Below are 61,913 nucleotides of genomic sequence, written 5' to 3' on the forward strand. Positions count from 1 at the left end.
GGAGGGATCTTCAGATGGACAAACATCATCAAACTGGAAATACGCCGTGGACCAGGACACGGGACTCGGTGGAACCTATACTCTCCACTGTACAGTAATGTTGGACTTTCCCCTTAAAATGCATGAGCAGATGTTTATTATGCTGGAATGAGAATTTTGCTCTATTCCTGCTTTCGGTTCTGATGGTTTCATTCCTTTTCCTGACGGTTGGACCATTTCTGCTTTTGCGGAGCCCACTTTGGTATGTGGAACATGTTGGTTCTTGTATAGATCTTCTATCTCTTCTCATTAATTACCAGTCGTGTTAGAACAAGCCCAGCAGATTAACCAGAACAATCACAGAGAAGATGACTGTCTGAAAATGCAGGTGTTGGGAAAACCAGATCCTTGATCTGTCTGTTGCTACCGCGTGAAGAATCTCCATCCCTAACAGGCCTTTAACCGACACCGTGGAGCCTGCAGATTGACTTGGTTCGTGGGTTTACTTAAACCTGGAGGTATAAATTCGACCCGGTGTAGATTTATAATACTAGCATGCTAACGTCAAAAATGCTAACAGGACATGACCATGATGGACCATATTAAATTTGGTGACTTTTGGAGCATGTTGAAAAATTTGAATGCTAGAAAAAATAATAATAATAATAAAAAGAAATAGAAGACAAGATTTTGCCATTTCGAGCCAAAACAATTAGAAACCTAGTTACATATAGTTTGAATAAATAAAATTGCGATGATGCCCAAATGCCACCCAAAATAGGTATTCTTCTTGCTGGTTCAAATCCCGTTCCGCCAAGGTGTCACTGATTTGTCCCCACACACTGCTCCCTGGGCGCCTGTCATGGCTGTTCACTGCTCACCCAGGGGGATGCTTAAATACAGAGGACACATTTTGTTGTGTCACCATGTGCTGTGCTGTAGTGTTTCACAATGACAATCACTTCAAATTACACAATCTCATGACCATAGGTGAGCTGTACAAGGAAAGCTGAAAAACATCTTCTATGTCTTAACACTCTCCAGGTCAAATCTGAGGTATCACCTCAGGTGGAACAATTTATCCAAATATAAAATGTCATTTCCTGTTACCAGTAGGTGGTGCTTGGAGTATTTCAGGAAACTTCACACATATTAAGGACCACACCCTTATCATCACTTCCTGTTACATGGCGAATCACCGTAATTCACCACAATGCAATGGGTGAGCTGTACAATGAAAGATCCGATCCATGAGTTTCCAATTCAACGGCCGAGGATTATAATTGTGTGATAGTTAAAAAATAATAGTAATAATAATAATAATAATAATAATAATAATAGTCTTATGATCAGGTGTGCGCTATATGTCCACATCATTGTTATCTTTATCTTATTAACAATTAATTTCAAAATAAAATTTTGGAATTGAATCCATAAACATTTACAAATATGAAAATTGATTTATTAAACTGAAAGTGCCCACCAGGATCATATTCTGTGTGTAGAATATTTTCATTGAATCTGTTCTAAAATACATGAGTTACCTCACTGAGATCTCCAGAAAGAGACATCGTTGCAGACAGAGTGAGATTCTTGTTAAAAAAAAAAAAAAGAAAAAAAAGAAATCAGTTTTAAATTGCTCAGCAAAGAGACCAGGACTACAAATCCCAGAAGCCTCAGTGTTCTGATGACGTCACATCCGGGCATCCAACCGACCAGCTCGACTGGGACGGAGGACCGCGTCGGTTCAATTTTCTTTGTGAGCTTCTGTGGACATTTGGACCCCGGTGAAGGAGACGTTTGACGGTAAGATCCGCAGAACCGCAATTGTTGTTGAGAGCGGAGTAGCTTCAACGTTGCAGAGTAGCAAACGTTTCTGTTGTCTGCAGCGAATTAGCTTAGCATCGCGCTAGCAGAGAAGGAAGGTGTTAGTTTTTCGTCGTTCCAACACTTATAAACTAGAGAGAAGATGGCGGATTGAGCACACGTTAGTTTTAGTGCGCTGGTGTCACGTTCCTCTAGTTCATATTATTTGTTTTTTTCACCCTTGCACGGTTAGTTTTGTTTTATATTAGATATGTATAAGACACAAAAACAAGAGAAGGTCCAGTCTCCTAAAGAAGATAGGAAGAAAGAGAAAACGAAAGTTGTAAAGGACCACGACTAAAATGACCTCTAGATGAGCTCACGCTCATAAAATAACAAGACAAGACACAACGATGGAAGATCTACTGGAAGACATTCAAGCGCTACATCAGAGATTTGACTCCCAAGATGAGAAGATGGCGGACATGAACACAAAGTTGGATCAAAACACGGTAAATATCAGCAACCTTACCAGAGCTCTAGAATTGAATGCGGCTGAAGTGAAAGATTTTAAGGAGAAGGTGGCTGCTGTGGAGTCAGAGATGTCCATTTTGCGCAAGGAAGTTTCTAAACTCCAAGAGGATGCAAGGGAACTGGATCGATATAAACGCCGATGGAACCTGAGGATCAGAGGGATGAAGGAGGCGATGGGGGAAAACGTTCGGCAGGACGTGATTCAACTCCTGGGGAAGGTGGCTCCAGAATGGGCTGAGAAAATGGATGACTGTGTTGATACGGTACATCGGCTGGGCAGGAAGGAGGAAAACTGAACCCGTCAGGTTATTGTACAGTCTACCAAACGGCAGTACAGAGATGGCATATGGAAGATGACTAAAAACGTCTCTGTGGCCCCAGATACTTCAAGCGAGGAAGGCAGGAGACCGGGCGTACTACCGCGGCCTGTTTGGATACATAAATGGCCGTCGCATTTATGAGAAGAACTAAAGATAGAAAGGTATTATATTACAGATATCGCAAAATGAGGACATTACGGGTGTAATTTGTTGTTTAGAAACTGGAGGAACGTGCACCCTATTCATTTCTACTTAGTAAGAAGACAGCTTTTTTTTAAAAGTTTTGTTAAATGTTGAAGGATATTTAATCATAATGTGCAATGTTTTTGGGTACGCAAATTCGAATGAAAATAAGTTATTGTCAAAATTGACAGATGTTATTTCTGAACTTAAGGACACTTACAACTCAAACGTTATTGTGGTAGCTCGTGATTATAACCTGGCACTAGATGAATGTTTGGATAGATGTCCTTCTAGACGTCATAGGGAGAGTTTGAATCCTGTTTTATTCGAATTTATTAACTCCAATAATCTAATAGATGTATGGAGAGATAAAAATCCTGATACACGTCAGTTCGCATGGATCAAGCCAAATGGTCTCATAAAATCAAGGATAGATTTATGGTTAACCACTCCAGATGTAATCAGATATGTTTCATATGTCTCCATCTCTTCTGCCCCTTTTGACGGATCACTGTGTAATTTTGCTTAAATTAAACCCAGTTAATGGGAACAAATTAAAAAAAGATTATTGGAAGTTTAATGCAGATTTATTAAAGGATGAGAGTTATGTCAAAATAATCAAAGAAATGATACACAAAATGACCAAGCTATAGGAAGCTTTTGCAACAGATGGGAATACTTCAAATTTAAGGTCTGTGAATTTTCAGTGACATTTAGCAAACAGAAATGCAGACAACAAAGAGAATGTGAGGCTCGTTTGGTGCAGAATATAAATAATTTATGTAGAAAGTCTCAAATGTCGGAAGCTGATAGATGTGAATTTATAACACTTCAGTATCAATTAGATGTTATTTATCAAAAGAGGGCACACGGTGCATCCATTAGATCTCGAGCTAAATGGATAGAAGAAGGTGAAAAAAAATACATCGTTTTTCAGTAATTTAGAAAAAAGAAGACAAGAGAGAAAAAACATAAATTCATTAATTATAGATGATAAGTGTTAGAGTTGTACGCCGTTCCAACACTTATAAACCAGAGAAGAATGACACGAAGAAGTTGAGTTCTTTTACTTGCAAGGAGAGCGATCAGAGACGACCAATACAGCAGCCTCCAAAAAGCTCTGCCGTCTCTTCCGCTTCCTCTCTTTTTATTCAATAATAGGGCGGTACATTCATCACAGGATCACACCAAATAAGCTTATAATTTGCATGTAGGGTTGTCTCTTTAGTAGACACTCCATCGCCAAGGTCTTCTTGTTTTTCTTGCTTCTCCGCGGCTGCAGGCCTCCTCTTATCTGGTCGCGGTCATTCTGTTCTGCAAACAGCCTTTAGCCCACCAGTTTCTGGAGAGACTAATGATTCAATGTAGTGCGCATAGTAAAAGGATTAATATAGTTTAATGCATGCTAGATATATATATATGTCAAAAGGATTAATAGAGTTTAATACATGTGGGATATATATGTCAAAAAGGTAGTAAAGGTTAGTAGCATGATAACTTATATACATTTTCCAACATTTCCCCCCTGTTTATCATGAAACAAACCTTGTTCTAATTTTTTTTTTCTTAATAATAACAACAATAATAATAGAATAAAGAACAATAAAAAAATAGGACTTTTTTTTTTTTTTTTCTTAATAATAATAATAATAGAAAAAATCGTGAATAAAGAACAATAAAAAAATAGGACTTTTTTTTTTTTTTTTTTTTTTTTTTTTTTTTTCTTAATAATAACAACAATAATAAAAATAATAAAGAACAATAAAAACAATAGGACTTTTTTTTTTTTTTTTCTTAATAATAACATCAATAATAAAAATAATAGAAAAATCGTGTATATCACACAGAGTGACAATGCCGTTCTGGACCACATAGGGACTGTAGTACGGTGCTGAGAACAGGCCACAGGACGCACAGAATCGAAACCACAATGCAACCAACCAAGCATTCAAGAGAACAAAAACGTGGTGTCTCTGTTCAGGAGAGGACAGAATAAACGCTACCCTGCCGATTCAAAACGCTGCTTTTTTTTTTTTTTTTTTTTTTTTTTTTTCTCTGAATCAGCAGATTCAAGTTTGCTGAGCGATCCATATTCTACCATCCTATCACCATAAGTCACCATATTTCTGAACGTCGTTTCCAGCCTTATGCAAACAGCACCTTGCCTGATGAATACAGGAAGTTCAGAATTAAAACAACAAAAAGTCTGATAAATTCAGGAAATACAGAATTAAAACATCAAAAAATACATTTAAAACATAATGAGTCAAGCATATGTCCCCCAATATTTCCCCCCCTGTTTATCATGTATTGAACTTTTTTTTTTTTTTTTTTTTTTCTATAGTACTTCCCTAATAACTTCTTCCGGTAGGATTTTCGACTATTAGTTCATAAACCGAGCAATACATTTACACTCAAAGGGATGTCGCTTCAATTCTCGAAGATAGATTCTTGGAACAGTTGGCTCAACTGTAAGTCACTGGGCTCCATGGACATCTCAAAGCCCTCATCGTGGATTTTATTTTCCAAGAGCGGGTATAACTGTGTGGGATCAACCTCCCTGGGTGATAAGGCCGTAGTGATGAGACGGTTCACAAGACCGCGCAGACAAGGAATACAACAACATCCACACAAGGTCAGAATTGCTGCAAATACAGCCATAGAAGTTAAAACGGATTGAACTAGGGCTTTGTATTTCCCGAATACATTCATCCAGGAATCCCACATCGTAGTTTCCACCCCTGAATGCTCCTTCATCTTCCGGTTGAGGGTGCGCAGGCCGTCAATGGCCAATGTCAGACTGCCTCCTGCAGCTGTGTTGTTTGGTATGAACGAGCAGCATTGCTCTCCAAACACGGCGCAAAACCCCATTTTTCTCAGCCAAGAGCATATCAAGCGCTATTCTGTTCTGAAAAGCCATTAGGGAAGTGGCGGATAATTGCCCATGCACGGCCTCAAAACCGTCTTGTGTCCAATTTCCTAATTTCTGAACATTGTAATGGATGTAGTTGATCCTGTCTACGTTCTTATTAATCGTACACCACCAACACAAGGTTGATTCGAATCCCGCTGCTATTTGATTTGCTATTTTATTTTCGTCAGGCACCCCCCTGGGAACCCCAATTGCATCTATGTAAGTTGGATCTGTTAGCTTCTCCCAGGGCGGGGTTGACCGCTTCGTCTGGTGCCAGTCTGCAGGCACCAGGCTGTCTATTTTGAATAATAGGTTACTTATTGTTGTTGGATATATGGACACTGGTAATAAAAGGGTTACTAAGACACACAACCCGGTGGTGTTTGTGGGCAATCGATCAAACAACCTGATCCCAAACTTGATCCCAACTTCTGCAACGACAATCTGGTTGAGTTATAACCGCTGGTTTTACCTGTAATAATGGTCATGGCCCCATAAAAAGCACGCAATCTTGTTGAGTGACATTAGCTGCTTGCTCCACTTAAAGAAGCCAATTGTTGTTTTTACCACATCAAGCATGTATCAATTATGTTTTTTTTTTTTCATAAAAAATTTGTAAATAATAAAAAATTAAATTAACAGTTGTCGATAAGGTAACATCCAAATTGCATCAAAAACCCGCGTAGAAACACATCCTCAGTCATGCTGAAAATCCAAGACTGCTACAGCAGTAACATCCAACATCCGTTACGCACCCGATTCGTCTTTACACAAAAATTTGCACCTCCCAAAAATAAATAAAAAAAGAATGCATGAAAAATCAGCTAAAGGACATAGTGAAGGAGAACAGAGGTGATACGGTCACAATTTTGGAGGCCTAATGTGGGTGGGGAGTCTGTTTAAAGCTAAGAGGGCCTGCTCTGCATCAGGGTTCCACAGCACCTGAGAAGACATCGATTTATAATGAGTGAGGGCAGTTAAAGGCTTGCTGAACCTTGGAAGAAATACTCAATGGTAGGAACAAAAGGCAATAAATAACAACAACTGTTTTACAGTAATGGATGTGAGGAGTTTGGATGACAGGTCCTTGTCATCTTCCACTAATAATGTGACCCAGAAACAGAAATGTAACAGCAAAAATGCAACTGAAATCCAAACCAAAACTGAGACAATAACCCTATTGCTGTAAATAACAATAATAATAATTATTCTCTAAATGCTCTCGGTCTGGGTTCAAGGAAACAAAAAGTGCACAGCGCAAGTTATAACCAGAATAATGTAGTCATCCCAATGCTACCATTTAAATAAAAAACAATACAGCATCATATCGGTCATTGGCTGGGGCAACACAATGAAATGAAATAAAATCCACAGTACAATATAAATGTGAAGCCTTTTTTTTTTTTTTTTTTTTTTTTTTTTTTCCAGTCTTCCACTGTGCTTCTTTTACATGGCTGCACTAGAATCAACAATGAGAAAAGAAAAAATTCACTTGTCAGAGGGATGCGTATCAGTGTGTTATGTCTTCGTATTCAGCGTGAGTGTCAGTGTAGGTCAGTGTAGGTGTGATGGACCTTATTCAAAGACACAGTAACAGAGGCAAACAGTGCAGCCGTTGGGAAATCTCCCTTCTTAAATAAAATAAAACAACACAAAACCCAGAAAAAAATAACCCAAAGTGTACATACAACAGTACAATATTCATTTAAAATTGCACAGTTTAGATGTAATGTATATATTTTCCCCAGCTTTTCACAAACTTAATTTTAAAACTCTCAGAAAGAAAAGAAAACAAACAAACAAGATACACAAAATGTAAATTCAAAATATTTCCCATATTCCCTTTAAATCTGAATAAGGTGGAGACCCGTTGTAAATCGCTGTGCTGCTGCCCAGACGGTAAAATCTATTGCTAAGAGTTCCAAAACAAAACGAGAGAGAGAGATAGATAGGCCCCACACACACACACACACACATACCAGAGAGATAAGGTCTGCCAATGCGTGTAGACGCACATACCCACACACACACACACACACCCACACACAGAGGCTGGAGTGTCTCATCAGAACTCCTGTCCTGCACTTGTATTTTCCTGTAGATGTAACCATTCCCCTATTCCGCCAGTACTGAGCAAATGTATATTGGCTATCAGTATATATAGTAACATCTTTCCCTTTCATTAATTTACAAGCCTCAGTTAGAGCAATTATTTTGGCTGCTTGCGCTGAAAAAGTTGATGGTAAGTTGTCAGCTTTAATCACTGCTGTCACCATGGCGTAGCCCGTTTATGTTTTTCCCAAATAATTTTTCTTTGAAGAGCCATCGATGAATATTACCTCACCCTGAGGCAAGGTTGGTCACTTAAATCTAATCTAGATTTAGCTGTGTGTTCGTGTTATTCTCCGTCATCGGGTAAAGTTAACAATGTGGCTGGGTTAAATGTGGTGCATCGTTCGATAGTGAGATGTGGCTGTGACAGCAACGTGGCCATGCAGGAGAGGTGCCTTGCAGGTGATAAAAAGATCATATTGGTTTGCAGTAGTAAAGCAGCCACTGCATGTGGGACCTTAAGGGTCAATGGGTGGAATAAAACTATTCCGGCACTTGCTTCTACTGCCATCGACGCCGCTATCACCGCCCTCACACGGTGTGGTAATGCGCGGGCTACATTATCTAATTTGGATGAAAAATAAGCTATCGGTCTCAGGTTGTCTCCATGTTGTCGGCCTAGGACAGAAGTCATATATTTGTCTTTGCAGTCCACCATTTGTATAAACGGTTTACTATAATTTAGCAAGGCTAGAGCTAAATTGGAGGTCAGCGCCTGTTTAATATCACAAAAAGCTTTTTCTGCTTCTGACGTCCAATTTAGCGGTGATGTCATTTTCAGGTCTTCAGTGTAAATTAAAGCCGTGAGTGGGGAAGTAATCTCAGCGTAATTTGGTACCCAACTTCTACAATAATTAGTTAATCCTAAGAATGACATCATTTGTTTTTTATTAATTGGTTTTGGCGCCTGTAGGACCGCTGTTTTCCGTTCTTCTAGAATAGTTCTGCCGCCTGCACTGAGGTGGTGACCCAGGTATTTGACTTGTGGATTCCACAATTGCAATTTGTTTTTACTAACTTTGTGCCCCTCTATAGCTAGGTGATTTAAGAGGGCCACAGTGTCAATTTTACATGCTTCCAGACTCGGAGAAGCCACTAATATATCATCAACGTAAAGTAGAATCTGACTTCCCCCCGGTGGTTGAAATTTGGACATGCTGGCATGCATGGCTTGGGAATATATAGTAGGGCTTTCGCAATAGCCCTGGGGAAGCCTAGTATAGGTGTATCGTTTCCCCTTAAATGTAAAGGCGAACCAAAATTGGCTGTCTGGGTCTATGGGAATGGAGAAAAAGGCATTGCTAATGTCGACCACAGTAAATATTCGCGCATCTGGTCTTTAGTAATGTGTGTGGGTCAGGCACACACGGAGCTCGCTGTACTACTGCAGCATTTACTGCCTGCAGATCCTGCACCATTCTCCATCCCACCGAGGGAGCTTGCTTTTTTACCGGGAATATAGGTGTATTGCAGGGGGAATAATCTCTCTCTATAATAACCCCTGCTTGCTGTAAGTCACGTATCACTGGTGTGCCTTCTAGTGTGTCAGGATTAAGCGGATATTGTCTTATGCAAGGCCGATATTCTGTTTTGGGTCTGACTTGTACCGGCAAAATTCCTTTTATCAGTCCTACATCAGACGGTCCTTGTGACCACAATGATTGAGGGATTTGTGCTAGTTCTGATTCATCTTCTTCAGTGAGCAGAAAATGTCACTGGTTTCTGGAGTACTCCAGTCTTGGTCTGTATTGTCCAATACAGCCATTTCCAAATTATGCTCTAATTTGTCCCACATGTCTGCCCAAATCCGTTGCGCTGTCACCTTCTTGAACTATGGTGCCCAACGACTTCCAACTCCTCTCTCTGTTTTTATACTGTGAGATGTGCGGTGGATACCAACCCGGAGCATTGCTAGGTAAAGCGACCCCCGCCACCACGTTACCTTGCCCGTCCGAGTAAACATAAAGAATGACTATGGTTGTTGTGAGTCGTGACAATTTCTTTTCGTATATTGGATCAGGCCAAGGAGAGTTTTTATACCACATGGTGACATGTAGTTCGTCAGAGGGCATGAGCTCCACACCTTTTACGGAGTGGAGACGAGTGCCAAACCTAATTTAAGTAAGCCGTCTCTTCCCAGCAAATTAACAGGGCATTCTGGGATAAAAAGGATGGACACGTTTTACATGATGTTCCTTTGGGGTCTCTCACCCAAACTGGTTTAGAAGCAGTGACTATTGTTGTACCCCCATTTGCTGATCTCCCTACTACTCCCTACTAATTCTTCTCCTCCAGTCATGCCATGTTATCTCCCGGCCCTGCTAGACAGTCTCTGGCTATGTGCCCAGCCTTCCCACAGGACCAGCAGCCTGCTCTCCATTGGCCCTGTGTGTTCCACCCTCGTCCTTGGACACCCCCTCTTCTTCTTCCCCTGCGTCCTCCCTGTCTCTCTCTATCTCTGCCTACATGGTAAAATGTGTCTGTATCCCGCATAGTGTTTTCCCAAAAGGTGTCAATTTTTTTATAGGTTTGTCTTTTCCTTTTAGTTCTTATCAGTTTGTCTATGTGCATGGTGTGGATATGCCATATCCCATATCCAGATACAGGGGAGGAGCTGCAGGCACAGAGGGAAGCGCTGGTGGCTGCACTAGCGGCCCCCATTGCCCCCTCCTCCTCTACTCCTTCCTCGTCAGCCCTACGCACCCCTTCCCTCTGACTTCCCCTACTTCCAGTTTCTTCATGGTCTTCTTTGCGGAGAAACAGAATAGTTTTCTCCACTTCCATCACTTTAACTGCCTGATCCTCTCTCTCCCTTTCCTCCTCACGTGCTGCATTCTCTCTAGCCTGTCTTATCTTCCTCTCCCCTTCTTCTCTCTTTCCTGCTATCTTTATCCACTGTATTAAAGCCTCAACCCCTTCTCGCTTCATTTGCTTCTCCTTATTTTTACATGTATGTTTTATGACTCCTTGTAACTCAATTAGGCTTTTTAATCTCAGTTGTCCATCAAACCCGTATTTTGTTATCCATTTATTTAACGGCTTGACGTAGGCTTTGTTAATCTGCTCTACATACCTCCAGTCTTTACATTTTAGTTCTTCTTTCGGTTCTGGTTTACTGGATCCCTTACCCATTTTGACCTAAATTTTGACCAGTGTGTTGTACCTGGGGTATCCTAAAACACTGGTATTTGTTCACAGGACAGCGTATCAAAATTCCTCTCGTGGTGTATTTCACTTCTACCTCAAATCATTTGGGGTGGAAATACCTTGCCTCTGCGTCCACGAGGGGTCGCTGTTTCCTTCCCTGTGAGGTTTTGTATGGAGTGTCCGTCTAGTGACTTTCACCCCCACTCATCCACACACTCACACCCGCGCGCACTCTCATACACCTGTATGAGTTTTAAATCACTTATTTTACTATTGAACGTTCCTTTTCACTGACAGAGGAGTCCGTTCTCCCCGCGGATTTTAACCCTTTACGGGAGGGGTCCGCCCCCCCACGGAATTTAACTGTCTTTGTTACCTGCCAGAGTCTAGAATACCCAGGGTTTGTTTCCTTTAAGTAACCTCTTGTTACTCTTGTTACCTCTTGTAACCTCTTGTTACCTCTTGTAACCTCTTGTTACCATTCATTCCATTTCTTTTAAACAGAAGTCAACTTACCCCCGTGCCTTCTCTCACTCGTAAGATTCCGTCAACCTCCAGATCCCAACTGACGGTCGGCCTCCCAGTCCCCAAAGGGGTCTGTCTCTGACCCCTACTAAGGAGTCAGCCTTGGCCAAGGATTTCCTGGTATCCGTCCCGTCCGCTGGAATCCTTTGGTGTCTTGGAATCCGGCTCGAAGGACCAATAAAATGTTAGAGTTGTACGCCGTTCCAACACTTATAAACCAGAGAAGAATGACACGAAGAAGTTGAGTTCTTTTACTTGCAAGGAGAGCGATCAGAGACGACCAATACAGCAGCCTCCAAAAAGCTCTGCCGTCTCTTCCGCTTCCTCTCTTTTTATTCAATAATAGGGCGGTACATTCATCACAGGATCACACCAAATAAGCTTATAATTTGCATGTAGGGTTGTCTCTTTAGTAGACACTCCATCGCCAAGGTCTTCTTGTTTTTCTTGCTTCTCCGCGGCTGCAGGCCTCCTCTTATCTGGTCGCGGTCATTCTGTTCTGCAAACAGCCTTTAGCCCACCAGTTTCTGGAGAGACTAATGATTCAATGTAGTGCGCATAGTAAAAGGATTAATATAGTTTAATGCATGCTAGATATATATATATGTCAAAAGGATTAATAGAGTTTAATACATGTGGGATATATATGTCAAAAAGGTAGTAAAGGTTAGTAGCATGATAACTTATATACATTTTCCAACAATAAGGAAGTTACTGATCAGAAAGTTATTTCAGAGGAAATTTACAGATTTTACTCAACCTTGTATTCATCTGCATACAACCCTGTAAAGTCAAAATTATTTGTAGAAGAAATAAAAAAACATATTCCAAAAATAGATGCAACCTTTAAAGAAAATTGTGATGCTGATCTCAGGCTAGAAGAATTGGACAGGGCAATTAAAAAACCTGCTATTTGAAAAGCACCCGGCCAAGATGGTTTAACCACAATATTCTACAAACTTTTTTGGGAAGATCTGAAATGTTTTTCCTTAGAAACAATTAATGATATGTTATTGGTCAACTCTTTAACGTCTACAATGAAACAGGGACTTATTACACTCATCCCAAAACCAGCAAAAGATAAAAAATACATTGAGAATCTACGTCCAATTACATTATTAAATACTGATTTATAAAATATTTACATATGTGATCGCTGACAGGTTGAAAGATGATTTATCCCAGATTATATGTGATACACAGTCCGCTTTTCTTAAACAGAGATCTATTCATAACAATCTGAGGTTAGTTCTAGATTTGCTATGGACTATGGACTATGGTAGAAGATGATGGAGTAATTTTTTTTTTGGATTTCTATAAAGCCTTCGACAGCGTTGAGCACCCATTCATTATAAAAACATTGGAATACTTTGGCTTTGGAAAAAAATTTATAAAAGTGATTCAGATTCTTTACACAGATATTACCAGCTCAGTATCTTTATGCTCTGGATCATCTAAACGTTTTGAAATAACAAGAGGAATCCGCCAAGGTAAATCTAAATATTCAGTAATTATTCCAAAAGAATCATCTATGACTATAAATGGATGTGAATTTATAGACAGAAAATGTAATAACAAATTAATAAGAAACAATCTAACTTCAATATTGTTTCCAGTCACCTTAAGAAGAAAACATTTGTTTAAAGATTATGATGTTATCACTTTCAAGAAAATTAGAACTAAATACTTCTCTTTTCCAATACCACAGAAAGCTAAAGAAATCCATTTTAAAATTATGTATGACATCTATCCCTGTAATGATCTTCTGCAAAAGAAATTAGGTATAAATGACAATTCCTGTGTTTTCTGTAACTCTAATATTGATACATTAGAACACCTCTTTTTTTGTTTGCAATGCCACACATATTTTTTGGAATGATTTTCAAAATTGGATAATGTGTAAAAAATCTATTCCACCTTTGAGCTTTGAGAAAATAAGGGTTGGTCTGATAGGAGATGAAGAATCAGAATACTGTAATAATAACTTAATTCCTATGGCCAAATTTTTTATTCACAAGTCTCGATTTCTAAAAATCACTAGTGCTGCACGATTAATCTAATCTAATCGCAATCGTAATCGCAATGTCAGTCTGTGCGATTACATGAACGGCAAAAGCTGCGATTTAAATGATTAGTACATGGATTGGATCGGCAACATATCCGATCCATTCTCTCATTCTCTCAAAGTTTGCGAGTCTCACTTCAGTCGGATGTGACGTATTTGGTCACATGACTTTCGATTCGGAGACATATGGTTAGACGGCACATGACGCGCTGCATCGTACGTCAACGTCGCCGCCATATTGCGATAGGCTCTGCTGTGGAGTGAAGCATATACATGTCTATGGAGAGAAGTGCATAAAAATGCCTCACTCTTGTGCTGCTTGGGGCTGTACAAACCGCTGTATGCTCCAAACCAGGGATTACATTTCATAGGTAAGCCTGGACAATTGTTTTTAATATATTTGGCCATTATAAAATCCCCGTTTTATAAGTCTTAACCTTAGCTAAGATAGGCTAAGCTAGCGAAGCTATGCATTCCTGTGTTCAAGTCAGCCTCCAAACAACGTTTTGGCTAAACGTAGGCATTAACTATTTAGACTGTTCTTAGCTGTTTAGTTAACTTTTATCAAACTTTGAAGGTTTCCTAAAGAAATTCACCTCAGTTTACAAATCTTAACCTTAGCTAAGCTAGCAAAGCTATGCATCCCTGAGTTAAAGTCAGCCTCCAAACAACGTTTTGGTTAAACGTAAGAACTATAATACGGGAATTTATAATGGCCAAATATAATCAAAACAGTTGCTTAGCCTTACCAGGGTTTGTCGTTCGACAGTAATGTAAAAGAGTTTTTTGTGATTTATTTAATTTTGTAGAATATTGTATTTTGAAAGCACTGAGCATTTCAGGTTGTTATAAGTAGTTTGTATGTTTATCATATCGCAATCGCATATCGCAATATTGATCTCAATAATCGCAATATGTCTTTTTCCCCAAATCATGCAGCCTTAAAAATCACCCGCGTTTTTCAAAATGTTTGCAAATGAAATAAATTTATTCAAGGAAGTGCTAAGTCACTGTAAAAATACTAAAGCCCAACTATTATACCAGTATATAGACAACTTAATATAAGAACTGGAAGTCCTCTTGTAAGCAACAACTATCAGTGTTTTTGTTTTCTGTTTTTCATATTCCTTAATATGTGAAATGTGTCTTGTATTTTGTAACACTAAATAAAAGGTTAATTTTGAAAAAAAAATAAAAAAACTTATAAACTAGAGAAGAAAGACACAAAGCAGTTGTGTTCTTTTTACTTGCAAGGAGAGCGATCAGAGACGCGCATTACATCATACCTCCAACAGCTCTTAGTTCTCAGTCGCTTCCTCTCTTTATTTAGTACAGGGCGATACATTTACCATAGGATCACACCATATAAGCTAATAATTAATGTCTGCACGTAGGCTTGTTTCTTGGTAGATGCTCCATCACAAGGTCAAGCTCGCTGGCTTCTTGCTTCTCAGCAGCTGCAGGCCTCTTATCAAGTCGCGGTCATTCTGCAAAACACCCTTTGACCCACCAGTTTCTCATCCAATAGATTAATGATTAATATAGTTTGTGTATTCCAAAGATTAATGCAGTTTAATACATGTGAGATATATATGTCAAAAAGGCAATTGCATGATAACTTATATACATTTTCCAACGGCGGAGAGGAGGGCCAGAGCATTAAGGGGACTTTAAAATTCACAAAGAATATAGAGAAGTTCTGCGTGTAGAAGTTCCAGCTGCGGTCTCCATCATGCCAGACTGTACCATGTAAACAGAAGGGTACAAGATATCTCAACTTCACTGTGTACTTTCTGTAAAACCGCAGCATGTGTTCATATACTGATGTGGGTGTGTGTGTTCTGCTCGGCAGCAGGGTGAAAAATAACAGCGTTCATTGTTGCCACATAACATGAAGCCGGAAGATTTGTATGAAATGAAACGCTTCAGTAAATCAATTCGATTCGACAGTCACGTGGCAGTCAGTACAGGAAACAGGGTTCTCTTTCCTGTTGTCTGGTTCATCAGTACAGGAAACGGGGTTCTACTCCCTGTTGTCTGGTTCGTCAGTACAGGAAACGGGGTTCTACTCCCTGTTGTCTGGTTCATCAGTACAGGAAACAGGGTTCTACTTCCTGTTGTCTGGTTCATCAGGACGGGAAACGGCATTCTACTCCCTGTTGTCTGGTTCATTGGTATAGGAAACAAAGTTCTACTTCCTGTCTCATCACTGGGGTCTGCCAGTAGTCTGGGTGCTTGATTCCGTGTCTCGGAGGAAAACAAACAGAAGCAGCGGCAGACGGTTGCACTGTACGACCGATACTGAAATATGTGGTATATTGGTGCTACAGTGGCCCGGTACCCTAACTAGGACAGCCTAACTAGGGTGAATTTAACTTTGTCTGTGTTTGTGTCTAACAGGGGGACTGATAAACTGGACTTTTTATAATTGACACTGCGTCAAAGTGAAGTGAAATGAGGGTCTAGGATTTTAACAAAAAGCCTGAGAAAACAGATTTTCTGATTGGATTTAAACACTGAGACTGTGTCTGAGTTCCTTTATAGGTCAAAAGTAGGATTTTGTAGTCAATCCTAAATTTGATGGGTAACCAGTGCAGTGATTGTAAGACTGGGGTGATGTGGTCAAAAGTACAGGAATTTCATCAGTACAGGAAACAGGGTTCTACTTCCTTTTGTCTGGTTCGTCAGTACAAGAAACAGGGTTCTACTGTCACGTTGCCTTGTGGCTACCCGATTTAGACCGGTGTTCTATTAATACATCCTACTTATCGAAAAGTCCTACCAAAGGCTACTACGCATGTGCACGCCCATAAACACATGCTGCCATCACACGGTTTTCAAAGTTTGGTTGGAGTAGTTAAAGGAAAAGACGGTTAGTACAGCACCAAATACTTGTTTCTTATCAGAACAAACCTGTGGTTAAAGAGTCATAATTAATATCAATTACAAAAATTGTTCGAGGAAAATTCTTTGCCTCAAGGCTTCGTTTTAATTCGTCACCAAAGTCCAGCTATTATCGTATCACGGCCGCGGAGCTATGCGGCACCGGTATCATTGTTCTACACGGACTGTTTTAACCGACGCACATTTCAAAGATTTAAGGAGGCGCGATTTATTGGCAGAAAATTAAGATACCGGTGTGCGTAAAAGGCATAAAATGTCTGAAGTGTGGGACCATTTTACGCTGCGTGGACAATGTAGTGCGGGGTATACACTGTAAAACGGACCCGGCTTACCATAATAGTACTTTGTCAATACTACAGCGGACTCGATCATATTTTTATGATTGCTAACTAACATTAGCGCTTCTTAGAACGTACATGATTTGTAATTATTTGTGTTATCATGCCTCGTCACTATCGACTCGTAATGCATGAGATCTCACTCATGTAAGTAATTCCTCCCTCCCTCCCACGTGCCAAACACACACACACACACACACACTCATAGGTTACATCTCAAAACACGGCTTCCCCATACATTTACATTTACATTTAGAGCATTTATCAGACGCCCTTATCCAGAGCGACTTACAATCAGTAGTTACAGGGACAGTCCCCCTGGAGCAACTCGGGGTTAAGTGTCTTGCTCAGGGACACAATGGTAGTAAGTGGGATTTGAACCCGGGTCTTCTGGTTCACAGGCGAGTGTGTTACCCACTAGGCTACTACCACCCCATACATTAGGTAGTAATAATAAATGCAACAGACGGACAAATCTACATTCATTAGCATATAGATTTACTTTTGGGCGAGTTTATAGCATTTGTTGTACATCACAGCGGCGCAGGCTTGCACATGCATTGCACACATATGCATTAAGACAAATTCTCTCTCTCTATTTTGCACAAAGACAACTATTCCACCTACCTACCTCATCTGGATACAACTGGAAACTGAACTGTATTGTTTAAGGTGGATTATTAGTAATACTTGAATTGTTTATTTATACAGGGTGGGCCATTTATATGGATAACACCTTAATGGGAATATTGGTGATATTAACGTCCTGTTTGTGGCACATTAGTATATGTGAGAGGGCAAACTTTTCAAGATGGGTAGTGACCATAGTGGCCATTTTGAAGTCAGTCATCTTGAATCCAACTTTTGTTTTTTCAATAGGAAGAGGGTCATGTGACGTAACTTTATTCTTTCATTAGTTATGTTTCTGAACATTGTAAAATGTTCAATGTCACCAACCATTCCCATCTTATTAAGGTGTATCCATATAAGTCAAGTCAAGTAAACTTTATTGTCATCTCTTCTATATATTGTGCAAATATACAGAGAGACGAGAAAACGTGGCTCCAGTTTACACAGTGCAACATAAAAGTAGACAACAAAAACAGAAAACAGATGCGTCACATGGAATACAATATATAAATAAATAAGATACAGAATATACAATTTAGCTAAAAATGAAGTGTTAAAAAGTGTCCAGTGATATATACATGTTTAGACTGTGCAAATAAACAACAGTAATGATAGTACAGTTATTGGTTTCAGTGCAAAAAGAAGAGGTAGTCCATATAGCAGCGTGTGCATATTTGCAGCAATGAGGTATAAAGTGCAGAGGTGCAACAGAGTTAGTCCACAGTGCAAATGTGTGGGGGGAAGTATGAGTGCAGGTAGTGTGTTCAGGAGCCTGATGGCTTGTGGGAAGAAGCTATCACGCATCCTGGAGGATCGAGACCTAATGCTGCGGTAGCGTCTTCCGGATGGGAGGAGTGTAAAAAGTCCATGTGATGGATGTGAGGGGTCAAGCACGATGCAGGAGGCTCTTCTGATGCAGCGCTTGTAGAAGATGTCCTGCAGCGGCGGAAGAGTCGCTCCGATGATGTTACCAGCTGCTTTGATGATCCTTTGAAGCTGTCTGATATCAGCAACAGTACTGTTACTGAACCAGGCGGAGATGCAGCTGGTCAGGACACTCTCTATGGTGCCCCTGTAAAACACGGTGAGGGTGGGTGGGGGCAGGTTGGCTCGCTTCAGCCGTCTCAGAAAGTGGAGACGCTGCTGGGCCTTTTTGGTAATGGATGTGATGTTGGTGGTCCAGGTGAGATTGTCTGAGATGTGGACTCCCAGGAACTTGGTGTCTTTTACAGTCTCAACCGTGGAGGCTGAGTGGGGTGTGTGTGGGGCGAGTTCTCCTGAAGTCGACGATCATTTCCTTTGTTTTGTCCACAATTCAGCGACAGGTTGTTCTCACTGCACCAGGCGGCCATCTCTGTAAGCCAACTCATCGTTGTTACTGATGAGCCCCACCACGATCGTGTCGTCAGCGAATTTGATGATGGTAGTAGCCTGGTGGGTAACACACTCGCCTATGAACCAGAAGACCCGGGTTCAAATCCCGCTTACTACCATTGTGTCCCTGAGCAAGACACTTAACCCTAAAATTGCTCCAGGGGGGACTGTCCCTGTAACTACTGATTGTAAGTCGCTCTGGATAAGGGCGTCTGATAAATGCTGTAAATGTAAAATGATGTGATTCGAGCTGTGCAGGGCGGTGCAGTCGTGAGTCAGGAGTGTGAACAGTAGTGGACTGAGAACTTAGCCCTGAGGGGCTCCGGTACTCAGCTTGATGGTGCTGGAAACGTTCTCGCCGATTCGGACGGACTGAGGTCTCTCTGACAGGAAGTCCAGTATCCAATTACAGAGTGAGGTACTCAGTCCCAGCTCGCTCAGTTTCACACACAGTCTCCGGGGGATGATGGTGTTGAATGCTGAACTAAAGTCTATGAACAGCAATCTAACATAAGAGTCTTTATTGTCCAAGTGTGAGAGGGAAAGGTGAAGTGCAGTGGACATCGCGTCCTCAGTTGACCTGTTTGTGCGATAAGCAAACTGCAGAGGGTCCAGTGAGTGAGGGAGGTTGCTTTTCACCTGTGCCATGACAAGTCTCTTAAAGCATTTCATGGTGATGGGGGTCAGAGCGATGGGCCGGTAGTCATTCAGGCAGGAATCTGAAGATTTCTTCGGCACTGGGATGATGGTGGTGGACGATCATCTGGCTCAGCGAAGTGTTGAAGATGTCTGTGAACACCTCGGCTAGCTGATCAGCATGACCAGGAATGTTGTCTGGACCTGCAGCTTTTCGTGGGTCAACCTTGGCGAGGGTTCTCCTCACATCGGCTGCAGGCAGGGTGATGGGAGGCATGGCTTTCGTCGTGTGCGTGTTGTTCAGTGTATCGAACCGTGCGTAGAACTTGTTCAGCTCCTCGGGGAGTGTGGCATCCCCGGTACAGCTGCTTGGTGCTGGCTTGTATTGAGTGACAGCCTGGATGCACGCACCTGTGGTGTGAACCAGGGCTTCTCGTTGGCTCTGGTGGTGATGTTCTTTAGGACTGTAACATCCTCTATGCATTTGGAGATGTAACAAGTCACAGATTCCGCAAACTCGTCCAGGTTAACGCAGGCGTTGTACATCGCCGCCTCTCTAAAAATATTCCAGTCCGTGCACTCAAAACAGTCCTGGAGTGCTGAGACGGCTCCACTGGGCCAGGCTCTGATGGTCTTCCTGGCAGGTCTTGTGCGTTTCAGCAGTGTTGAGTATGCAGGCAGCAACATCACTGTGGCATGGTCTGAGGAACCGATGTGTGGGCGCACTGCTGCTTTGTAGGCACCACGCACGTTGGTGTAGACTTTATCCAGGCAGTTCTCCCCTCTGGTAGCAAAGTCCATATGTTGATGGAATTTGGGGAAAACTGACTTCAAGTTCGCGTGGTTAAAATTGCCGGCAATGATGAGAAATCCGTCCACGTGCGTGGTCTGGAGCTTGCTGATAGCCTCGTACAGTTCAGCTAGCGCCAGGTTAGCATTAGCGCTAGGCGGCAGGTACACGGCTACGATTAGCACCACGGAGAATTCTCTCGGCAGGTAAAACGGGCGGCACTTTATGATGAGAAACTCTACCTGTGGTGAGCAGTGTCGACTCACTTCAGCAGAGTTCGTGCACCAGAGTTGGTTGATGTAGACGCGCAAACCGCCTCCGCGGCTCTTACCGGACAAAGAGGCTTCTCTGTCTGCCCGATAGCATGCTAGCCCGCTTAGCTGGATAGCCGAGTCCACAATGTCCGCGTTCAGCCACGTTTCCGTAAAGATAAAAACGCAGCAGTTCTTTATCTCACGCTGGCTTGATTGCTGGAGCCACAGATAGTCCATTTTGTTGTCCAGTGAGCGAACGTTGGAGAGCAGGACAGCTGGAAGTGCCGGTGGAGCCGGGTTAGCTTTTAGCCTCGCGCTCAACCCAGCACGCTTGCCCCGCTTCTGTTTCCGGAAACAACGCTTTCGCCTCGTTGCCTCGGCCTGGCTCCGTAGCGTCTCCGACAGCACACTTGCCGGAGGAATTGTGCATTTTCTTCCGATTTCGAGCAAAGTATGTCTGTTGTAAGTGATACGCATCGTATTTGATCACAAACAAAATGAAAAAACGGAGAGGAATCAGTATAAAAACACCGAATTCCCTGGAGCGCTTTAGCCGCTGCCTGCTCGTGGCGCCGCCGGAAAATCTAATATAAATGGCCCACCCTGTATTTTCTTTTTACTATTTTGTACCTTTATACTTTTTTTCTCTATATTTTCAGATGGGCTATAGCAGGGGGTTTACCCCTTTTTCTTTTTTTAAATTAAAATAAAACAAAGGACAAATAGGCTAACCTAGTTTTCATAGTTTTTTTTTCATGTTCATCATGATTTTTTCACAGAAAGATTGATTAAATTATTAGTTCTGGAGCCAGTAACCCAAAGGTTTTAAGCTTTGATTTAATAAAAGTATTGAGTTTGAATAAAAAACTTTTGTGAGGAATAACATTTTAAGAGTATTTTCTTTAAAACGCGAAAGTATGATTTACGCGATTAATTGATGAAGAAAAAAAACGACAGAATACTCTTCCAAAAATATTCGATAGTTGCAGCCCTAGTGGCATTATTGCACATGCGCAAATCAAATTGGGTTACCTGTCCAAATCAGGTAGTTCCTGTTGATTTGTTGTAAAGTATTTTATAGCTTTTAGCTTCTCCTGTTTTTGACATTTAAGGTTTGATTATTGTCATGTGTTCAGAATTAAAATGAGCTGGTAAATAACAATTCAGAATGGTTTCTGCTGCCTTTCACTTTTAGTGCTCACACTGTGTCTATATTTGTTGAGCCTTTTCGAACTCTGACCCACAATCGTATTTAAATATGAAAAGTCGGAGTAAATTACGTCCAACTTCCAACCACCCTAATTGTTGCTGTTGGTGAATAAGTGAAACGTCTCCCGCTTTGTCCCAGGTTCCCAGGATGGATCCCAGTCTGTCTCTGTCGTCCACTGAGACCAGGACTGTGGTCCAGAACAACACACACGTTCCACTGAAGATGTTATCAGTTGTTCTTACACGACTGGACCACGGTAAAACTCTGGAACCAACAGGAAGTGACGAGAAGAACATCTCCAACTCTGGTGAGTGATTAACATGTGGCCCTGTCACCATAGTTGAAGTTGACTTTATTGTCATTTCAGCTTTATTGACATCACATAGTGAAACCAAATAAAGTTTCTCCGGAACATTTGAACAATTAAACAAAGTTACGTACTGACATAAAGTGCACATGTGTGACACAGACAAACTGGGCCACGTCAAGTCCAAACAGGTAGTGCAAGATTAGTATTTAACTAAAACATGTAGACAACAACGAGACAGTCAGCGCTAAACTACTGAAATGAGTAATAAACGTGCAAAAAATAGTGCAAATATTGCTGTGCAAAATGGAACGGTGCATTAATAGATAATATTATTCAATATAAAATAAGATGGTCCATTACTAGTTATTATTAAATTTACATTGTCACAGCAGGAAGTGGACAGTACAAGATAAGACAAAAGCACAGACACTGTCAACTGTATAATATATAAGTTCACTGTACAAATAAGCAAATAAATAGTCCTAGAATAGAAAAAATAAAACAGTGAATGTGAGTTGTAAAAGTATATACAAGATATATTTGTAAGATTTTACATATGTACAGAGTGGGTAGATATACACATATTGCATTTAAGAGAAGTGGAGAATATGTACTAGATGTGTGTGTTTGTGTAGTCAGCTGTTGTAGAGCCTGACAGCGGTTGGCAGGAAAGACCTTCTGAATCTCTCCGTCCCACATTGTGGGTGCTGCAGCCTGCCACTGAAGGAGCTGCTCAGTGCTGTTAGGGTCTCCTGCATGGGGTGGGAGATGTGGTCCACCATTCTCCTGTCACTAACCACCTCCACTTGGTCCAGAGGGCATCCTAGATCAGAGCTCTGGGTCAGCCTGTTCAGTCTCTTCCTGTTCCCAGCAGAAAACACCATAAAAGATGGCTGAGGCCACCACAGAGTCATAAAAGGTCTTCCAAGAGTGGGCCCTTCACCCCAAAAGACCTGAGCCTCCGCAGCAGTTACAGACTGCTCTGCCCTTTCCTGTCGAGGTTTATTGCCTGGTCAGTTCTCTTTACTGCTTGTCGTCCCCATTTGTGATGAGGCCAGCTATTGCAGAGTCATCAGAGAACTTCTTTAGGAAGCAGTTGGTGAAGTCTGCAGTGTACATGGTGAAGAGGAACTGTGCCAGAAACGTTCCCTGTAGGGCTCCCTTACTGCAGACCCGTCTTTGGGACACATAGTACTGAGTTTTCACATATTGTGGTCTGTTGATCAGGTAGTCCAGGATCCAAGTTGTGAGGTGATGATTCACTCCTGTGAGCTCCAGCTTGTCCCTCAGGATTGTGGGAAGGTGTTGGAAGGCACAGGAGAAATGAATGAACATGATTCTCACAGTGCTCCCAACGGTCTCCAGGAACGATATAGGAGGTGAATGATGGCATCATCCACTCCAGTGCCAGGCTTGTTGGCAGACTGAAGTGGGTCCAGTGATGAGCTCACCAGGGGCCGAAGCTGAGCCAGGACTAGCTGCTCCAGGGTCAGGTGGCATGTCAAGTCGAAAATGTGCTCCATCACCGCACATATTTTATCTGCACAGGACCTGATGACCCTTGAATTGATGCCATCTAGTTCTGCTGCTTTAATCCTCCTTAGTTGCCACCTGACCCGGATGGTTGAGACAGACAGACTGGAACTGTGTGCTGGATGCGTACTGGAAGTTGTGTTTGGGGGTGTGGAGGAGTGAGCAGTGTCTTTAGTGGCTGAGGTGGTACAGCAGTGGGTGTGGGGATGTCTGCAGCCAATGTTGAAGACTGAATTCCGGATGAACTTTGATTCAGTTCTTTTGCCCACCTCACATCCCCCACCAGCAGAGAGTTCTTATCTTTGTGGCCTGAGAAAGTTCTAAGGCCTCTCCATACTTTGTTCAGGTTGTTGTGCTGAAGCTGGTATTCTATCCTCTGCATATAGTCTTTTTTTCCTCCCTGATCAGTCCTTTCAGCTTCCTTTGCACCCTTTTCAGCTCCTCCCTGTCTCCAGATTTGAAGGCCCTCCTCTTCTGCCTGAGGACTGCTTTTATTTCTGGGGTAATCCAGGGTTTGTTGTTGAAGGAGCATGGCATAGTCCTGGTGGGTACGGTGTTATCCACACAGAAGTTAATGTAGTCCGTGACGCAGGTGACAAGGCTGTCGATGTCCTCCCCGTGGTCATCACAGAGCACCTCCCACACAGTAGACTCAAAATAGTCCTTAAGTGCCTCCTCGCTCTCCTCAGACCATCTCTGTACTGTACGGGTGACTGGTGGCTCCCTGCGCTCTAAGGGCTTGTACACAGGGACAAGGTGAACCAGGTTGTATTCTAATCTTCCCAGGGGAGGGAGGGGTGACGAACATTATGCCTCTTTTGTGTTGGCATACAGTAAGTCTTATGTTATTGTCTCTGGTGGGGCGTGTCACATACTGGGTAAAGGTGGGTAGTGTGCTGTCCAGTGATGCATGATTATAATCCCCCGATATTGAAAAAGAGGGCTCTTTGAGTCTGTAGTCTGCTGACTACAGAGTGGAGAGGCTGCCTCCGCGTTGGCTGAGGTGGAGACATACACTGTTATACACGCGAGAATTCCCTGGGAAGGTAGTACGGATGCATGCTAATGGCTAACAGCTTAATGTCTCTGCTGCAGAGTTGCTCTTTCACAGTGACGTGCCCAGGTTTACACCATCTGTCGTTCACAAACACTCCCCTTCCTTTCCTCTTGCTGCTCTCCCTCATCCTCTCCAGCAGTTGGAATCCGGGCAACACCTCACTTGTGTCCAGAGTTAGCGGTGTTAGTCAGGTCTCCGTTAGCATCATTATGCTACACAGCCGGTACTTCATCTGGGAGCGGGTTAGCACTGTTACCTCGTCCATCTTATTAGAGATCTTAATTTCCCATCACTTCAGAAGGGACAGACGGTCTGTAACATCTTCTTCACGGGCAATGGCACTCCTTCCAATGATCTTCTCAGCTGTCCTCACTATCTGCTGTAGGGTCTTGCGGTCTGGTGCAGTTCCCAGACAGTGATGCAGCTGGTTAGAATGCTGTCAATTAGAATGGTCCCTCTATAGAAAGTGGTGAGGATAGGTGGTGGGAGATAGGCTTTCCTCAGCCTCCGCTGTTGGTTTTTCTTGGCTGTTTAGCTGGTGTTAAGATTCCAGGAGAGGTTCTCCTCTTGATTTTGACTATTTCCACACAAGATCCATTGATGTTCAGTGGAGAGTAGTTCCTCTTTTGTCTTCTGAAGTCAACAATCCTCATTTTGTCCACATTTAGAAATAGATTGTTGGCCTTACACCAGTCCGTCATTCGTTGCACATCCTCTCTATATGCTGATTCATCGTTCTTGCTGATGAGACCGTCGTGGGTCATCATGGTGACCAGAATTGGACTAAAGGAGCTCCACACAATCCTGAGGAGCTCCAGTGCTCAGTGTGGTGGTGCTGAAGATGCTGTTCCTGATCTGGACAGACTGAAATCTCAGTCAGGAAGTCCAAGATCCAGTTGCAAAGGGAGGTGTTCAGGCCTAGCAGGCTCAGCTTCTCGACCAGGTGCTGAGGAATGATTGTGTTGAATGCTGAGCTGAAGTCTACGAACAGCAATAGTTCATATGTGTCCTTATTGTCTAGGTGGGTGAGGGTCAGATGGCATCGTACGTGGAGCGGTTCGGAATTGCGATTTGCAGTGGGTCCAGGGTGGAGGACAGCAGGGTTTTCATATGTTTCATGACCAGCCTCTCAAAGCACTTAATCATGATGGGTGTAAGTGCAACAGGATTGTAGTCATCGAGACACGACACTGAATACTTCTTCGGCTCAGGTACGTGGTGGTGGCCTTGAGACACGTAGGAACACAAAGGCAGTGCTAAGTGAGATGTTGAGGATGTCGGTGAGAACATCTGCCAGCTGGTCTGCACATTCTCTGAGCATCTTCCAGGGATGTTGTGGTCTGGCTGATGTAGCTGTTTACTGATGTCATGTACTCCTCCAAGTTGATGGTGTTGTCGCCATTGGCTACAGCCTCCATGAACATGCTGGAATTAGCAGAACAGTGCTGTGATCTGATTGGCCAAGATGGGGGCTGGGCTCCACCCAGCACGCACTAATGACGTTAGCTTATACTAGATCTCCTCTCGTCGCAATTTGATGGGATTTAGGCAGAACTTTGCATGGTTGAAATCTCCGGCGATAAAGAACAGTCCGTTGGGGCGTACATTATGCAGATCGCCAACAGCTCTGTAAAGCACGCAGAGCGCCTCTTTCTTCTGTCTTCTACTGAGATACCGCCGTGCCACCATCTTATCGGCAATAAATTGTCCCTTAAAATGTTGGTTATAATTTGTCTGTGAAGTCTCATTGAAGCTTTTATTCTTAAAATATTTGAATGTTGGTAAAAAATTAAATACAACTCTACTGAAATTATGTTTTTTGAGCAGGATTTAAAAACAAATTACTGAACACATGTAATATTAAATATTTCCTATATGTTTTCCTATAAATAGGAAATGATATTGTTGGTGACTTCCCCTGATTTTTTCTCTTTTGGCCAGTATTAAGAGATTATTTAGTTGAATAACTTAATCTTTTAAGAAACGTGCTTCGTGTGTATCTTTATGAACGTGTTTTTACCTTTTACTACAGCTGGAACCAAAGTTGTCAAGAGAAGAATGAGGAACACAACTGCAGAGACATTCCAATGCAAACAAGAGTCTAACAAGAGTTTTATACAAGTAGAAAAACTTCAGTCGCACCAGAAGATACATACTGGAGAGAAGAACTACCAGTGTGTGGAGTGTGGAAAGGGTTTTTCATGTAAAGGATCCCTTAAAGTCCACCAGAAGATACATACTGGAGAGAAGAACTACCAGTGTGTGGAGTGTGGAAAGGGTTTTTCATGTAAAGGATCCCTTAAAGTCCACCAGATGATACATACTGGAGAAAAGCCCTACCAGTGTGTAGAGTGTGGGAAGAGTTTTTCACGAAGATCAAACCTTAATAAACACCAGATAATACATACTGGAGAGAAGAATTACCAGTGTGTGGAGTGTGGGACGAGTTTTTCACAAAGATCAAACCTTAAAAAACACCAGATGATACATACTGGAGAGAAGCCCTACCAGTGTGTAGAGTGTGGGAAGAGTTTTTCAGAAAGATCACAGCTTAAAATACACCAGATGATACATACTGGAGAAAAGCCCTACCAGTGTGTAGTGTGTGGGAAGAGTTTTTCACGAAGATCAAACCTTAAAAAACACCAGATGATACATACTGGAGAGAAGAACTACCAATGTGTTGAGTGTGGAAAGGGTTTTTCATGTGCAGGATACCTTAAAGTCCACCAGAGGATACATACTGGAGAGAAGCCCTACCAGTGTGGACACTGTGGGAAGAGATTTTTACGACCATCACACCTTCAAGTCCACCAGAAGCTACATACTGGAGAGAAGCCCTACCAGTGTGTACAGTGTGGGAAGAGTTTTTCACGACCATCACTGCTTCAAGTCCACCAGAGGATACATACTGGAGAGAAGCCCTACCAGTGTGTAGAGTGTGGGAAGAGTTTTTCACGACCATCACAGCTTGAAGTCCACCAGAGGACACATACTGGAGAGAAGCCCTACCAGTGTGTAGAGTGTGGGACGAGTTTTTCACAAAGATCACACCTTAAAAAACACCAGATGATACATACTGGAGAGAAGCCCTACCAGTGTGTATACTGTGGGAAGAGGTTTTCACAACCATTAAACCTTAAAAGGCACCAGATGATACATACTGGAGAGAAGCCCTACCAGTGTGTAGAGTGTGGGAAGAGTTTTACACAAAGATCAGACCTTAATAAACACCAGATAATACATACTGAAGAGAAGCCCTACCAGTGTGTAGAGTGTGGGAAGAGTTTTTCACATGCAAAATACCTTAAAGCCCACTGGAGAATACATACTGGAGAGAAGCCCTACCAGTGTGTAGAGTGTGGGAAGAGTTTTACACAAAGATCAGACCTTAAAAAACACCAGATGAAACATACTGGAGAGATGCCCTACCAGTGTGTAGAGTGTGGGAAGAGTTTTACACAAAGATCAGACCTTAAAACACACCAGATGATACATACTGGAGAGAAGCCCTACCAATGTGTAGAGTGTGGGACGAGTTTTTCAGAAAGATCAAAGCTTAAAAGGCACCAGATGATACATACTGGAGATAAGCCCTACCAGTGTGTAGAGTGTGGGAAGAGTTTTACACAAAGATCAGAACTTAAAACACACCAGATGATACATACTGGAGAGAAGCCCTACCAGTGTGTAGAGTGTGGGAAGAGGTTTTCACAACCATTAATCCTTAAAAGGCACCAGTTGATACATACTGGAGAGAAGCCCTACCAGTGTGTAGAGTGTGGGAAGAGTTTTACACAAGCATCAAGCCTTAAAGTCCACCAGAGGACACATACTGGAGAGAAGCCCTACAATTGTGTAGAGTGTGGGAAGAGTTTTACACAAGCATCAAGCCTTAAAGTCCACCAGAGGACACATACTGGAGAGAAGCCCTACCAGTGTGTAGAGTGTGGGAAGAGTTTTACACAAGCATCACACCTTAACATACACCGCATGAAACATACTGGAGAGAAGCCCTACCAGTGTGTAGAGTGTGGGAAGAGGTTTTCACAACCATTAACCCTTAAATGGCACCGGATGATGCATACTGGAGAGAAGCCCTACCAGTTTGTAGACTGTTGGAAAAAGTTTTCACATCCATTAATCCTTAAATGGTACCAGATGCTACATACTGGAGAGAAGCCCTACCCGTGTGTAGAGTGAGGGAGTTTTTTTTTCTTAGCCTTGTCTTTTAAAGTATCATAAATTCCACACTATAGAGCACATACACATATACAGTGTATGTGTGTGTATGCATATGTGCGTGTTATATATTCCACACCTACTAAATTTAAATAAAAAAAGAAACTGCATAAAAATAAGCTGCACTGCTCTATAAGCCGCAGGTGTCCCGGGTGAAACATGAGATATTATCATAGGCTGATCTGATTAAGTGCGAGTGTAACAATTTCGAGTTCTGGCGGTGTTCCGTGTGTCCAGGTGCTTTTCCATTTCCTGGATATCGAACAGAGCTAATACTTTTCATTCAAGTTCAGCAATTTTTTTCTGCTGAGATCGGAACAACTCCAACACGTCCACATTGTTGGGGAGTAACGAATACATGTAACAGCGTAATGTATTTAGAATACAAAATTTGAGTAACTGTACTTTGTTACAATTACTGTTTAAATTAGTGATAATCAGAATAGAGTTACTTTGTTGAATTAAATGGATTACGAGGGGGGCGCTGCGGAGACAGGGGGGACGTAGACGTGTTTTCCAGTGGCTCCTCAGAAGGGTGACTTTTTATATAATTTTTACTTTTTAAGTGCACTTGATTTGCCGTCTTTTTCGCACCAAACATTAGTGCCAAAGCTGCTCGCCTATTTATTTTTTATTTTTATTTTATTTTATTTTTTTTTGTGTATGGCACAATGGCTAACCGCAGAAAAACCGAGCAATCTTAGTCAGGCCGCAGTATACATCGGTCTTCTCCTGAGCTGGAAGCTACTTCACAGTTGGACGCTAACGAAAGTTTATTGCTGGGTATGAGACGAATGATGGACGAGATGCGAACCGACATCCTTGATAAATTTGACTATTATTTAGGAAACTGTCCGAAGGGAGATAACGGCAGCTGTGGAAGTTTTTGATGGCAGGTTGGCTGCACAAGGAGAGACAATTGCTAATCTCGAACGTTCGGCAAACGATCATGATGGTAAGCTGACAGGTAGATTACATGTCCAGGAAATGTGAAGACCTGGAAAGTCGCTCCAGATTGAATAATGTTTGCTTGGTGGGACTGCCCGAGGTGTCTGGCGGGGTTTGTGGCGCAGTTCCTGCAGGCCCTACTCGGTCTTGATGAGAAACCTGTACCGGATCGTGCTCACCGTACCTCACGTCCCAGGTCCAAAGATGGCGAACCTGAAGAAATGTCTCCTTTTCTCTACATGGGTAAGAAGATTTCTATTTTCCCGAACTTTACAGCGGCGGTGGCGAAGAAAAGAGCGACATTCGCTAACGTGAAGCGTTGCTGCTCGAACATTAAGTTTGGACTTCTCTATCCGGCCACACTGCGCATTACACTGGCCAACGTTCAGACCCACAGGTTCGAGGATCCCGCTTTGGTGCTGGACTTCATTGAGAAGAAAGTGAAAAAGGTGGTGGTTCCAGACTCCCTCTAGCTAGCTAATTAGCTAACGTCCCATTTTTGCTGGTAACATTGCGGAATTCATGTTCCCGGGTTTGTACTAAAGAGTCTCATAAGAGCTATGATGTCAATCTTTCTTTCTTGGTGCTACCTTTAGAAATTTAGATTGTGTGTGTGTAGTTATTTTTATGAAGATATACTTTGCCTTCTTTTAGGTATTGTGAATGCAAATTAATATTGCCGGTGTTTTCAAGTTGTAGGTTTATGTTTCATTTACTAATCCTGTTTTTCCTACTGAGGGTTAGTGAAATTTGTTATTAAGGGCTAACTTTATTTATTTTTGTGCATGGTTATTGGAATTCCAATTTGTCACTCTTCATTAGGAACGTCTTGTAGTGATGGGCAGTAGGTTACTTGCACCATCCACGGACGTGCCAAGAAGATGGTGTGTTATGGGGTGGGTGGCGGGCCTCCAGTTTTGGGGGCTTCTGCTAGGTTGGGTGGGGTAGGGTCTTGGTTTTTTTTTCAGTTATTTACTTTTCCTTTTTGTTTTATTATGCTTTCTTAACTTTATTTTATATTCAGCTTACTTCACTTACCACTTTATTGCAGAGTTCTACTTTGAGACAACATTCCTCTTTTTTTTTAATTTATGACCAGGGTGGGGGCAACATTTTATTTACTAGTCTCAATTGTAGGGGGCTCAACAATCCTATAAAACGTAGTAAGATCTTTCATTATCTTCATCACGCAGGTGCCCATGTAATATTTTATGCCCCCGATTATGACGATGAGGGTTTCTTCAAACGTCTCTTTTCATTGATTCCTGATTTGTCTACACAGTATCTAATATTGGGGGGTGACTTCAATTGCTGGCTTAATCCCCATTTGGACCGCTCTTCTTCTGCAGTTTGTGCTCCTTCTAAGTTGGCTAAGGTTATTTTATCTTTTATGAAAGAATATGCAGTTTCTGATGCCTGGCATTTCTTCAATCCTACTAAACGTGAATACTCCTTTTTTTCTCAAGTTCACCATACCTTTACATGTATCGATCTTTTGGTGTATAATAGATTACTTTCATCCATATCAGACTGTAAATATGATGCCATTGCCTTATCAGACCATGCATCAATCTCAATTAACAATGTCTTTGCCTCTTTCTCTCAACTGCTTCATAAATATTCTCTTCCTCAGCATCATTTCTTTAGATACTTGCAGGTGCGTAGCTTTGCTCATCATACCTTTCCCACATTTCCCAATCTACCCCCAGACTCTGTTTTAGATGACCTTCTTAAACCAACTCCATCTCTGAAAGGTTCGGTTTCTCATACTTATAATCAGATTTTTAATATATGTACTAATTCACTAACCCCTCTGAAGACACTTTGGGAAGAGGATTTGGGACAGGAAATTCCTGATGAGATTTGGGGGGAGGTTTTGCTGCGAGTTCATGGATCATCTAGTTGCGCTAGACTTGGCCTCATACAGTTTAAAATCTTACACCGTTCATATTACACTAAGCTGCGGTTATCACAAATCTATGAGGGTGTCAGTCCTTTGTGTGACCGATGTCAGCAGTCCCCTGCCAATATTATTCATATGTTCTGGCTTTGCCCTTCTTTACACCAGTACTGGACTGAAATATTTGACATGTTGTCAGAATTTGTGGGGGAAAGAATAGAGCCCAACCCACTTGGGGCATTGTCTGGGGTTTTCCCCTCACGTTCTTCATTATCTGTTCATCAAAGGGACATGCTGGCCTTCTCTACCTGGAAATCCTCAAAACCTCCCAGCCAGATTCACTGGATACGAGATATTCTTTATTTTGTTAAACTGGAAAGGATAAGACTTTCACTTAGGGGTTCCCTTAAGACATTTAAAAAGATATGGGGTAGTTTTCTGGATCTGGTTAGGAATAAGAATTTCCCTTCTGGTCCTGGGTGATACAGTCCGTGTCTCGGTGGAGCTCTGCAGAGGTGGTTTTAAATGTATTTATTTACTTATTTATTTTTGTGTAGGTTGATGGTGGGGGTGGATTGTAGGCTGCTTTTTTTTGTTTCTTTTTTTTTTTTTTTTTTTTTTTTTGGGGTGTACTATCTGCATGTGTATGTATCTATCTATATCTATCTATCTATCTATAATTTTATTTATTTTTCTTGGTTTTATTGGGGTCTAGATTTGAGAGTTTTAGCTGTTTTCTTTTGTAACCTTTTGAGAATATTGTTACTGCTTATGCTCTAATTCTAATAAACAAACAAATAAATAAATAAATAAAAAGAAATAAATGGATTACACTGTGGGTTTTTCCTGTTTCATATGTTAGGCTATCCCCTCTCTATCTCCTCTCTAATTAACACAGGTGTTCTGTCGAAACATGCTGCCTATCGAGTTCTGCTACCTAGCAGATCTGCACATGTGCAGTCCCTCAAGTTTGCTCTCTGTTTCAGCGCCCATTAATCCATGCTACCCCTGAAATTGTAAACAATAAATATGATTTAATTCACTATTACACCATGATCTTTATATTCTTACAGTGCCCATTGACTGAGTATTGGTGCCATTTAAAGTGATTTGTACCGTCATCAGAAAAGCACAAATTTAAATGGAGCCCAATACGGTAGCACCGACAAAGCTGCATAAATAGTCAGAACATCGGAAACCCAAACAAAACACGCAATAAGTGGCTCTAATGTGAGCGTCCTGTTAACGTCGGTGGACCCGGAGCCAGCACAACAGAGCCAGCAGTGGCCGGACAGGAATGCATTTCTTACTTGGAAATTCCGACACCACTTCACATTTAAAGAAGAAAGGGATGGGCGAATCTGATCATGCAATGCAAACACTGTTTGCAAGCAACCAAGCTGCTCTCAGCGTCAAAAGACTCCACATCCAACCTATAGAAACATTTTTTTATCTTTTTTTGTCCTAATCAGAAAGAGGGATATTAAAAATGCTGTTTTTTTCCTTGTGCAAGGCTACTTTTTATTTTAACTAAGTGATGGAATATGTTGGTGACCATAATAGTAAATACTTTTCGATGGCATATTTTATGTTTGTCTAAAACTCGTCCACTTTTCAGCTTTATAAATAAAGAAATGGTTAATGAAATACAGGGCTTTTTATTATCTGTGATTGCTACATTCATGTTGTTCATATTGTCATGCTTTGTAAAAAGCATGACAATATATTAAGTAATCTAAAGTATTCAGAATACGTTACTCACATTGAGTAACTTAACGAAATATGTTTCAAACTACATTTTGGGGCATGTATTCTGTAATCTGTAATGGAATACATTTTAAAAGTAACCTTTATGGGGCTGTCCCCATAACTACTGATTGTAAGTCGCTCTGGATAAGGGCGTCTGTTAAATGCCATAAAATGATCACATCATGTGGCAAAACCTCGTAAATTTCGCAAAGCCTCACAATTTTGTAAGCGAGCTCCTTGGAGTAGGAAGCCACCATTGGCACTGCCATGACAGAGACTTTCACGTTTTCACCGTCCGCACACGTAGGGCTTTAACATGTTAATATGACACGCATGCTTCTTAAGCCTCAGCAAACGTCTTTGAGGTGGGTGAGTCTCGTGTGAAGTATTCTCCGTATTATCGACTGTGTGTGTGTGTGTGTGTGTGTGTGTGTGTATTTAAGTTAGAAATTGTTGTTTCATGTTCTGTAATCCCGGCGTGTGGGGCGGTTCTTGATTTGATTTGACATGTTAGTAGAAATACAGAGGACACATTTCGTTGTGTCACCATGTGCTGTGCTGTAGTGTTTCACAATGACAATCACGTCAAATTACACAAATCACAATCTTATGACCATAGGTGAGCTGTACAAGGAAAGCTGAAAAACATCTTCTATGTCTTAACACTCTCCAGGTCAAATCTGAGGTATCACCTCAGGTGGAACAATTTATCCAAATATAAAATGTAATTTCCTGTTACCAGTAGGTGGTGCTTGGAGTAGTTCAGGAAACTTCACACATATTAAGGACCACACCCTTATCATCACTTCCTGTTACATGGCGAATCATCGTTATTCGCCATGATGCAATGGGTGAGATGTACAATGAAAGCTCCGATCATTGAGTTTCCAATTCAACGGCCGAGGATTATAATTGTGTGATAGTTTAATAATAGTAATAATAATAATAATAATAGTCAGGTGTGCGCAATATGTCCACATCATTGTTATCTTTAGCTTATTATCAATTAATTTCAAAAGAAGGTTTTGGAATTGAATCCATAAACATTTACAAATATGAAAATTGATTTGTTAAACTGAAAGTTCCCACCAGGATCATATTCTGTATGTAGAATATTTTCATTGAATCTGTTCTGAAATGCATGAGTTACCCCACCGAGATCTCCAGAAAGAGACATCGTTGCAGACAGAGTGAGATTCTTGTAAAAAACAGAAATCAGTTTTAAATTGCTCAGCAAAGAGACCAGGACTACAAATCCCAGAAGCCCCAGTGTTCTGATGACGTCATCGCCGCACATCTGGGCATCCAGCCCACCAGATTGACTGGGACAGAGGACCGCGTCGGTTCAACTTTCTCCGGGGGCTTCTGTGGACATTTGGACGCCGGTAAAGGAGACTCAGTCGTTTGATGGTAAGATCCACAGAACCGTTGTTGTTGTTGAGAGCGGAGTAGCTTCAACATTGCAGAGTAGCAAACTTTTCTGTTGTCTGCAGCGGAGTAGCTTAGCATCGCGCTAGCCGAGAAGGAAGGTGTTTAGAGTTATTCGTCGTTCCAACACTTATGAACTAGAGAAGAAAGACACGAAGCAGTTGAGTTCTTTTTACTTGCAAGGAGAGCGATCAGAGACGCGCATTACATCATACCTCCAACAGCTCTTAGTTCTCAGTCGCTTCCTCTCTTTATTTAGTACAGGGCGGTACATTTACCATAGGATCACACTATGTAAGCTAATAATTAATGTCTGCACGTAGGCTTGTTTCTTGGTAGACGCTCCATCACAAGGTCAAGCTCGCTGGCTTCTTGCTTCTCAGCAGCTGCTGGCCTCTTATCAAGTCGCGGTCATTCTGCAAAACACCCTTTGACCCACCAGTTTCTCATCCAATAGATTAATGATTAATATAGTTTGTGTATTCCAAAGATTAATGCAGTTTAATACATTGCATGATAACTTATATAAATTTTCCAACGGCGGAGAGGAGGGCTGGAGCATTAATGGGACTTTAAAAGCATTAATATGTACTTTCTCTAAAACTGCAGCATGTGTTCATATACTGATGTGGGTGTGTGTGTTCTGCTCGGCAGCAGGGTGAAAAATAACAGCGTTCATTGTTGCCTGGTAACATGAAGCCGGAAGATTTTTACGAAATGAAAATGAATCGCTTCAGTAAATCGATTCGATTCATCAGTCACGTGGCAGTCAGTACAGGAAACCGGGTTCTACTCCCTGTTGTCTGGTTCGTCAGTACAGGAAACGGGGTTCTACTCCCTGTTCTCTGGTTCGTCAGTACAGGAAACGGGGTTCTACTCCCTGTTGTCTGGTTCGTCAGTACAGGAAACGGGGTTCTACTCCCTGTTGTCTGGTTCGTCAGTACAGGAAACTGGGTTCTACTCCCTGTTGTCTGGTTCGTCAGTACAGGAAACGGGGTTCTACTCCCTGTTGTCTGGTTCGTCAGTACAGGAAACGGGGTTCTACTCCCTGTTGTCTGGTTCGTCAGTACAGGAAACGGGGTTCTACTCCCTGTTGTCTGGTTCGTCAGTACAGGAAACGGGGTTCTACTCCCTGTTGTCTGGTTCGTCAGTACAGGAAAAGGGTTTTTACTTCATGTTGTCTGGTTCGTCAGTACAGGAAACGGGGTTCTACTCCCTGTTGTCTGGTTCGTCTGTACAGGAAACTGGGTTCTACTCCCTGTTGTCTGGTTCGTCAGTACAGGAAACGGGGTTCTACTCCCTGTTGTCTGGTTCGTCAGTACAGGAAACGGGGTTCTACTCCCTGTTGTCTGGTTCGTCAGTACAGGAAAAGGGTTTTTACTTCATGTTGTCTGGTTCGTCAGTACAGGAAACGGGGTTCTACTCCCTGTTGTCTGGTTCGTCTGTACAGGAAACTGGGTTCTACTCCCTGTTGTCTGGTTCGTCAGTACAGGAAACGGGGTTCTACTCCCTGTTGTCTGGTTCGTCAGTACAGGAAACGGGGTTCTACTCCCTGTTGTCTGGTTCGTCAGTACAGGAAACGGGGTTCTACTCCCTGTTGTCTGGTTCGTCAGTACAGGAAACTGGGTTCTACTCCCTGTTGTCTGGTTCGTCAGTACAGGAAACGGGGTTCTACTCCCTGTTGTCTGGTTCGTCAGTACAGGAAACGGGGTTCTACTCCCTGTTGTCTGGTTCGTCAGTACAGGAAACGGGGTTCTACTCCCTGTTGTCTGGTTCGTCAGTACAGGAAACGGGGTTCTACTCCCTGTTGTCTGGTTCGTCAGTACAGGAAAAGGGTTTTTACTTCATGTTGTCTGGTTCGTCAGTACAGGAAACGGGGTTCTACTCCCTGTTGTCTGGTTCGTCAGTACAGGAAACGGGGTTCTACTCCCTGTTGTCTGGTTCGTCAGTACAGGAAACGGGGTTCTACTCCCTGTTGTCTGGTTCGTCAGTACAGGAAAAGGGTTTTTACTTCATGTTGTCTGGTTCGTCAGTACAGGAAACGGGGTTCTACTCCCTGTTGTCTGGTTCGTCTGTACAGGAAACTGGGTTCTACTCCCTGTTGTCTGGTTCGTCAGTACAGGAAACGGGGTTCTACTCCCTGTTGTCTGGTTCGTCAGTACAGGAAACGGGGTTCTACTCCCTGTTGTCTGGTTCGTCAGTACAGGAAACGGGGTTCTACTCCCTGTTGTCTGGTTCGTCAGTACAGGAAACGGGGTTCTACTCCCTGTTGTCTGGTTCGTCAGTACAGGAAACGGGGTTCTACTCCCTGTTGTCTGGTTCGTCAGTACAGGAAAAGGGTTTTTACTTCATGTTGTCTGGTTCGTCAGTACAGGAAACGGGGTTCTACTCCCTGTTCTCTGGTTCGTCAGTACAGGAAACGGGGTTCTACCCGATTCAGACCGGTGTTCTATTAATATATCCTACTCATCGAAACATCCTACCAAAGGCTACTGTGCATGTGCACACCCATAAACACATGCTGCCATCACACGGTTTTCAAAGTTTGGTTGGAGTAGTTAAAGGAAAAGACTGTAAGTACAGCACCAAATACTTGTTTCTTATCAGAACATACCTGTGGTTAAAGAGTCATAATTAATATTCAAACAGGTAAATCACTGGTGGTAGGACAATCTGATGGGTGTTTCTGAGCTATCACAAAATACTACTTGTGGTTTATGGACCGTATAATAGTATAATTATTATATAAACGAATTGCACATCGCATTTCTACAGCTACAGCTGGAATGATTCGATTACAAAAAATGTTCGAGGAAAATACTTTGCCTCAAGGCTTCGTTTTAATTTGTCACCAAAGTCCAGCTATTATCGTGTCACGCCCACGTATCATTGTTCTACATGGACTGTTTTAACCGACGCGCATTTCAAAGATTTAAGGAGGCGTGATTTATTGCGGGAAAATGAAGATACTGGTGTGCGTTAAAGGTATAAAATGTCTGAAATTTTAAGTGGACAACGTAGTGCGGTGTATACACTGTAAAACGGACCCGGCTTACCATAATAGTACTTCATCAAAACTACAGCACCTTAACGGAAAATATCCTCACGTAAACCGTATTTCTCCAAGCGGACTGGGAGCTTCTACAAGGTATCATATTTTCATGATTGCTAACTAACATTAGCGCTTCTTAGAACATACATGTTTTATAATTATTTCTGTTATGAGTGGATAGTAACGAGGCATGATAATGCATGAGATCTCACTCATGTTATTCATTCCTCCCTCCCTCCCGCGTGCCAAACACACACACACACACACACACACACTGATAGGTTATATCTCAAAACACGGCTTCCCCATATACATAACGTAGTAATAATAAATGCAACAGACGGACAAATCTATATTCATTAGCATATAGATTTACTTTTGGGCGAGTTTATAGCATTTGTTGTACATCACAGCAGCGCAGGCTTGCACATGCATTGCACACACATGCACTAAGACATTCTCTCTCTCTCTCTCTCTCTCTATTTTGCACATGACATTGCACAAAGACAACCATTCCACCTACCTCATCTGGATACAACTGGAAACTGAAATGTGTTGTTTGATTATTGGTAATACTTGAATTTTTATCTATTTACTTAATATTATAATTTTTTATTTATACATTTATATGGATCCACCTTAATAAAATGGGAATGGTTGGTGATATTAACGTCCTGTTTGTGGCACATTAGTATATGTGAGGGGGCAAACTTTTCAAGATGGGTGGTGACCATAGTGGCAATTTTGAAGTCGGCTTGGATCCAACTTTTTCAATAGGAAGAGGGTCATGTGACAAATCAAATTTCTTGGTAATTTCACAAGAAAACCAATGGTGTGCAATGGTTGGTTTTAACGTAACTTTATTCTTTCATGAGATGTTTCTGACCATTGAACACATAAAATGTGTTCAATGTCACCAATCATTCCCATCTTATTAAGGTTGGATATACCTTAATAAGATGGGAATGATTGGTGACATTGAACACATTTTAATATAAATGGCCCTCCCTGTATTTTCTTTTTACTATTTTGTACCTTTATACTTTTTTTCCTCTTTATTCTCAGATGGGCTATAGCAGGGGGTACAAACCCTTTTTTTAATTCAAATAAAACTAAGGACAAATAGGCTAACCTAGTTTTCATTTTTTTTTCATGTACATCATGAATGTTTCACAGAAAGAGTGATTAAATTATTAGTTCTGGAGCCAGTAACCCAAAGGTTTTAAGCTTTGATTTAATAAAAGTATTGAATAAAAAACTTTTGTGAGGAATAACAGCCAATTGCTTGCTCATTTTAAGAGGAGAAAAAAAATGATGAAGAAAAAAAAATGACAGAATACTCTTCCAAAAATATTCGATAGTTGCAGCCCTAGTGGCCATATTGCACACATGCGCAAATCAAATCGGGTTACCTGTCCAAATCGGGCAGCAATAACTTACCTTTTTTTTTTTTTTTTTTTTTTCTACACACTGCTGTTCCTGTTGATTTGTTGCAAAGTATTTTATAGTTTTTGGCTTCTTCTGTTTTTGAGATTTAAGGATTGTTTATTTTCATGTGTTCAGAATTAAAACGATCTTCTAAATAACAATTCAGAATGGTTTCTGCTGCCTTTCACCTTTAGTGCTCACACTGTGTCTATATTTGTTGAGCCTTTTCGAACTCTGACCCACAATCGTATTTAAATATGAAAAGTCGGAGTAAATTACGTCCAACTTCCAACCACCCTAATTGTTGCTGTTGGTGAGTAAGTGAAACGTCTCCCGCTTTGTCCCAGGTTCCCAGGATGTATCCCAGTCTGTCTCTGTCATCCACTGAAACCAGGACTGTGGTCCAGAACAACACACACGTTCCACTGAAGATGTTATCAGTTGTTCTTACTCGACTGGACCACGATAAAACTCTGGAACCAACAGGAAGTGACGAGAAGAACGTCTCCATCTCTTCTGGTGAGTGATTAACATGTGGCCCTGTCACCATAGTTGAAGTTGACTTTATTGTCATTTCAGCTTTATTGACATTACATAGTGAAACCAAATAAAGTTTCTCCAGAACCTGGTGCTACATGTAACATTTGAACAATTAAACAAAGTTACGTACTGACATAAAGTGCACATGTGTGACACAGACAATATGGGCCACATAAAGTCCAAACAGGTAGTGCAAGACTAGCATTTAACTAAAACATGTAGACAACAACGAGACAGTCAGCGCTAAACTAGTGAAATGAGTAATAAACGTGCAAATATTGCTGTGCAAAATGGAACAGTGCAATAATAGATAATATTATTCAATATAAAATGGTCCATTACTAGTTATTACTAAATTTACATTGTCACGGCAGGAAGTGGACAGTACAAGATAAGACAATAGCAAAGACACTGTCAACTGTATAATATATAAGTTCACTGTACAAATATGAGTTGTAATGTGAGTTGTAAAAGTATATACAAGATATATTTGTAAGATTTTACATATGTACAGAGTGGGTAGATATACACATATTGCATTGAAGAGAAGTGGAGAATATGTACTAGATGTGTGTGTTCATGTGGTCAGCTGTTGTAGAGCCTGATAGCGGTTGGCAGGAAAGACCTTCTGAATCTCCGTCCCACATTGTGGGTGCTTGCAGCCTGCCACTGAAGGAGCTGCTCAGTGCTGTTAGGGTCTCCTGCATGGGGTGGGAGATGTCCACCATTCTTCTGTGTTACGTCCCTGGACGTATGCTCCCACGTGTTCTCTGTGTCTGGCTGTGTTTTAGGTTGACTTCATGGGAGGAGTTGACGCCTTCCAGCTCCACTTACCATCTGACATTGGTCACCTCCACCTATATAAAGAGACTTTGGATAGTGTTCAGGAGGTCCCCAGGGTCTGCTAGACCCTTACGCTTTCGGGAGGTCCCCAGGGTCCACGGAGATCTGCATGGAGCTCAGCTCCGTTGGGGATCTCATTCGTGTTTCTTGTCGCTTTGTGTAATAGACCCTTTGTTGTTTGCCTGTGTTAGCCTGTTAGCAGTTAACCTGTTATGTGCCCTTTTTGTTAACTTGTGTGTGTTTGAGTTGTCCCCGCTGGACCATCACTTCCTTTAGGCTGTTTTAATGTTGGTTAGCTGTGTTGAGTCCGCTGTTTTATTGTACCTGTTAGCTCACTGTGAATAAAAGCACTGTTTGTACGCTTTGTTTGCTGGTGAGTGTGTGACAGTTGACCTCCTCCTCTCCACACCCTTGTTGCGTTTCTGAGACCCCTAGACTTAGGAATGTGACACCTGTCACTAACCACCTCCACTTGGTCCAGAGGGCATCCTAGATCAGAGCTCTGGGTCAGCCTGTTCAGTCTCTTCCTGTGCCCAGCAGAGATGCTTCCTCCCCAGCAGAATACACCATAAAAGATGGCTGAGGCCACCACAGAGTCATAAAAGGTCTTCAAGAGTGGGCCCTTCACCCCAAAAGACCTGAGCCTCCGCAGCAGTTACAGACTGCTCTGCCCTTTCCTGTTGAGGGCATCAGAGTTGTGAGACCAGTTTATTGCCTGGTCAGTTCTCTGTACTGCTTGTAGTCCCAGCTATTGCAGAGTCATCACAGAACTTCTGTAGGAAGCAGTTGGTGAAGTCTGCAGTGTACATGGTGAAGAGGAACTGTGCCAGAAACGTTCCCTGTAGGGCTCCCTTACTGCAGACACATAGTACTGAGTTTTCACATACACTGTTATACACGCGAGAATTCCCTGGGAATGTAGTACGGATGCATGCACCTGGAGCAACTTAGGGTTAAGTTGAACAGTCCGAATGCCATTTCATCCCCCCTCCACACCTGTAGGTGGCGCTCTAAGTCCCCGTCTAGTTCTCCGCGGTGAGTTAAACACCAGCACCAGGGACATTACTTTCCTCTCTTCAAAATGGAACAAAAGTAGGATTCTGTAGCGACTTACCCTGCTGCTGAACCCCCTTCTTCCTCCTCAAACACTCCAACATGTTTGCGTTTCAGGTGCTGGATCATTGCCGTGGTGCTCCCGTGCCGTGCCATGTCGCTTTTGCATATTTCCGCGCAGATTTCTCTGCCTCCGCCATGTATCTGTCCTCTACCTCGGCTCGTTTTTTTTTTTTTTTTTTGCTCCGCGCTGTCTATGAGGCGCCAAACTCTTCTTGCATCTGCGCGCGAGAGAGACTGAGTGTGTTCACTCCGCGATAAAATAAAGGGGTTTTTTTAATAATCAAATGTCTCTGCGTCGCGCGACACAACGAATCAATTAGGAAATTCGTTGCCAACTCTTTTAGTAATCGATTTTTATCGATTTAATCGATTCGTTGTTGCAGCCCTAGTGTTTTAGACTTTTCTTTCAACAACCCTACACCGGCAAATCTACCACCATGGAACGCATAAAATACAGTAGAGACACTCTTGTTTCTATTAGTATACAATGCACTTACAATTCGAAGACTTTGACTGCTTTTCCGGATCCCAGCTGGCCTGGTGAAACGGCGGCCCCGGGGGAAACAAGCCAGCGTCAGGAACAGGCTGAGGGCCCGTGCACACAGCACACCTCTGCCTAGCATCCTGCTCGCCAACGTCCAGTCACTGGAGAACAGGCTCGATGACCTCAGGGCCAGGGTAAAGTTCCAGAGAGACATCCGGGACTGCAACCTCCTCTGCTTCACCGAGACATGGCTGAACCCAGCGGTGCCGGACCACGCCATCCAGCCGGCCGAGTTCTTCTCGGTCCACCGCATGGACAGGACACGCGACTCGGGGAAGACAAGGGGAGGCGGAGTGTGTTTGATGGTAAATAACAACTGGTGCAACACCGTTGTCGCTCTCACACACTCGTGCTCACCGAATCTGGGACTATTGTCCAAGTGTCGTCCCTTTTACTTCACATCTGTCATCATCAGTGCCGCTTACATCCCACCGAAAGCGGACACGCACACTGCCATATGCGAACTGCAGGAGGCGCTCACACAGCACCAGACACTGCAACGGGACGCTGAGCTTATTGTGGCAGGAGATTTTAATAATGCCAGCCTCAAACGCGCAGCAACAAATTTTCATCAGCACATCACCTGCCCCATGTCGTGGAAGATGTTTCCATCACCGAGCAGCTGAGGTGTCACAATGAGAAACAGTTGAATTTTGTCAGGCTTTATTTACATGCGCGCATGGGAAGATTCGCTAAGAAGTCTCCTAGCTGGAAGCAATGGAGTTGGATTTCGGCTGGTTGTGGTAGGGCAGCACCAACCTGAGAATTAATTTCTGACAAACGTTTGTTGAAAGACATGCAATAAGTTAACATGTCATTCTCGCACAGAGCAGTGTTCAATGCAGGGATCCTCCTGATCCAGAAGAAGAAGTAAAATTAAACATGGAGAGAGACTGAATGCTCTTCTCAAAGGAAATCTGCAGCAAAATGTGTAGAATGCACGTTTGTGTAATTTATGTCAATGTATGTTGGTTTCCAGCATGTGTCAGTGTAGAGGGGGCCGAAACCTTATGTGGAACTTTCTCCAGAGCTTCAGCCATGCCTTTGTCTGGAACTTTCTCCAGGTCTTCAGCCATGCCTTTGTCTGGAACTCCACCTCGCGTCACCCATCAATCCAATTGGAAATGGATTGTCCTCTTCTCGGTCCACGTTTTCCACCATAGGCGACGCCGCGTCCTTTTCCTCTGCTTATGTTGGGGCATTCTCTCACCCAATGTCCTCTTCATGCAAATCATTTATGGCCCTAGACAAGGCTGCTCCCCCTCGTTTTGCTTTAGGGAGACGCTTAGAAGAGTTCAAAAGGTTATCAGTTGACCACGTCACTTACTAAGTGCGAGTGTCCGCTGCGGGATGCTGTAGTTTGTCTCGACGCGGGTCAGCTTCCACACGATGATGCTTTTATCTCTGGACGCGGACAGGATCATGTCGGGGAACTGCGGGGTCATGATGGTTGTAAACAGTGTCTGAACGCATCTTAGAGGGAGAAAATGGATTCAACACATTTTTTACCAGTCCAGAGAGCCCACTACTTGAGCTGGGGCCAACAGTTGTTCTGGCATTGGATGTCTCTTGTAGAGTCGGAACAGGGACATCTTCTGACGGAAGTAGTACTGCAGCAGGAATCGGCTGTAGATCTGTTTCTTCTTGGTCTGGTAGGGGCTATACGTTTTTGCAGGGTGGAGGGGTGGAGTCTAGACTCAGACAGATCCCCTAGAATTCTCATCGAAAACAAAGACACAACAGCAGCGGCAGAAACAGTATCTGATTTCGCAGCTTCAGTTTTTTCCCTTTTTTTCTTCTTGTTTCCCAACATGTCTATTCCTTCTGTAATGGAGTTCTATGTACTGTTGTTGTTGAGGGCTCAGACAGCCTGTGGGAAGAAGCTCCTCCTCATTCTCTCTGTGTGTGACTTCAGGGAGCGAAAGCGCTTCCCTGATTGCAACAGAGAGAAGAGTCCATTGTTGGGGTGGCTGAGGTCCTTCACTATCTTCCTGGCCCTGGTACAGCACCGTTTGCTGTAGATAGATTGAAAGTCAGGGAGCTTGGTATAGATGATGCGTTCAGCTGATTGAACCACCATCTGTAGGGCTCACCTGTCCTGCATGGTGCTGTTCCCAAACCAGGCTGAGATGTTTACCATCAGGATGCTCTCCATGGTGCAGGAGTAGAAGTTCCTGAGCACCTTGACGGGCAGTCTGAAGTCTCTCAGTTGTCTGAGGTGGTTTTTCACCACGGTGTTGATGTGACAGGACCATGACAGGTCCTACGTGATGTTAACACCGAGGTAACGGAAGCTGTCCACTCTCTCCACTGGGCTCCTGTTGATGATAGGGGTCTGGTAGGTCCTCTCCTGCTTTGTACTGACATCCACTATTAACTCCTTTGTCTTGCTGACGTTCAGGTGGAGATTGTTCCTCTGACACCAGTTCACCAGATTTCCAACCTCCTCCAGGTAGGCCGTCTCGTCGTTGTCAGAGATCAGGCCGGTTAGGAAGTTGGAGATCCACTGACAGAGAGATGAGCTGAGTCCCAGGTGCTCCAGCTTGGTGGTGAGTGTGGAAGGGATTATCGTGTTAAATGCTGAACTGTAGTCAATGAAAAGCATTTTAACATAGTTTCCCTTCCGAGTGTCCAGGTGGTTGAGTGCTGTTTTGAGGAGATGTGAGATGGCGTTGTCTGTGCATCGGTTTGGATAGTAGGCAAAGATCTTCATCACTACTGAGGTGAGGGCTACAGGGCGGTAGTCGTTGAGGGAGGCAGGATGTGGTTTCTTTGGGACCGGAACAATGATGGACTCCTTGAATCATGTGGGGATCACCGACTGAGATAGAGAGAGGTTGAATATCTCTGTAAACACAGGTGCTAGCTGGTCCGCGCAGGCTCTGAGGATTCTCCCCGAGATGCCGTCTGGTCCTGCTGCCTTCCTGGTGTTCACTCTCTTGAAGGATATCCTCACGTCATGCTTGGTGATGACGAACGTGTTCTCAGTGCTGGCAGTGTCCTCCCGTCTGCAGCTGATGGAGCCGCTAGCCGTAGCATCGCTAGCGCCTTTAGCTGCAGCCTCGAAGCGAGCATAGAATGTATTTAGCTCGTCTGCCAGAGACACGTCCGCGTTCGTCGTACCGGTGCTTTATAGTCCGTTATTGTCCTTAGTCCCCGCCACAGGCTCCTAGAGTCGCTCTGTTCGAGTTGTTCGAGTTGCGACTCCAGTTTCTTCCCGTAGCGCTGCTTCGCCTCCTCCACCGCTTTCCTGATGCTGTAAGACGCAGCCTTGTACCGTTCCATGTCCCCGGAAGCGGTCCCCGCGTTATAGGTCGCGGTGCGAGATTTCAGAGCGTCGCGGATGATTTTATCCACCCACAGCTTCTGAATGGGAAACGTTCTGACGATAGTTTTCTGAACGGTGTCATCCGTTAGTTTCCCAATGAAACTCACAACCGCTTCCGCAAACTCACTGATGTTTCCGGAACTACTCTGGAACATGCCCCAGTCTGCGTCATCAAATTTGATTTGAATTTGAAATATCCGGCGATAAAGAACAGTCCGTCGGGGCGTACATTCTGCAGATCACAAACAGCTCTGTACAGCACGCAGAGCACCTCCTTTTTCTGTCTTCTACTGAGATACCGTCGCGCCGCCATCTTACCGGAAGTGACCAGCTACTTGTCCAGCCACCATTGCTCAAAATGTTGGTTATTATTGGTCTGTGATCGCACAATAGTTCAAGTGCACTCTTACAAGTCTTGTTGAAGCTTTTATTCTTCAAATATTTGAATGTTGGCAAAGATTAAATAGAATTCTACTGAAACTATATTTTTTGAGCAGGATTTAAAAACAAATTACTGAACACATGTAATATTAAATATGATATTTTCCCTAAATGAGATAACCAGAGCAGTTTAATAGGAAAACATATTGTTGGTGGCTTCCCCTGATCCATTTGTCTTGTTTTACATTTTTCCTCTTTTGGCCAGTATTAAGAGATTATTTAGTTGAATAACATATTCTTTTAAGAAACGTGCTTTGTGTGTATCTGTATGAACGTGTTTTTACCTTTTACTACAGCTGGAACCAAAGTAGTCAAGAGAAGAATGAGGAAGAATGCAGAGACGTTCCAATGCAAACAAGAGTCTAACAAGAGTTTTATACAAGTAGAAAAACTTCAGTCGCACCAGAAGATACATACTGGAGAGAAGAACTACCAGTGTGTGGAGTGTGGAAAGAGTTTTTCACAAAGATCAAACCTTAGAAAACACCAGAGGATACATACTGGAGAGAAGCCCTACCAGTGTGTAGATTGTGGGAAGAGTTTTTCACGAAGACCAGACCTTAAAAAACACCAGAGTATACATACTGGAGAGAAGCCCTACCAGTGTGTAGATTGTGGGAAGAGTTTTTCACGAAGACCAGACCTTAAAAAACACCAGAGTATACATACTGGAGAGAAGCCCTACCAGTGTGTAGAGTGTGGGAAGAGTTTTTCACATTCGTCAAACCTTAAAATACACCAGAGGAGACATACTGGAGAAAAGCCCTACCAGTGTGTAGAGTGTGGGAAGAGTTTTTTACGAGCATCAAACCTTCAAGTCCATCAGAGAATACATACTGGAGAGAAGCCCTACCAGTGTGTAGAGTGTGGGAAGAGTTTTTCACAAACATCAACCTTCAAAAAACACCAGAGGATACATACTGGAGAGAAGCCCTACCAGTGTATAGAGTGTGGGGCGAGTTTTTCATCTGCAGGATCCCTTAAAGTCCACCAGAGGATACACATTGGAGAGAAGCCCTACCAGTGTGTAGTGTGTGGGAAGAGTTTTTCACATGCATCAAACCTTAAAATACACCAGAAGAGACATACTGGAGAGAATCCCTACCAGTGTGTAGAGTGTGGGACGAGTTTTTCACGAAAATCACACCTTAAACAACACCAGATGATGCATACTGGAGAGAAGCCCTACCAGTGTGGACATTGTGGGAAGAGTTTTTCACGAAAATCACACCTTAAACAACACCAGATGATGCATACTGGAGAGAAGCCCTACCAGTGTGTAGAGTGTGGGACAAGTTTTTCACATGCAGAATCCCTTAAAGTCCACCAGAGGATACATACTGGAGAGAAGCCTTACCAGTGTGTAGAGTGTGGGATGAGTTTATCACATGCAGAATCCCTTAAAGTCCACCAGAGGATACATACTGGAGAGAAGCCCTACCAGTGTGTAGAGTGTGGGGCGAGTTTTTCATATGCAGGATCCCTTAAAGTCCACCAGATGATACATACTGGATACAAGCCCTACCAGTGTGTAGAGTGTGGGACGAGTTTTTCACAAAGATCACACCTTAAAAAACACCAGATGATGCATACTGGAGAGAAGCCCTACCAGTGTGTAGAGTGTGGGAAGAGTTTTTCACATGCAGAATCCCTTAAAGTCCACCAGAGGATACATACTGGAGAGAAGCCCTACCAGTGTGTAGAGTGTGGGAAGAGTTTTTCACAAGCATCAAACCTTAAAATACACCAGAGGAGACATACTGGAGAGAAGCCCTACCAGTGTGTAGAGTGTGGGAAGAGTTTTTCACATGCAGAATCCCTTAAAGTCCACCAGGGGATACATACTGGAGAGAAGCCCTACCAGTGTGTAGAGTGTGGGAAGAGGTTTTCACGAACATCAGCCCTTAACAAACACAGCACGATCCATACTGGAGAGAAGCCCTACCAGTGTGTAGAGTGTGGGAAGAGTTTTATACGAGCATCAAACTTTCAAGTCCATCAGAGAATACATACTGGAGAGAAGCCCTACCAGTGTGTAGAGTGTGGGAAGAGTTTTTCACAAACATCAACCTTCAAAAAACACCAGAGGATACATACTGGAGAGAAGCCCTACCAGTGTGTAGAGTGTGGGAAGAGGTTTTCACAAACATCAAACCTTAAAATACACCAGAGGAGACATACTGGAGAGAAGCCCTACTAGTGTGTAGAGTGTGGGAAGAGGTTTTCACAAACATCAACCTTCAAAAAACACCAGAGGATACACATAGTGGAGAGAAGCCCTACGAGTGTGTAGAGTGTGGGAAGAGTTTTACACAAGCAATAACCCTTCAAGTCTACCAGATGATACATACTGGTAGGGCTTCTCTCCAGATTGTAGAGTGTGGGAAGACTTTTTCACGAACATCAGCCCTTAACAAACACAGCACGATCCATACTGGAGAGAAGCCCTACCAGTGTGTAGAGTGAGGGAGTTTTTTTTTTTTTTTTTTTTTCTTAGCCTTGTCTTTTCATAAAAGTATCATAAAGTCATAAATTCCAGACTATAGAGCACATATACAGTGTGTGTGTGTATGTATATTGGGTTGGGAGCTGGGTCTATACTACGCAAGCTATTGTGCCGGAGTTAAATGGTTAGACTAGATTTATAAGTATATTTCTTCTTTCTTGTGTCTTTTATTTTCTTATTTCCTAAAGACTTTTATTTTGTTTACCTGTATTCTGATGTGGGTAAGGGAATTATAATGACAATCCGGGTGTTTGTTTAGTTGTAGAATGTTAAAGTGTGTTAATGTTTCTGGTTATATCATATGTTTCTGTATTTTTGTTTGTTTAGTTTATGGTTATTGTAAAAAGTTATGTGGGTTCTAAAACTTTCACCCCCGAAAATGCAGCCGTGCCCTTGGGTTAGTGGGTTGGAGACCCGGTTTAGTTCTCTTGGACACATGGCGTGAGCTGTGAGAGGTGCGTGGGGTTTGTGTGCAAAACGTTATTTCTTTCATTTTAATTTATGTACATATTAGGAATATTTTGCATGTGTTTTAATGTTCTATTAATACTGTATATTGTAGAGAGAGGTGCATGATTTGAACCTGGGTCTTCTGGTTCATAGGCGAGTATGTTACCCCCTAGGCTACTACCACCCATCACATCACATTCTGCATGTAGAATATTTTCATTGAATCTGTTAAAGACACGATGTTCTGACGCGACCTTGCTTTTTTTACAGAATACACTTTGCACAGAAAATCTCTTGGGTGTCAGCTCATCATTTGTGGTTCAAGAAACGAAATCAAAAAGTTACACAACGCAGAAGAAGAAGCGCTACACTATGATGACTTTCACCTTGATATTTTAGCGCGGATGTGTACCTAGCCGAATTGAACTGTAGGGGGCGAGAACGAGTCTTCGAACTGTGAAATAACCACATCAAACGTGACGTGGTAACATGGATGCAGCTATTTAACTGAATAAACAGTTGGTAAACACAAGTACATCTTATTGAACATAATCTATTTTCATCACCAATTATCATAGTAGAACAGCTTTCTCAAGCAGTTTGTGATGCATTTTGGAAACAGGAGATGAGCCACTGGTCTAATGCGCCACCTGGCTTGAGAAACCCGTTCTCAAAGACTTACTTTTAGTCATTATTTGGGTAGCACACATATTCTGAATGCCTTCGGCAGAATTCAAATGAGCCATTTTAATCTAGATTAATCTAGATTAATATTGATTACTCTAGATTTATCCAGATTAATTCCACGATTACAGTGAGATTAATCTATATTAAGAAAATTAATCTATGCCCACCTCTAATATATATATATACACATACACACACACACACACATATATATATATATATATTTCCACAACTACTAATTTTAAATGAAAAAAGAAACTGCATATAAATAAGATGCACTGCTCTATAAAACGCAGGTGTCCCGGTGAAACATGACATATTATCATAGGCTGATCTGATTAAGTGTGAGTGGAAAAATTTCTTTGCTTGCTTCCATGCTACCCCTGAAATTGTAAATAAATATGATTTAACAGAGCCAGCAGTGGCCGGGCAGGAATGCCTTTTTTTTATACTTGGAAATTCTGACACCAATTCACATTTAAAGAAGAAAGGGATGGGTGAATCTGATCATGCAATGCAATTGCCAGCAACCAAGCTCCTTTCAGCAAGCTACCAAGCTACTCTTTTTTTTTTTTTTTTTTGTCCTAATCAGGAAGAGGGTCTTTGAAAATGCTGTTTTTTTCCTTGTGCAAGGCAATTTTTTTTTAATTAAGTGATGGAATATGTTGCTGACAGTAAATACTTTTCGATGGCATATTTTATGTTTGTCTAATACTCTTCCACTTTTCAGCTTTATAAATAAAGAAATGGTTAATGAAAAACAGGACTTTTTATTATCTGTGATTGCTACATTCATGTGGTTGTAAAAAGCATGACAATAAGTAATCCAAAGTATTCAGAATACGTTACGAATACTTAACGAAATATGTTACAAACTATGAACAGGACGGGGCATCTGCTAACACATTATGTCGAATGTCCAGGATGAAACCTTGGAGAAATAAGGACCACAGCATGAGGCGTTGAGTGACATTCTTCAGCCTAGACAGAAGAGTCAGAGGGTTGTGGTCAGAATTTGGGTCTGTCAACACTGGCATTTACATTCACAGCATTTATCCAGAGCGACTTACAATCAGTAGTTACAGGGACAGTCCCCCCCTGGAGCAATTTAAGCTTAAGTGTCTTGCTTAGGGACAAAATGGTAGTAAGTGGGATTTGAACCTGGGTCTCCTGGTTCACAGACAAGTGTCTTACGCACTAGGCTACTACCAGCACTACTGGCGTCCCCAATGTTATGTTTTGAAGTACACCCTAACTTTCAGTCGACCAGTTAAATCAGTTAACAACTCAAATGATGAACAGCATCATGAAAATTATGACACGATCTGTGATAGTAACCAATCACGCCGAGAAACGGCATAGCTAGCACCTCATGCGAGTAGCAGGGAAAAACGGAGAAAAACACCACCTTTGCCTCCATGGGGCGCACTTGACCTTGGCCAACCTGTTTTGGGTGCCGCATAAAACACCAAGCACAGCGTTTTCATGTGGCCCAGCCACGTAAGCGAATGCACCAGCACCACGTCATCTAAGTACACTTTGACAATCAGGCACGTAGCATGCAGAACAAACTTAATCCACGTAGTCATCAATAAGCGGCAACGGTAACGAATCAGGGCCCAGTGACCGAGACCTGGAGTGATAACGAACGGATAAGGGGAGGCCTGCAGACGATGAAAAGCAGGAAACCAGCGACCATGACCTCGGCAACAGTGAAGCAGGAAATAAGCCTACGTGATTTTATGGTAAATGTACCGCCCTGTACAAACTAAATAAAAAGAGAGGAAGCGACTGAGACCGTAGAGCTGTTGGAGGCATGATGTCTCTGATCGCTCTCCTTGCAAGTAAAAAAGAACTCACTTTGTGTCATTCTTCTCTTTATAAGTTTATAAGCGTTGGAACAACGTATAACTCTTAACACAACGAAAGCTCCGATCATTGAATTTCCAATACAACGGCCGAGGATTATAATTGCGTGATACTTTAATAGTAATAATAATAAGGATAGTCTTACGATTAGAAAGGGGTGTGGGCAATATGTCCACATCAATGTTATCTTTAGCTTATTATCAATTAATTTCAAAAGAGTTTTGGAATTGTACCCATAAACATCTACGAATATGAAAATTAATTTGTTAAACTGAATTTTCTGACAAATGACATGCTCACCAGGATTTACATTTTACATTTACAGCATTTATCAGACGTCCTTATCCAGAGCGACTTACAATCAGTAGTTACAGGGACAGTCCCCCCTGGAGACACTTAGGGTTATGTGTCTTGCTCAGGGACACAATGGTAGTAAGAGGGATTTGAACCTGGGTCTTCTGGTTCATAGGCGAGTGTGTTACCCCCTAGGGGCAGAGGTGGCCTAGCGGTTAAGGAAGCGGCCCTGTAATCAGAAGGTTGCCGGTTTGAATCCCGATCCGCCAAGGTACCACTGAGGTACCACTAGGGTGGTAGTAGCCTAGTGGGTAACATACTCGCCTATGAACCAGAAGACCCGGGTTCGAATCCCACTTACTACCATTGTGTCCCTGAGCAAGACACTTAACCCTAAATTGCTCCAGGGAGACTGTCCCTGTAACTACTGATTGTAAGTCGCTCTGGATAAGGGCGTCTCATAAATGCTGTAAATGTAAATGTAGGTGCCACTGAGCAAAGCATCGTCCCCACACACTGCTCCCCGGGCGCCGGTCATGGCTGCCCACTGCTCACTCAGGGTGATGGGTTAAATGCAGAGGACAAATTTCACTGTGTGCACCGTGTGCTTCACTTAGGCTACTACCACCCATCACATCACATTCTGCATGTAGAATATTTTCATTGAATCTGTTCTGAAATACATGAGTTACCCCACTGAGATCTCCGGAAAGAGACATCGTTGCAAACAGAGTGAGATTCTTGTAAAAAACAGAAATCAGTTTTAAATTGCTCAGCAAAGAGACCAGGACTACAAATCCCAGAAGCCCCAGTGTTCTGATGACGTCATCGCCGCGCATCCGGGCATCCAGCCCACCAGATTGACTGGGACGGAGGACCGCTTCGGTTCAACTTTCTCCGGGGGCTTCTGTGGACATTTGGACGCCGGTAAAGTAGACTCAGTCGTTTGATGGTAAGTTGTCCGGAGGATCCACAGAACCGTAGTTGTTGTTGTTGAGAGCGGAGTAGCTTTAACGTTGCTCAGTAGCAAACTTTTCTGTTGTCTGCAGCGGAGTAGCTTAGCATCGCGCTAGCCGAGAAGGAAGGTACGGCGGAGAGGAGGGCTGGAGCGTTAATGGGACTTTACAATTCACAAAGAATATAGAGAAGTTCTGCGTGTAGAAGTTCCAGCTGCGGTCTCCATCATGCCAGACCGTACCGTGTAAACAGAAAGTACACGATATCTCAACTTCACTGTGTACTTTCTCTAAAACCGCAGCATGTGTTCATATACTGATGTGGGTGTGTGTGTTCTGCTCGGCAGCAGGTTGAAAAATAACAGCGTTCATTGTTGCCTGGTAACATGAAGCCGGAAGATTTTTACGAAATGAAAATGAATCGCTTCAGTAAATCGATTCGATTCATCAGTCACGTGGCAGTCAGTACAGGAAACGGTGTTCTACTTCCTGTTGTCGGGTTCGTCGGTACAGGAAACATGGTTCTATCCCCTGTTGTCTTGTTCGTCAGTACAGGAAACAGGCTTCTACTGTAAGGTTGTTCATCCTACTTATCGAAACGTCCTACGCCCATTAACACATGCAGCCATCACACAGTTTTGGTTGGAATAGTTAGTAAGTACAGCACCAAATACTTGTAATGTTCTTATCAGAACATACTTGTGGTTAAAGAGTCATAATTAATATTCAAACAGGTAAAACACTGGAGGTAGGACAATCTGATGGGTGTACTTGTGGTTTATGGACAGTATAATAGTATAATTATTATATAAACTGGTTGCACATCGCATTTGTACAGCTAGCAGGAACATGCATTATAAAAGGTAGGACAATCTGACAGAACACCTGTAACCCTATTTAGACTGCACATGCTGTTAGGCTGTGGTTTAGGCCTGAACATGGTGGCCTGAAAAGATTATTCTCCAAGCGGACTCGGAGTTTCTACAAGGTATAGTATTTTTATGATTGCTAACTAACATTAGCGCTTAGAACGTACATGATTTGTAATTATTTGTGTTATGAGCCGATAGTGACGAGGCATGCTAATGCATGAGATCTCATGTTATTCATTCCTCCCTCCCTCACGCGTGCCAAACACACACACACACACACACACACTGATAGGTTACATCTCAAAACACGCCTTCTTGATACATAAGGTAGTAATAATAAATGCAACAGACGGACAAATCTATATTCATTAGCATATAGATTTACTTTTGGGCGAGTTTATAGCATTTTGTTGTACATCACAGCGGCGCAGGCTTGCACATGCATTGCACACACATGCACTAAGACATTCTCTCTCTTTATGTTGCACATAACATTCCACCTACCTACCTGAACTGGATACAACTGGAAACTGAACTGTATTGTTTAAGTTGGATTATTAGTAATACTAATATTGTTTATTTATAGAGGGTGGGCCATTAATATGGATCCACCTTAATAAAATGGGAATGGCTGGTGATATTAGCGTCCTGTTTGTGGCACATTAGTATATTTGAGGGGGCAAACTTTTCAAGATGGGTGGTGACCATAGTGGCCATTTTGAAGTTGGTCATCTTGGATCCAACTTTAGTTTTTTCCAATAGGAAGAGGGTCATGTGACACATCAAATGTATTGGTAATTTCACAAGAAAAACTATGGTGTGCTGGTTTTAACGTAACTTTATTCTTTCCTGAGTTATTTACAAGTTTCTGACCACTTATAAAATGTGTTCAATGTCACCAACCATTCCCGTTTTATTAAGGTGTATCCATATAAATGGCCCTCCCTGTATTTTCTTTTTACTATTTTCCCTCTATTTTCAGATGGGCGATAGCAGGGGGTACAAATAGGCTAACCTATATTTCATAGTTTTTTTTCATGTATATCATTAATGTTTCACAGAAAGAGTGATTAAATTATTAGTTCTGGAGCCAGTCACCCAAAGGTTTTAAGCTTTAGAATTAAAATGGTCTGCTAAATAACAATTCAGAATGGTTTCTGCTGCCTTTCACTTTTAGTGCTCACACTGTGTCTATATTTGTTGAGCCTTTTCGAACTCTGACCCACAATCGTATTTAAATATGAAAAGTCGGAGTAAATTACGTCCAACTTCCAACCACCCTAATTGTTGCTGTTGGTGAATAAGTGAAACATCTCCCGCTTTGTCCCAGGTTCCCAGGATGGATCCCAGTCTGTCTCAGTCGTCCACTGAGACCAGGACTGTGGTCCAGAACAACACACGCGTTCCACTGAAGATGTTATCAGTTGTTCTTACACGACTGGACCACGATAAAACTCTGGAACCAACAGGAAGTGACGAGAAGAACATCTCCATCTCTTCTGGTGAGTGATTAACATGTGGCCCTGTCACCATAGTTGAAGTTGACTTTATTGTCATTTCAGCTTTATTGACATTACATAGTGAAACCAAATAAAGTTTCTCCAGAACCTGGTGCTACATGTAACATTTGAACAATTAAACAAAGTTACGTACTGACATAAAGTGCACATGTGTGACACAGACAATATGGGCCACATAAAGTCCAAACAGGTAGTGCAAGATTAGCATTTAACTAAAACATGTAGACAACAACGAGACAGTCAGCGCTAAACTAGTGAAATGAGTAATAAACGTGCAAAAAATAGTGCAAAAATTGCTGTGCAAAATGGAACGGTGCATTAATAGATAATATTATTCAATATAAAATAAGATGGTCCATTACCATTACTGTTGTAGAGCCTGACAGGAAAGACCTTCTGATTCTCCGTCCCACATTGTGGGTGCTGCAGCCTGCCGCTGAAGGAGCTGCTCAGTGCTATTAGGGTCTCCTGCATGGGGTGGGAGATGTTGTCCACCATTCTCCTGTCACTCACCACCTCAACTGGGTCCAGAGGGCATCCTAGATCAGAGCTCTTCCTGTGCCCAGCAGAGATGCTTCCTCCCCAGCAGAATACACCATAAAAGATGGCTGAGGCCACCACAGAGTCATAAAATGTCTTCAAGAGTGGGCCCTTCACCCCAAAAGACCTGAGCCTCCGCAGCAGTTACAGACTGCTCTGCCCTTTCCTGTCGAGGGCATCAGAGTTGTGAGTCCAGTTTATTGCCTGGTCAGTTTGTGATGAGGCCAGCTATTACAGAGTCATCAGAGAACTTCTGTAGGAAGCAGTTGGTGAAGTCTGCAGTGTACATGGTGAAGAGAAACTGTGCCAGAAACGTTCCCTGTAGGGCTCCCTTACTGCAGACCTGTCTTTGGGACACATACTACTGAGTTTTCACATATTGTGGTCTGTTGATCAGGTAGTCCAGGATCCAAGTTGTGAGGTGATGATTCACTCCCGTGTGTTCCAGCTTGTCCCTCAGGATTGTGGGAAGGAAGGTGTTGGAAGGCACTGGAGAAATTAAAGAACATGATTCTCACAGTGCTCCCAGCAGTCTCCAGGTGAGAGAGGGAACGATATACGAGGTGAATGATGGGGAGGAGTGAGCAGTATGTTTAGTGGCCGAGGTGGTACAGCAGTGGGTGTGGGGATGTCTGCAGCCAATGTTGAAGACTGAATTCCGGATGAACTTGTTATAGAAGTGATTGAGTTCTTTTGCCCACCTCACATCCCCCACCAGCAGAGAGTTCTTATCTTTGTGGCCTGAGATGGTTCTAAGGCCTCTCCATACTTTGTTCAGGTTGTTGTGCTGAAGCTGGTTCTCTATCCTCTGCCTATAGTCTCTTTTTTCCTCCCTGATCAGTCCTTTCAGCTCCCTTTGCACCCTTTTCAACTCCTCCCTGTCTCCAGATTTGAAGTCCCTCCTCTTCTGCCTGAGGACTGCTTTTATTTCTGGGGTAATCCAGGGTTTGTTGTTGAAGGAGCATGGCATAGTCCTGGTGGGTACGGTGTTATCCACACAGAAGTTAATGTAGTCCGTGACGCAGGTGACAAGGCTGTCCTCCCCGTGGTCATCACAGAGCACCTCCCACACAGTAGACTCAAAATAGTCCTTAAGTGCCTCCTCGCTCTCCTCAGACCATCTCTGTACTGTACGGGTGACTGGTGGCTCCCTGCGCTCTAAGGGCTTGTACACAGGGACAAGGTGAACCAGGTTGTATTCTAATCTTCCCAGGGGAGGGAGGGGTGACAAACATTATGCCTCTTTTGTGTTGGCATACAGTAAGTCTTATGTTATTGTCTCTGGTGGGGCGTGTCACATACTGGGTAAAGGTGGGTAGTGTGCTGTCCAGTGATGCATGATTATAATCCCCCGATATTGAAAAAGAGGGCTCTTTGGGATTTGAGTCTGTAGTCTGCTGACTACAGAGTGGAGAGACTGCCTCCGCGTTGGCTGAGGTGGAGACATACACTGTTATACACGCGAGAATTCCCTGGGAAGGTAGTACGGATGCATGCTAATGGCTAACAGCTCAATGTCTCTGCTGCAGAGTTGCTCTTTCACAGTGACGTGCCCAGGTTTACACCATCTGTCGTTCAGAAACACTACCAGTCCCCTTTCTTTCCTCTTGCTTCTCTCCCTTATCCTCTCCAGCAGTTGGAATAGCGGTGTTAGCCAGGTCTCCGTTAGCATCATGCACAGACTGGTGACGTTAGCCTATACGAGATCTCCTCTTGTCGCAAAGTCCATCATGTTGATGGAATTTTTGCAGAACTGACTTGAGCTTTGCATGGTTGAAATGTCCGGCGAAGAACAGTCCGTCGTGGCGTACATTCTGCAGATCGCCAACGGCAACAGCACGCAGAGCGCCTCCTTCTTCTGTCTTCTACTGAGCTACCGTCGTGCCGCCATCTTACCGGGAGTGACCAGCTACTTGTCCAGCCACCATTGCTGGACAATAAATTGTCCCCCAAAATGTTGATTATAATTGGTCTGTGATCGCACAATAGTGCAAGTGCAGTTGAAGCTTTTATTGTTAAAATATTTGGATGTTGGCAAATTACTGAACCTTTACATGTTTCCCTCAATGAGATAACCAGAGCAGTTTAATAGGAAAACATATTGTTGGTGACTTCCCCTGATCCATTTGTCTTGTTTTACATTTTTCCTCTTTTGGCCACAATTAAGAGATTATTTAGTTGAATAACATATTCTTTTAAGAAACGTGCTTCGTGTGTATCTGTATGAACGTGTTTTTACCTTTTACTACAGCTGGAACCAAAGTAGTCAAGAGAAGAATGAGGAAGAATGCAGAGACGTTCGAATGCAAACAAGTGTCTAACAAGAGTTTTATACGAGTAGAAAAACTTCAGTCGCACCAGAAGATACATACTGGAGAGAAGAACTACCAGTGTGTGGAGTGTGGGACGAGTTTTTCACAAAGATCAGACCTTAAAAAACACCAGATGATACATACAGGAGAGAAGCCCTACCAATGTGTACCATGTGGGAAGAGTTTTTTACAAGCATCACACCTTCAAGTCCATCAGAGAATACATACTGGAGAAAAGCCCTACCAGTGTGTAGAGTGTGGGAAGAGGTTTTCACAAACATCAACCTTCAAAAAACACCAGAGGACACATACTGGAGAGAAGCCCTACCAATGTACAGAGTGTGGGAAGAGTTTTTCACATGCAGAATCCCTTAAAGGGCACCAGATGATACATACTGGAGAGAAGCCCTACCAGTGTGTAGAGTGTGGGATGAGTTTTTCACAAACATCAACCCTCAAAAAACACCAGAGGACACATACTGGAGAGAAGCCCTACCAATGTACAGAGTGTGGGAAGAGTTTTTCACAAGCAATAACCCTTAAAGAACACCAGATGATACATACTGGAGAGAAGCCCTACCAGTGTGTAGAGTGTGGGAAGAGTTTTTCACGAGCATCAAACCTTAAAGAACACCAGATGATACATACTGGAGAAAAGCCCTACCAATGTACAGAGTGTGGGAAGAGTTTTTCACTAGCATCAACCCTTAAAAAACACAAGAGGACACATACTGGAGAGAAGCCCTACCAGTGTGTAGAGTGTGGGAAGAGTTTTACGCAAGCATCAACCCTTAAAAAACACCAGAGGACACATACTGGAGTGAAGCCCTACCAGTGTGAAGAGTGTGGGACGGGTTTTTCACAAAGATCAGACCTTAAAAAACACCAGATGATACATACCGAAGAGAAGCCCTACCAGTGTGTATACTGTGGGAAGATTTTTTCACATGCATCAAACCTTACAGTCCACCAGAGGATACATACTGGAGAGAAGCCCTACCAGTGTGTAGAGTGTGGGAAAAGTTTTTTACTAGCATCACACCTTCAAGTCCATCAGAGGATACATACTGGAGAGAAGCCCTACCAGTGTGTACCGTGTGGGAAGAGTTTTACACAAGCATCAACCTTCAAAAAACACCAGAGGACACATACTGGAGAGAAGCCCTACCAGTGTGTAGAGTGTGGGAAGAGTTTTTCACATGCAAAATCCCTTAAAGTCCACCAGATGATACATACTGGAGAGAAGCCCTACCAGTGTGTAGACTGTGGGAAGAGTTTTACACAAGCATCAACCTTCAAAAAACACCAGAGGACACATACTGGAGAGAAGCCCTACCAGTGTGTAGAGTGTGGGAAGAGTTTTTCACATGCAGAATCCCTTAAAGTCCACCAGAGGATACATACTGGAGAGAAGCCCTACCAGTGTGTAGACTGTGGGAAGAGTTTTTCACGAGCATCAACCCTTAAAAAACACCAGAGGAGACATACTGGAGAGAAGCCCTACCAGTGTGTAGAGTGAGGGTAGAGTTTTTCACATGCTGTGTGTGTGTGTGTGTGTGTGTGTGTGTGTGTGTGTATATATATATATATATATATATATATATATATATATTCCACACCTACAAATTTTAAATAAAAAAAGAAACTGCATATAAATAAGCTGCACTGCTCTATAAGACGCAGGTGTCCCGGGTGAAACATGAGATATTGTCATAGGCTGATCTGATTAAGTGCGAGTGTAACAATTTCGAGTTCTGGCGGTGTTCCGTGTGTCCAGGTGCTTTTCCATTTCCTGGATATCGAACAGAGCTAATACTTTTCATTCAAGTTCAGCAATTTTTTTCTGCTGAGATCGGAACAACTCCAACACGTCCACATTGTTGGGGAGTAACGGAATACATGTAACAGCGTAATGTATTTAGAATACAAAACATGAGTAACTATTTTGTTACAGTTACCGTTTAAATGAGTGATAATCAGAATACAGTTACTTTGTTGATATAAATGGATTACACAGCGGTCTTTTCCTGTTTCATATGTTAGGCTATCCCCTCTCTATCTCCAGCCTATAGAAACATCTGGAAGTCAGTTCTTTAAAAAAAATCAGGAAGAGGGTCTTTGAAAATGCTGTTTTTTTCCTTGTGCAAGGCTACTTTTTATTTTAACTAAGTGATGGAATATGTTGGTGACAGTAAATACTTTTCGATGGCATATTTTATGTTTGTCTAATACTCTTCCACTTGTCAGCTTTATAAATAAAGAAATAGTTAAAAAAAAACAGGACTTTTTATTATCTGTGATTGCTACATTCATGTGGTTGTAAAAAGCATGACAATATATTAAGTAACCCAAAGTATTCAGAATACGTTACTCACATTGAGTAACTTAACGAAATATGTTACAAACTACATTTTGGGGCATGTATTCTGTAATCTGTAACGGAATACATTTTAAAAAGTAACCTTCCCAACACTGCACGTCCAACACATCGATCCACGTATCCTCAACCAAACACCCCAATTCTATATACAGCACATATAAAGAGTCAAACACACTACCAGAGGGGAATCCACTCACATGCAAATACACACACGGGCAGAGGAGGATTCACTTAGGTTGGAGAACCAACAGTAGAGGGGCAGTGGTGGCCTACGTTGAGGAAATCAAAAATAACACACAGTGTTGATCAATCCATAAATGAACAGGACGGGGCATCTGCTAACACATTATGTCGAATGTCCAGGATGAAACCTTGGAGAAATAAGGACCACAGCATGAGGCGTTGAGTGGCATTCTTCAGCCTAGACAGAAGAGTCAGAGGGTTGTGGTCAGAATTTGGGTCTGTCAACACTGGCATTTACATTTACAGCATTTATCCAGAGCGACTTACAATCAGTAGTTACAGGGACAGTCCCCCCCTGGAGCAACTTAAGCTTAAGTGTCTTGCTTAGGGACAAAATGGTAGTAAGTGGGATTTGAACCTGGGTCTCCTGGTTCACAGACAAGTGTCTTACGCACTAGGCTACTACCAGCACTACTGGCGTCCCCAATGTTATGTTTTGAAGTACACCCTAACTTTCAGTCGACCAGTTAAATCAGTTAACAACTCAAATGATGAACAGCATCATGAAAATTATGACACGATCTGTGATAGTAACCAATCACGCCGAGAAACGGCATAGCTAGCACCTCATGCGAGTAGCAGGGAAAAACGGAGAAAAACACCACCTTTGCCTCCATGGGGCGCACTTGACCTTGGCCAACCTGTTTTGGGTGCCGCATAAAACACCAAGCACAGCGTTTTCATGTGGCCCAGCCACGTAAGCGAATGCACCAGCACCACGTCATCTAAGTACACTTTGACAATCAGGCACGTAGCATGCAGAACAAACTTAATCCACGTAGTCATCAATAAGCGGCAACGGTAACGAATCAGGGCCCAGTGACCGAGACCTGGAGTGATAACGAACGGATAAGGGGAGGCCTGCAGACGATGAAAAGCAGGAAACCAGCGACCATGACCTCGGCAACAGTGAAGCAGGAAATAAGCCTACGTGATTTTATGGTAAATGTACCGCCCTGTACAAACTAAATAAAAAGAGAGGAAGCGACTGAGACCGTAGAGCTGTTGGAGGCATGATGTCTCTGATCGCTCTCCTTGCAAGTAAAAAAGAACTCACTTTGTGTCATTCTTCTCTTTATAAGTTTATAAATGTTGGAACAACGT

At 42.6% G+C, this 61,913-nt stretch overlaps 1 protein-coding gene and 1 pseudogene across 1 annotated transcript; both read left to right on the forward strand.

The window, feature by feature from the left end:
• Positions 1-1,671: 1,671 nt before the first annotated feature.
• On the forward strand, positions 1,672-31,516 carry LOC114793095 (oocyte zinc finger protein XlCOF6-like). The gene is made up of 4 exons (XM_028984783.1): positions 1,672-1,785; positions 21,860-22,028; positions 23,926-23,928; positions 26,654-31,516. Exons 2-4 carry the CDS (start codon positions 21,869-21,871, stop codon positions 28,822-28,824), a joined length of 2,334 nt encoding a protein of 777 aa, XP_028840616.1. The 5' UTR covers positions 1,672-1,785; positions 21,860-21,868; the 3' UTR covers positions 28,825-31,516.
• Positions 31,517-34,758: 3,242 nt separating this feature from the next.
• Positions 34,759-48,852, forward strand: LOC114793339 (zinc finger protein 850-like; annotated as a pseudogene).
• The last annotated feature ends 13,061 nt before the right edge of the window (positions 48,853-61,913 follow it).

Source organism: Denticeps clupeoides, chromosome 1 (genome assembly GCF_900700375.1).
Source record: "Denticeps clupeoides chromosome 1, fDenClu1.1, whole genome shotgun sequence".
Taxonomy (NCBI): Eukaryota; Metazoa; Chordata; class Actinopteri; order Clupeiformes; family Denticipitidae; genus Denticeps; species Denticeps clupeoides.

Coding starts and splice junctions, on each gene's coding strand:
- LOC114793095 (XM_028984783.1), top strand. CDS start 21,869: ATGGATCCCAGTCTGTCTCTGTCGTCCACTGAGACCAGGACTGTGGTC.